This window comes from Xiphophorus maculatus, chromosome 19 (genome assembly GCF_002775205.1).
Source record: "Xiphophorus maculatus strain JP 163 A chromosome 19, X_maculatus-5.0-male, whole genome shotgun sequence".
Taxonomy (NCBI): Eukaryota; Metazoa; Chordata; class Actinopteri; order Cyprinodontiformes; family Poeciliidae; genus Xiphophorus; species Xiphophorus maculatus.
The window spans coordinates 2,149,891-2,221,979 of NC_036461.1; the positions used below are offsets into that span (position 1 = coordinate 2,149,891).

At 37.9% G+C, this 72,089-nt stretch overlaps 3 protein-coding genes across 3 annotated transcripts; 1 reads left to right on the forward strand and 2 right to left on the reverse strand.

Annotated features, from left to right (window-relative positions):
- Window positions 1-8,178: 8,178 nt before the first annotated feature.
- On the reverse strand, window positions 8,179-36,341 carry rnf144a (ring finger protein 144A). The gene is made up of 8 exons (XM_023352279.1): window positions 35,877-36,341; window positions 20,087-20,237; window positions 19,116-19,220; window positions 16,356-16,416; window positions 14,083-14,299; window positions 13,637-13,784; window positions 12,695-12,784; window positions 8,179-9,141 (listed from the first exon to the last, which is right to left on the reverse strand). The coding sequence occupies exons 2-8, from the start codon at window positions 20,219-20,221 to the stop codon at window positions 9,010-9,012; spliced, it is 888 nt and encodes a 295-aa protein (XP_023208047.1). The 5' UTR covers window positions 20,222-20,237; window positions 35,877-36,341; the 3' UTR covers window positions 8,179-9,009.
- Window positions 36,342-37,956: 1,615 nt separating this feature from the next.
- Window positions 37,957-41,026, reverse strand: rsad2 (radical S-adenosyl methionine domain containing 2). Its single transcript, XM_014469611.2, has 6 exons — window positions 40,584-41,026; window positions 40,344-40,505; window positions 39,339-39,568; window positions 39,104-39,253; window positions 38,511-38,543; window positions 37,957-38,319 (listed from the first exon to the last, which is right to left on the reverse strand). Exons 1-6 carry the CDS (start codon window positions 40,894-40,896, stop codon window positions 38,155-38,157), a joined length of 1,053 nt encoding a protein of 350 aa, XP_014325097.1. The 5' UTR covers window positions 40,897-41,026; the 3' UTR covers window positions 37,957-38,154.
- A 1,531-nt stretch (window positions 41,027-42,557) lies between these two features.
- Window positions 42,558-48,544, forward strand: cmpk2 (cytidine/uridine monophosphate kinase 2). Its single transcript, XM_014469610.2, has 5 exons — window positions 42,558-43,337; window positions 44,050-44,164; window positions 44,407-44,608; window positions 46,529-46,762; window positions 47,904-48,544. The coding sequence occupies exons 1-5, from the start codon at window positions 42,756-42,758 to the stop codon at window positions 48,022-48,024; spliced, it is 1,254 nt and encodes a 417-aa protein (XP_014325096.1). The 5' UTR covers window positions 42,558-42,755; the 3' UTR covers window positions 48,025-48,544.
- The last annotated feature ends 23,545 nt before the right edge of the window (window positions 48,545-72,089 follow it).

The window sequence follows — 72,089 nt, forward strand, 5'->3', positions numbered from 1 at the left end:
TAAAGAAGCAGTTTTCAACAAGCTGTCAGATATCTGTCACCTTGGCAGGATCTGTGTGGAAACCCTCACTGTCAAAACCTGTCAGATTTCCCTGAGTCCTTAATGAGGGAAAGAGCCGAGCTGAAACCAGAGGCACTGACGTGACGGTGTGTGTGTGTGTGTGTGTGTGTGTGGGGAGCAGGTTGAGGGAACAGGTGCATTGCTGGGAGCTGTACTGGTGCAGGGAGCGGCAGGGTGCACAACATCATCTCTGACAATTTCAGTCCCACTAATCAAACACACATCAGCTGCCAGCAACTAAACAGACGCAAACCTGATGTCATGCAAAGAGCTCTTTCAAAATAATGCGTAAAAAAATAAACAATGTAGTCTTTGCAAAGCTCATCCTGACGCTCACCTGATGACAGAAATGAGTTTTCCTGAGTTTCTCCGCAGCCCTTGGCGAGTGTTACTCCCACAAGGTCGGCGTGATTTCCCAGCAGGCCTTTCAGACGAGGCTCAGGTGAACGACTGCAGGCAGAGAAACTGGGAGAAAGGAGGGAGAGTCAGGGAAAAGAAACACAACTAGGTAGATAAAACCAGCAAGAAAGTAAATAAAAAAAGCTGAAGAAGGTTCACCTTCCAGCAGGACAACCAGAGATATTATGGGATGGATTGAACCAAAACAAAAACAAGTAAAAATGATCTCAACTCCACAAACAGAAATCACAGAGAAAAACAACTGCAGTTTCCATCACCAGTTAGTCTGCTTGGCACAATTACCAGAAAAGATTATGAAAGTTTCCAGAATAAACACACTTTGAGGGGGGAGGGGAAGGTTTCCAGAAAAGCAAAATAAACTGAATTTGATGAGGACGAGCTTTGCTAATTAACATCCAGTTGGACTGATCTATGAAAAAACAAACTCTTAAAAACAGGAGCTGGAGAAGTTCACACTTCAAAAACAAAATCTTACCAACTATTTTTTATCAAGTTTCTAGTGCAAATGTCTTACGTCATTTGAAATGAGACAAAACTAATTTATAAGTAACTTTCAGCAACATCTTGTTTTAAGTCACTAATTTCTTAATATTGATGAAAATAGTACCAGATCCAGGGGTGGATTATTTGACATCTTTCCCATGTCAATCTTAATGTTTCTGCTCAACTTGCAGCAGTGAGTGAATGTTGTTGTTGTTGACAGGAAGCAGGCGCTCTAACGGCTCTCTGGTTCCCTCTTCTGGCAGGAAGATCAGTGAATAACAACAATGAAATATTACTTCTAAACAGTGAATGATTATTAAAACACAAGTTATCACTTTGCTGTTCCAAGTAGCTGCAAAACGTTACATTTCCCCCCTGAGATGAAGTTCTAAGTCAGTGGAAAAAGCAGATTAATCGGTGTAGTGTTGCAACATGGTTCTCCAACCTAATAGTACATCACTTTACTGCTTGCTAGAGGGAGATTTTATCACATTTACTATGAAAATCAGCTATGATTTTGCATGAATTCTAGTTTTACAGGTTATATAACACTGCCATGTTACCAGCATGTTCATACACTGCAAAAACACAAAATCTTACCAAGTATTTTTGGTCTAGTTTCTAATGCAAATATCTTAAAATAAAACAAAACAACTTAAAGTACCTGTTCAGGAAGATATAGGAGCTGAAGTCATATTAAGCTCATATTTAATAATCCAAGTTTAAACAGTTTTAAGAAAGTATTTACAAGAAAAACAACTGTACTGAATGACTCTTTTTAATCTTATTCTATATTGTTTTATAACTGTACTTTTTCAATGTTTCTGTATGCGTTTAACATATTGAAGTCCTTTGGTAAAATGTTCTTCATAATAGTACAATTTGTTTATTTTTTTTATCTGTGGTCTTTTGAGAAAGACAAAACCCCCCAAAACAAATAAAGACAGAAAGAAAACCAATAAAAAAGAAGAAAAACGGAAAAAACTAAAATAAATATAGAAAGAAAGGCAAAAGTAAAACAAAAGGAAAAAAGAAACAACAAAAAGAAAAACAGGACAAAAAAAATGAAAAATTACAGAAGTTGAAAAGAGAAAAAGAAAAAAGGAAAGTACAATAGAAAAACAGACATTTTTGCTCCTAAGTGAAAAAAAATGCAAATTGAACTTTTTTCCCCATCAATCTTAAACAATTACTGACTTACAACATTCCCGTTTCTTCCTGAAAAGTTACTGCAAGTCAGTTTTGTCTTATTTCAACTGTACTAGATATTTGGATAAGAAACTAGAGAAAACTACTTGGTAATGTTTTGTGTTTTTGCAGTCAGCGGTATAAGTGATGAGTTTATAGCATATTCTGATATAACGCCTGAAAGGCCTGAAGTTTGAGCAGCAGGACGATCTGGCAGCAGGGAGCAGGAAGGCGGGCCCCCAGCCAGCACACATGTGACGCTCTCATTCTCCACACGGAGCAGGTGCAGCGGCCTCCATCCCTTCCTGTTTCTGCAGACTCGGAGCTTTTATCTGCTCCTCCACCAGGTGATTCAGATCAATCCCCGCGCCTCCTGGCACGCTCTCCCTTCAGATAACGCATCGGCTCCGCTGCACATCCACAAACTATGTCGCTATGGCGCCCGCAGATGGCAACTTCCTGTGGTCTCGCCCGGCGATTGGCGGAGAGACTTCCAAGCAGAGAGCAGCTGGCGAGGGGATGATGTATCGCCGAGCGTTTGCACTTTCATTTTCAGGGTTGTCTTGTTAATGCTCCCGATCCAGCATCTGGCAGGAAGTCGACACAAAGGCAGAGAGGAGAGGGAGAGAACAACCTGTTCTCTGGCAGACCTTAACAAAAGGCTGACACATGTCTGATGAGCACAAAGAGCGGCACAAGAACAGACAGAGCTGCCCAGGATGAAGAGAAGACGCCTGATGCAAGCTAAAGATGTGAACACCGCCTGCTAAAGGTCAATAACCAGAAACAGGAAAAATTACAAATGTTCAATCCGTTCTCTTGCTGAACATTTAAAGCTGTAGCACATAACTTCTATAAAAATATGTTTTTTATTGTCTCCATGTTGTGACAGTTTATGAGACAAATAATCTGTGGAAAGATTGATCTCCTCCAACTGCTATTGCCATCTGAAGAAAACACCAAAAACAACCAATCAGAGCCAGGAGGCGGGTCTTACCGCTGTCAATCTATCTCTTGTAAACGCTACTTAAAGTGCTCTTAGATGGCAGCCCAAGGAGGGGAAAAATAAAACCCATCCATCCATTATACAACACACTTATCCCTAGTAGGGTAAGTGTAGGGTGCTGCTGCGAGTAATGCCAAAATTAATGATAAATAATAAAGACTTTGTGGAATTCTGATTAATAATATGGTATGTTAGTTGAGTTACCATCCCCACCCCACTAGAGGCAGTAAAGACGCAACTAAGGAGAAGATTTAGAAGTACACAGAAAGCTACAGAATTTGTTAAGAACTGTGAGCTGAAATAAATAAAAGAGGGAAGGTCAAATGTATGCTTTCCTAAAGGTGAAAGATATCACAGATTTCAAAGGAAAATAAAAACGAGAGATCGCTGATAATATAGCAAACAGCACCCCCTTCATTTCCGGAGTGCAATGGTTCCATTTCCAAATATGGTATTGGTCTGTGGTCTGTTCCCGCCCTTACCGTTTGGTGCAGCGAGGTCGTTCTTGATATTTCAGGGACGCCGGCCGCCGCTGAGACGCCATGGTCCGGTCGCTCCTCGTCTGCTGCTCTGCTAACAACAAAAAATGGCTTCAATAATTTCATCAGGGACAAAACAAACAATTTCGAATAAGTTTTCCAAAAAACTAACTTACCGAATAACAAATGCAGCGATTTCAACATGGCGCTCCAGCGGCCTGGTCGCCCAGTTTAGCTTCACCTCAGCAGGTGAGTTAAGGAGCCGAGTTGGTAGCCCCGAAAAAAGTTTTGAGTCATTCAGGCTGGGCGTCCAGCCGGACTCGGCTTTTCGTCCTATCAGGTCAGAAAAAGCCGTTTTTAAACCGAGGTTCCAGAATGGATGAATGTTATAAAGCTGGTTTCATATCTCAGAGCGAGCTGCGTCCTATTTCAAACGCTTACGTCGAAACTGCGCCACGTTTCTGTCCGGCATGGCGCATGCGCCTCACACTCATAAAAAAAAAAAAAAACATGGCGCCATTCGGCAAGGTTGCCAGATTTGACAGAACCCGTAAAACCTGCGCAACTGCAAAAAACAGTCCAAGTCTCAACCTCTACTAAAACTCATCTTAATAGCACTATATGCTTTATCCATAGTTTATCCCTAATATAGTTTTAGAATAATTTAGAGAAACAGTTAAATTTTGTGTGTTTATTTATATTTTATAATGTAGGACTGAAGAAAATATTTAAGTTTTGAAAATTAAAATTTTTCTAAGAACAAACCAGTTCATCTCTAATACAGCTTTTAGAATAAATTGGAGAAATGGTGCAAATAGATAGATAGATAGAAAGATATAGTCCCTACTACATTAGGGATAAACTGGCTTGTTTCTGGAAAATGTACATTTTCAAAGCTTAATGCTGAACTGTTGCTCCAGTCCTGATGTACGGAGAATGAAGAGTGCAAAATGACAATTAATACCAAATAATTATTTAAATGTGCCAGTTTATTAAAACTCTTGACTCTCCATCTCTTTTGATCCATCCTTAAGTAAGAAAATGTTATTCATGCTTATTTAGAAATGTACAATAAAGCTTTCTGAAACACATTTTTCTTTATTTTTGATTCATTTATGCATATATAAGTAAAAAAAAAAACTTAATTAAAAGTTTAGCTTGGATTTAATTCAATGCAAAACGTGACGTTCTTGTCGTTGTGATGTTTCTGAGCTAACTGAACTTTACTTCCTGGTCAGGATCCAGCGCTGTGAGGAACAGAGACCCTCAGCCTTCAGTGAAACCAGCAGTCGGGTCCATTATTCAGTCCAGTAGCTCTGCATCCCGGGACATTTACAGCCAATTTGTGTCCTCCAATATGGATGTAGATTTTTCAGGTATTTGTATGTCAAGTATTTACCAACACAGAGCATGTTATTAGCAAAATAAATATATATATATATTTTGTATGACTAGAACGTTTTAAGTCTTTTGCATTTATCAAAAGCCATTTTGTTTTCTTGAAGATGAAAATCATTTAAAATGTTATTTTACTTTTTGTACTTGAATACATTTCAAGATTTGTACTTTTTTAAGCTTTTGAGTAAAACAGTTCAACCTGTACTTTTACTAGAATATTTCTTCATACAAATATCTGTACCTCTACTTAAGTAGAGAATGTGAGTACTTTTGACACCTCTGTGTTCATGCTCTTATTTTGAAGTGGCTGGAGACTGCTTACGTAGCAGTTCCGTTGCGTGCCTCTCCTCACGTTCTCTATTTCGCCTTAATAACTTTATTTAAGACAAGAATAGGAACATAATAAAACAGACAGTAGTGAACAAGATATAAACATATGAATACAATGTCTGAGGGCGTTATAAAACATGAAAATTATGTCAAATTTAAGAAGTAGTCTTTCAAGGACATAATGAATTAAAGTTAGCAATTCCAGTTAGCTTCTGCTAAATCTTAGCGCAGAACTTTGTCCACCTCTTAAAATGCTTCGCCTTGGTGTTATTCAAGAGATCTGTAGTTGTACATAGTTAACTGTGACCATAATGATGAAATAATGCAGCATTATTTAATATTTACACATCAGATTTCTTCAACTCTTTATGGTAATATCGCTAACTCTTGTAAGTGCAGGATTTCATAAACAAAGATGGCTGAATGCATGTTGGCCGTTTCTCCTGCTCAAAGATGCTTTTATGGGGTCAGAAAACGTTTTATTTAGGAACCTTTTTCCTTTTTTTACACAATGACAACACACTGATGACATCATAGAATCAACTTACAGTAAAGGGCTTGTCAACAATGCCTTAGCAACACATGCTCCCTGGGCTGATTAGCATCAGAGGATTTTTACCTTTAATGCGCCGGGAGGGCTGCCTGATTTAGGCCTTTTAAGGCTTTCACTTTCTATTTGGCTAAACTTTCAACATAGGCCTAAAATCTTTCCACAATAATGTGGATACAAAGTCCTCTGAGGCGATAAGTTGCTGCTAAACTTAAAGGGGAGTGCCACTCAGTTTCAGGTGATAAGCGAGCAGGGGCGTAGCCACAGGGTGGCTGGGGGGGGACCGGCTACCCTCCTATTCTACATAGACTCCATGTCAGTAGAAGGGGTGAATCATATTAACCAAATTAATCATGATTCATTATTATTGAAGTAAACATCAACTAATTTGGTAAACGTTTAATTGTTAGCTGGAGCATAAAAAACGCCATTTGCTGAAAGAACAACACAGAACAGTGATTGAACCAAAACTATAAAAAAGTTTATAAACATTTAGCATTTAAGATGAAAAAAACTCTTTTGTAAATCCTCAAGTTGCAGTTTTACCTTCACCTGTAAAAATTAAAATGCTTTAAAAATTAAAGCAACTTTTGCTATCCATTTATTAATCCAGAAGATAATCAACATTTCTTTAGCTTAACTACAAATGAAAGAAATTTATGTTATTGCATTTTAGGCAATAACATTATTGTTTTATTTAAAAAAAGTAACATAATTACTTCAAATATTGTGTAAAAGAGGCTTATGTGGTTAAATGAAAAATTTGCCAAATGTGCCAATTTTTTATCTATTGGTCAAAATAATCCATACAATAATCAATTACTAAAATAATTGTCAGCAGATGACAGAAAGGCACCTGCTGCAATTAATATATTTTTTAAAATTTTATTTAGCAAAAATTGATCATTCCTGTTAATTAACAAGAGATTACAGAAAAGTGTCTAATTTTCATTTCTAATCCCTTTGGCAGTTTGATTTATATGATGTTTATTAATAATAATAATGTGAAAAATCAGCTTCAGACAACTACACAAAACATCTCTCCATAAAGGAGCAAAAAGGGAAATGAAACAGTTATTTGCAATTTGTAGTCAGTAATTTTGAATTTAAGTTGATAAGTTGAACAGAGTTAGCTTAATGGCGCTAAAAACAGAGTTTTATACAGTTAAGCTATGCTAAGCTGAAACAGGCTAATCATGTGGTTAGCCACTGTAACAAACAAATCTATGCTAAGCGGATCTATGTGTTTTGTTTGGGTAAATAAATGGTTTGAATATTCAAGGTTTGCCCCAATGTTCATGAAATTGCAATTTTACAGTTTGTGCTCCTGCCTGCCCCCCCAAGAAAAACAAATCTAGACACGCCCCTGCAAGACAGCTGGGGGCAAATTTTATTTTAACCACAAGAAAAAAAAAACCCAATATTTTTATTAGATTTGAGTGGCAATCCTCTTTAATACGTCTGCCTAACAGCTGGAAAAAAGACTGTAATATACAAGACACACGACTCTCAGCACGGTTCTATTAAAAGCGCAAGATTATAAAACATTGACATCATCGAGAGGACGTGCTGTACAGAGAGCTGACATGCGTGGCGCAGCTCTCCTCTGCTACCGGCTGAATCTGTGGAGCTACATTGAGTGAGGCAGTAAGGCAGGGGTGTCCAAAGTGCGGTCCGGGGGCCATTCACAGCCCTTGAAATGATTTTCAGGGGCCCTTTATCACAATTCAGAAATAACCTGAATTTGGTTTGCTGGTTCAGGCGGTGGATACGGATTTAAAAACAATTTTAGGGTGAAATCTTAAAATGTAAATGTATTAAAAGATTTTTGCTTTTAATTTATTTATTAGTAACTGGGGTTATAAATGTCTTTATTACTATTTAATAAGATGAAGCGAGAGCCATAAAATCTTCTTATTGTGAAAAAGACTGGGCCTCTTGCAATAACTCAATTTATTGCATGAAAAATGAAAACACACTCAATAATTTCCATTTGTATTATTTATCATTTTTATATATATATGTTTTCTACTAAAAACTGGATGAATAAGGTAATTAGTCTCAACTGGCCCTTTTTCTGAAGGACAATTTTTAATTTTATTTGTTGTTAGTATTATTTAGCTTATTTATTTTGGATTTTTAAAATATTCCAGTGATCAACATTAATTAGAATTTAAAGTTTATTCATATTAGAGAAAGTGCTAGCTTGTTTTTGTTACTTGAAAATGGTCTCAAAGCAACGATATTATCATTTATCACAATAACTTCTGGGACAATTTATCGTCCAGCAAAATCTAATAATATTTCATAAAGTATTTTAGAATTTTAATAAATTTAATCCTTGATTACAGGTGATAATTTTAACTGAAGTTTCTTTTATTTTAAAATAAAAATGGCTTCCTTAGATAGGTAAACAATTCATCATTAACATCATAATTGTTGTTTATTGTAATAACTTCTGGGAAAATTTGCTACCTTGAAAACGACAAAAAAATGTAGAAAAATATCAACTTGAAAAATTTAGAATAATGTTTTTTTTTATCTTTTAAACCTGCAAAACCATTTTATATTTTTAATATACAGTAATTTAAAAAACTGACTGCTATCATGTTGACTTTACTGCCTATCAGAAAAAAACACATGAGATATTTTTTGCAATAATAATGAAATACAAAAATACTAAGAAGTATTTCCAACGAGCCGTTTCTGGCCCCCTGCCGAACCGTTTGGACACCGCTGCAGTGAGGGAGAGCTTTAGTGTTTACAGAGCAAAAAGGTAGAAATCCTTCTACGGGCGGCGAAGGCGTCCGTTCAGCAGACCAGGAAATGTTCGCATCCACCCAAAAATAATTACAACACTAAAAAAAAGAAAAAGAAAAGAAGAGCAGACGTTCTTTGCATTCCCAAACCGTCCAAAGTTTTCCCAACGTCTCAGCGGAGGAACCTCGTCTTTTCTGTCCTCCTCATGCAGAGCGGCGGCTGCTTCAGGCCCAGCTCGGAAAAATGAAGCTCTCTCAAAGCTGGTGGGAGGAAAACAGAATGGAAAAGTGGTGAAACTTGTCGGGAAGAAGATGCGACGTGTCGCTGCGGGGCGTTTAGGTCGGCAGCGGGTCGTCGTCGCCTTTGCTGCATTTGCACTTGCAGCAGAGGACGATGGGCGTGGCCAGCAGGAGGAAGGGCGAGGCGACCAGCAGCAGCAGGCCGAACCCGGCGAAGATCCCCACAACCTGACCGGAAAACAAACGACATTTCAAAACAGGAGTAGCATTTAAAATATTTTTAGGAAGTGTCTTTTTGTCAAGAATTAGATTCAAAAAGTGATTTTTTTAGATAGAAAAATAAAGTCTGTTAGTAAAATAAAGATGCAATATTACCAGATAAAACTGTTTTAATGAGAGCAAAGCTTCATTATTCAGATCTGTTGTGATTATTCAGATCTAGTTTATGATTCTTTCTTCTAAATAAACGTGTTCAATCGTTTCAAAGTTCTGCTGCTGATAATAATCTGATCTTGATGTGTTAAAAAGTGAAGTTTTTCTGAAGTGTAACTTCACCAAACGCTCAACAATTTTTAACATTTTTGGATAGGCAAAAAATTACTACTTCATTCTCCTAATATAATGACTTTTCTCATATTGCTGCTTCTTATTTAATTAATTCTCGTAATATTCTGACTTCATCATCGTAAATTAATGTTTTCTTTCTTATCCTGGCCCTAAAAATTCCTAACAGGATTTAGATTCGTTAATCTGTTAATTCTGTTTTTCAGAAAATTATCTTAGATCCGTAGTTTGCAACCTTCACAACTTTTATTCTCAGAGAAACCAAATAAAACTTGTTTAGAGCTGCAAATGTTACAAAAAAGACAAATTATAATAATAGGTAAATACCTGCTTTAGGAAATTTGTTGCCATTTTTAAAGATGTAACTTAAAAAAAAATAAAATACAGACATAAAATTTCGCAAAGAAAAATATGTCTTTTTTTTCTGGGACAGAAAATTATGTAAAAAACAACAAAAAACAGATCCAACCTAAGAATAAGAAAAACAAATCTAAAAGCTTGTTGCTGGTATCTTAGTGTCACTGTGTGAAAATTCAATACAAAGATTGTTGGAGTGAACTGACAAACATTTCAGCAGAACTACAAACTGATGCAGGAATTAATGCAAAAGGAGCCCCAACCAAGTGCTGAGTGGATTTAATGACATACTGTAAGTCTGCTAACATTTTTATGCTTAAATAACTTTTTTTGGTCTGATGAAATATTTAAATTCACTGAGAAACTGAGTTCTAGGTTTTCATTACCGTCAATAGCCACCTGAATTATATTACTGTGTGGAAGGAGTCTGTAGAGTTTATGAGATTCACTTTTTGAATTTTATCATGGAAATAAATGAACTTTTCGAAGATATTCTTTTGAGATGTTCAGTTGCTAGCATTGGGCAGCGGGGGGCAGCAGAGGGAAGTTAAAACCAAATCCTTGTTCATTTTCTCGTTTCCCTACAGCTGTAGCGTAACAGAAAATAAATATGGACACAAAAGAAAGAAAGAAAAAGAAAATTAAGAAGGAAAGAAAGGAGTAACAAATAAAATGGAAAAAGGAGGGAAATTAATATTCACAATGTCTCTTAATAATCTTTGGCTAAAATGATAAATTAACAAAAGTTTATAAATATAAATGTAATAAACTAAGGCAGAGTTTAGCATTTTTCCATTTTTTGTTGCATGTCCACCACAGAATAAGACAAAAAAAACATCCAGTAATGTTTTTAAATCTTTTTTTTTTCTTTATTTGAATGGAAACTTTATGTTTTCTAAATATATTTTGTTTATTTCAAAACCAACAATGGAAATAAAATGGCAGTTTTGAAGAAATAATAAATTTTATACTGTAGATCTTCATAAAAAATTACAAGATAATGTAACAGCTGTGGCTCTAAGTGAGTTTTATTCTGTTGAACTGAGGAAAACATTAGATTTTTAGGATTTTAACAATAGCAGAATGCCGATGTAGCTAGAAGAATAAAGGATAAATTTAGAAAGAAATTAAAATTTCTAGATTTTTTCAGACTATATATGGCAATTTTACAGCAAATGTTAATGTGATAAATGATAATATTGTTGTTTTGAGACCATTTTCACTGAAGTAATAATCCACAAACATATTCTCAAAGATCAATAAACTTTAAATTCTAATGAGCATTTAAGTCTGGAACTGGAAGACAATTTAAATATCCAAAATAAATAAATGAAAAAAACACAAAACAGAAACAACATGTAAAAATGAATTATGAAGTCAAAACTGTTCTTAAAAAAGACCAAAACACCAGACTGAAGACGTTTCTCAGGTAGAAAACAGAAAAGAGAAAAACAATAATTCATGCAAATGGAAATTTTGAGCTTCTTTAAATTTCTCAAGCAGTCAATTTTTTTTAGTGCTTTAGTGTAACTTATTTAATTCACCACAAGGGGGAACCAAAGCACAACAAAAGGAACAACTTAGGGAATAACAAGAAAAGACCTGAAACATGTTTTTCCTGCTCGTTTGGAGAGAGGAGGAGATATTTAGGATTGTTAATCATTTTTCAGCGTTTTATTTGTGTTTCTGGTAAACAAACTCTTTCTTCCAGTGAAGCACAGATTGGACCTGTTAGCCAGTCTAGACGCTGTTCTCTGGTTTAGATTATTCAGACTCTGCTGTCCTGCAAACACGTTCATCCTGGAACATTTCTCGTTTCTGGGGGAGATGAGAAGCAGCTGACGGAGGGAGAAAGCTTCAGCAGGATCCAGCCAGATGAAGTGCAATCACATGACTCAGCCTGGCCCGCTCAGAACAGATGCCAATGTGTATGCTAATGCCGGAAAATAGCAAGTACGTCGGACACAGTGACGCACCGCACTCTGAATAGACAACGCCGAACTCCTGGGTGAAACTTCAGAAATAAAACCATCTATGGAAGATCGAAGCACATTCTTTCTCCTGAGTTTACTTTACACTACTCTCTGAAAGTCAATAAAACTTTTAAATTGGAAGAAGTTAGCAGGATCCACAGATGTTTGATAATGAAAGCCAGATTGAGGAGTCAAAGGAAACTGTCTGCGGGATGCTTCGCCATGACGACGACTCAAAACAAAACCAGTGATACTGGAGAAAAAGTCCTGGGTCTAGTCAAAGCCCATCTTGATCTAATTTAGATTCAGTCTGGTGAATTGAACACTGCAAAAATACAAAATCTTACCAAGTATTTTGGTCTAGTTCTAGTGCAAATATCTTAGGAAGCACAAAATAAAACAAAACTAGCTTTTCAGCAAGATATCAGTTTGTTTTAAGTCAATAATTCTTTACTAGTAATAAAAAGTACTAGTTCCAATCCTCAGCAGAAGCGCCACATGAAAATAAATAAACAAATTAACTGCAGATATTTAGCCAACTTCACCAAGTATATAGCAGTTCAGTCATCCAGCCACCAGGGGCGCTGGAGTGAAGCCACCTATCTTATCCTAAACTGTAAAAACTTGATCTGGAGGCACCAGATCTAATTTGGAATCAGGTTGTTTGGATCTTTTTGTTCAGGGTTGTTAATTTTACAACTAACATTTTTACAGCTTACAATTTTACAGTTCTTAAGTACAGTTTTGCAATTTAAATGAGGTTTATTGTTTTGTCTGTTCATTCACCACAAGTTACTAAAACATGTCTAAATCAGATAAAACTCCACAACATCAGAGAAACACATCAGAAAGGAACATCAAGTGTAGGAGCAGGAAAACGTTCTCACCTGTGTTCTGTGCCAGATCACCGACGCCCTGGAGTGGCCCAGTTTGTTCCGACACGGCCCTTTGTCATAGTGGATCAGCAGGAAGTCGTCCTGGTACACACACACACATACACACACACACATACACACACACAGAGTTAAATAGCGATCATTGGCAGCCTTAAAGACGTCTAGATGTCTCCTCATGCAACCAGCTGAAGAATCCAAACTCTAATTTATCTCTTCCAATGAACCGAAATGAAAATGTAAATCTTCCCTGACCAGTTCATTTGTTGTCTCCAATTGTATTTTTTTAAAGGTGACCCATAATTCAAAAACACAAAACCTAACAAATTACTTTTGTCTACTTTCAAATGCAAATATTTTACTTCACTTGAAATAAGACAAAACTAACTTATAAGTAAGTTTTCATCTACATATATGAGGTTGTTTTAAGTAAAAAGAAAATCCTTAATATTAATGAAAAAGTTCTAGTTCTATTTCCATGTTATTTGATTTACATACATTATAGGATGTTATAAGTGAAATAATCTACTAGTAGAACTAGAATTTTTCACCAATATTAGGGATTCTTCAAAACTTAAAAACAAGCAATATGTAGATGAAAAGTTACTTATAAGTTAGTTTTGTCTAAATAAACGGGCAGAATTCTCCTGGGGTTGCTAGGTAACGGGTGGAGTTCTGCTGGGGTTGCTAGGTAACGGGTGGAGTTCTGCTAGCAACCCCAGCAGAATTACGCCCTTGGCAGAGAGTCGGTCAATAATTAGTAGATTTTTGAAGACACCAAAAAGCATAAACTTGGTGTCAAAAACAGCTGGGTATTTTTTAATCTTTTCTTTTTAAGCGCTTTGTATTTTTTGAGATCCAAATGGAAGAACAAAAACATGAAAAATGTGAATTTTTCCTAATAGTTCTCCTTTAAGGCAAAATGAGGCAACTCACATCCAAGGACTCCAGGCAGTACCAGCAGAAGGCGTGTTTGCAGTTCTTGCACATCATCTGGGCGCAGCCCTCGTCTCTCTCGATGTAGACTTTACACTTGGGGCAGCGCTTGATGGGGGCGTCGTCCTCTTCGTTCTTGTAGAAAGAGCTGGGAACCAGCAGGAGCCCAGTTACATTACGTCTAACTCGCTTTTAAAATAAAAGCACATTATTTTAAAATGTGCTTTAAAATAATGTGAATTATTATTTGCAGAATATAATTATAGAATAAAAATAATTATTTTAAAGTCATAATATACAAAAAAAGTTTCATGAGCTTTTTTTGTAAAAGTTCCACATCTACAAATTGAATGTTACTGTAAATTTGAACAGATATTTATTAGCAGGGAGCTTTAGACTGTTAATTGTTGTTTTCCTGATGTTTTGCGGCTCCTGGAAGCTGGTACCTGTTTTCCCCGGGTAGGAAGGAGGCGATGGGCGGGTTGCTCTCCTGGCAGGCCTGCCCCGGGTGCCAGGCGGCCTTGCAGGCGGAGCAGAACTCCAGGGCGCAGACGGCGCACTGGACCAGCTGAGGCAGAGCCGGGGAGTCGGTTTCCTTCAACTGGCAGACGGCCTGGCAGCTGGAGGACGGGCACCACGTCCTGCACGGGTCCAACAGAACCTCTGGAGCCACAGCAGTAAAATACATCACTGTTTAAAAACTAAATTACGTCTCTTTGGATTAAATGGACCGAAGCAGAAATTAATATTGTTTTATTCACTGCAAAAAAGAAAAACTAAAATGTTTCCTAATGAAGGAGAAAGTCAGAAGGTTAGTGCGCCCTGCTCACCAACCAGCTGAGGAAAATGCTTCAACTTTCAGTTTCTTTATTTTCAGTCCATCTTTACAGGATTTCATTGGGCCGTCATCAGGTTTCATTCTCAAAACAACGTTACTCTCGTATATTGTGACTTTTCTCGTATTATTACAACTTTTCTCAAAGTAATACGAGAAAAAACGTAATTATTAAAACAGTAATAAGACTTTTTTCATATTATTGTGACTATTCTTGCATTATTATGAGATTATCCATGCATTATTACTTTTCATTATTACGACTACAAGTTATTTTGTATTGTTTTGACTTTACGTAATATGAATTCATTCTCGCAATGTTACGACTTTATTGTTGTATCGTAACACTTTTTCACGTAATATTACTTAATCGTAGGATTTTTTTTCTTATAGATATTATTTTCTCAGCTTTACCCTAATCCTCCATCGTACGGAAAACCTTCAAACTGCCGAATAATTATTTATAATGTGAACGAAATGTGATGCAGTCATTTGTGATTTTAGATATTTTAAAGCTGAATAAATATTCAGCTGAAAATGCTTTTTAAACTGCATTTAAAGAATGTTTCCGTCACTTCATTACAGTTTATTTTTCATTATAGTTTAAATTAATATTAAATATCCAAATATGTTAGTATAACACGGAAACAGTTATTCTGTTGGTCGATAAATGAACTTTCTTCCACTCCTTCTACAAACTATTTCAAATATTTGCATCTGTCTCCAAAGACAATTTTTCTTTTCCTACTGGGTGAAAGTACACAGATTGTTGTTCTTCCATTTTGTTGCTTCTCTCCCTGTTTTCTCTGCCAAGAACCCCGAGAACCCCAGAAACACGTCCGGCTCGGTCTGAGACGGAAAAATGTTCTGACTGTTCTGATCCAAACCAAATTAAACAAAAATGTTCATCTGTCTGAGGCTTTTTGGTTTACAGACACCCACACACCCATACACACACACACCCACACACACCCACACACACACACCCACACACACACGCACACACACACCCACACACACACACACGCACACACACACACACACACACACCCACACGCACGCACGCACGCACACACACACACACACACACACACACACACACAAAATCCAGCTTTTCAAAGGTAAGTTTTCAAACTTTTCCATCATCGCAGCTTGGAGATAAAAACAATGTAAAAGACATTTAATATTGTCACGAATCTCAATCTAAGTTATTGCGATAAATGATAATAATGAAAAAATAATGCAAGTTCTCTCACAGATAAATAAATTTTAGTTTTAAACAAAAAGAAAACATTTTAAATATTAAAAAATAAACAAACAAAACAACCAAGTCAACAAATAAAATGGGTACTGGAGTCTCCGTAAAACAAACTGTCCTTCAAAAAAGAATTAGTGAGACCAAAGCAACAACTGAAAATGTATTTTAATTTATTACACAAATAATTGATTTAATGCTTATTTTGACAAGCATAGTTATTAACAATATGTTGTAATCTATTCTAAACTAACATATAACAAAATTGTAAGTTTTTAAAAGTGTCAATTTATTTTGAGTTACATTTAACATATTAAATACAAGCTAACCTAATTTTTATTGGCCAAAAATAAGGAAATTTTAGTCTGATTTAACTTCAGACAGTGAGAAAAAATTATCCATCCTTTTATACAGTGTATGAAAACTTCTGGGTTCAGCTCTAAATAATAATTTTGAAATTCAAGCCTTTACTCAAACATCAGATTACACTTTATTACAAAACTGTGCAGTTTGATTATGAAGCACTTTCCAAACACGTGATTGAAATTCAAGCATTTTCAAGGTTTTCAAGCACCTGTCTGAATCCAGGTGTGACAGTCCAGGAATAAATAAAACCTGCAGTGACTCACCGCGCTCGAACTGAAGCTTCTTGTACCTCTGCATCATCTCCGTAGCCACCATGCACTCGATCTGCAGACAGACGAGAGAAGAGGAGGAAATTATCCAGCTGCTCTGAATATTCACACAGAAATACATCCATCATTTCAGGAAAAATATCATCTTATTAAGCTCCAGTTTTGTCATTTTCTTGCTTCTGAAATCAAGAGAAATTTTAGTTACTGACGCTAGATAATAAAAAAAACCTGATGGTATGACTGGAAATTAAATTTTTGCCGTTTTCTTCCCTTTTTGTTCAATTGAGAGCTTCAATAAAAAACAGCAAATTGCAAAATATGATTAAGTGATGTGACAGTGTGCAGCTTAGTGATATTATTCACTGTTTTATCAGTGGCGTCCTGAAGAAGATTGTTTTCACAAATTTCTTAGTTTAAAAAGTTGGAAATTTTAGACTTTTGAACATTTTCTGAGCTTCATAAATGGGAAAACTCAAATTTCCTCATCAATTTCCAAGTTTTCTCTTGAAAATTTCTGAAAGTAGCAAATTTTCAACTTTTCAAACTCAGAAATGTTGGAAATTTCAGATTTTTTAATGCAAATACTTAACTTTTGGAGCTCAAAAATTTCAATGCTTTTTCTAGAAATTTTTTTAGATAAACCTCAAAATTTCTGAGATTTTTGACCAAAATTTTCTCCTCCTTTTTTCTTTTCTATCTATAATATCCCTAATATGATGCTGTATATTTCAGATGAGAATGTTTTTCAAGAACAATACATTTAATTTTTTACTTATTACCTAATTTTTTTTTTTTTTTATCACACCAGTACCACCAAATCAAATTCTAAGTCCATCCCTGGATCTGATTCTTATTTTGTGGGAGGAAATAGAGAGAGGAGCGTCCAGGTGGAGCAAACAGGGTTAGCCTCATTTAGTGGTCGATGCATCGAACATTCAGGCTTTGTAAAGAAGAATCAATTTTACAGCGAAGGACCTGCTGAGAGAAGAGAAAGACTGGCAGGAGTAGCTGGGGTTTCATCAGCAGCAAGTTGATCAGACGCTAATTGATCAGAAACATAATGCTGCGGTGGGCAGAACCACGATGAGTCTCTGAGGTGCAGTAAAGAACCGAGCGGATCCGACCCACACAGAACGGACGGAGCTGAGCAGCAGCTTTAGAAAGATGTAACAGGTTGCACTTATAAACACGATGCAATGTGACGACATGCACCCAGCCGCCTGCTGGAGTGCAAAAAGCAGCTAGCTGATGATGACTAGCCATCAGGTTGTCAACACAGCGCGCTAAATCTTAAATATACGCATGAGATAAAGAAAAAAAAGGATGAAGTGCTTTGCAGCTGATTAGACAACCAGATCAACCAGGTCAGGAAAAAGGTTTAATAAAAAATAAAACAATGGTGAGGGAAATAGGTAAGTTATGCTAGCTTGACTTTGACAACCTTAACATGGAGATGTGCTGCAGAATCTGATCATTTATTAACAATCATTAAATAAACACCAAGCCTGAAAACGTGAAACTGTAACGGACTGAATGATCTGTCCGGGAACTGTTTGCATGTTTTTGAATCCTGATATACTAGTAAAGCTGTTGTAAGTCGGTTGCTATGACAACGGGTTTGCCACAAAGAGTGAGAAAAGAGAAGAATACAGGTGGTTTTCAGTTATTCTTCACTGGTTTTTTTGCATTATTTTCTCTTTACTGCCCAGCACTAAATTATAAGTAATATCTGCGTCTCACAAATATCAGGAAATATATATTTTAAGTCATATAATAAGGGGAATATCAGCTTTTGGCCATAACAGCAACAATAATATCAGATATTAATACAATAGTTTGCATTAACGCAGGGTATCTTTATTTGGTACTAAAATTAGTTTAATGATCTTAAATAATTTAAACGTGACCACAACAAAAAACACTTAGAGAGATGAAATTGTTGAGGCTCATTTTCAAATCCAACCAATAACTAATAATTTATATGAATGAGTGTGTTACCATCGGGTTTCCCCATTAAGTGAGAAGCAAGGGACTTCTCACTTGAAATTAAATAAATTTATCTTAAGCGTTACTCCAAAAGCTAAAAATGTAATTTATACCAGGTGAGTCTTTCTCACCTGGAATGTGGAATGTGGAATGTGGACCGGTACCGGTACCGGACTGATTCTGAGCCTTCAAATGACTTTAAGCTTCTTATAACTTAGAAGTTGATGTAAAAATAATGTTTGTTTTAGCTACAAAATGATTATGCCCAGCAGCAAACAACATGTCCCCAACTACAGCACAGAGCAGCTCATCGATGTAGCAGCTTGTAGCCTGACGGAAAAACATTTTGCTAGACAATGTCAAACATTGAGAAGTTTTAATTATTATCAAAAATTATCAAACAGCGGTTTGTAGCCAAAAATACCTCAGAAATGTACAGAGAATCAACTCATTTAAAGTTTAAACTCAGTTTCACACAAACACAAAGACCCTAGCATAAATGTTTGACTGTTAAACTGGACCCTTCCAGGTTGCTATCAAGCTAATTTTCTAGCAGCTTTACTAATCTTTTACATTACATTACCAAGACACATTAAAACAAACCTTTATCTTGGCTTTTTTCTATTCTTCTTTTCTATTCTGTATTTTCTCCCTCCCTGAAGGATAAGTCCTTTTTTGAGACACTAAGTGGCTGCTTAGTTTGCTTTTCCTTGGGCCGGCCCTGACTAAAATAAAAACATTATTGGTGATGACAGTTTTGATTTTTACCTCATTTTCCTGCAAATGTCCTCTTTTAGGGCAGGCAGAGTCAGGACAGCTAATTGCAGTTTCAAGGCCTTCTTTAATCAGGAGCTCCACATACTGCTTCAGGCACTGAAAATAAAATACAGAACCACATGTCAGGGTTGCGTAAGAAGTATTCACACCTCACAAAACCTTTTCACCTCATGTTTCCAGTGGAAATCCTCCAAAATCCTCTGGCTGTGAAACTAGAGCGTCCACAGCCAGGAAAACTTTGGACTAATTTAACTTCAGCCTGTATTTAATTTCTTTTAGATTAGAAAAATTTGCAAAGTAAATAGTAGGTATCAAGTATCAGATAGCAAAGCTCAGCTCAGACGTGTTTACGGTGTCTCTGCCCTCTGTAATAATCTGCGGTGAGCGAACTCTGGTAACTGCTGCCGCCAGCCAGTTTGAGGAAATGGTGGCTAAATTTAGAGCTTATTCTTGGTTGGGCTGTAAAAGCTGACGGATGTCACTTTCTTTCTGTAACATTGGATTATAAACCAATAGTTTAGTGAAACTATTTTTGTGGTTTTCACTGTGTTAAAATGTCACATTGGTTCACTAAAAACACAGAAATACGTCTGGATAAGCCAGAAGTGATCATAAACCAAGACCTTTTTCACATTTTATCATTAATGTATTTTATTAGGACGTTATGTGATAAACCACAAATGTGCTAATAGCGGAGCTAATTTTTGGTTTAGAGTTTTAGCATTTTGGTAAACTATTAGCACACTCAGTTTCCCTTACGTTATTTTTTCCAGTTAGATTTGAATGCGCTAATAGCACAATTCATTTTTCACTTTTAGTAGCTTCACCTAAATCAATGTTTTGGATAGATTCTAAAGTGCATGTAACCAAGCTAAATTTAGCTTAACAAATTTAATTCTTTAGCTAACTTTGTAAACAATTAGTACACTTCGCTTAAATGTGACAGAATCTGTAAAACTCACCAGTGTGCAGAAGACACATTGGCACTGCGTGATGGTGGTCATCTGCTCCAGTGGAAACTCTCCAAGGCACAGTTTACAGGAAACCAGGGGGTCAACGGCCAACTCCCAGGTGGGCCGGTACCGTGCTGTGGTCATCTTCACCTCCACAAAGCTGAGACGAGACAGAGGAGAGCCGCCGTTAATTCAAACACAGATGTTGACAAGTTGTTTATGCTGCAATACATTCAGGGTCGCTGATGTCCAGCCAGTAAAGTAATTTTTGAGCATTGAGTATTGATCATCCGTTTAAATGTGAACCAAAGCGTGTTGAAAGGGAAGGAAAAATGTAGAAATAAGAGAAAACAGAAGAATAAAACAGAGAGAAGGCAGAAAAAAGCTGGTGTATATGTTGCTGCTGCTGCTAACCTAGAAATAGAGCTCCAATTTCTAACTCTAGATGTTTACAGTTAGCATCAAGACCAAAACTTTTTTCTCAAGAATCGTGTTGCAAAATTAAAAGATGCTTCATTGTCAATTTATACATTTAATTATTATCTTCCAATTTATTTTATTTCTATAGCTGATGGTGTTAGCCTCTGCTAATGTCATTAGCTCTAGCTAATGGCGTAAGCTCCTGCTAATGGTGTAAGATCCTGCTAATGGCATATGCTCAAGCTAATGTAACGGACAATGTAAGCTCTAGCTGGCTTTAAATCCAGTTAATACCATTAGATATAGCTAAAGGCAGTAGCTCTAGCTAATAGTGTTAGCTGTACCTAGTAGCCCCAGTTCCTGGTAGTTTTGCTAGCTTTAGTTATAGTGGCGTAAGCACGTGCTGGTGGCTTTGCACTAGCTAATGGCGTACAACACTGCTAATGTCGGTGCTTTAGCTGATGGTGTTATCTGCAGCAAATGGTGTTAGCTCCTGCTAGTTTTGTTACCTCTAGCTAATCGTATTAGCTCCAGTTTATATAACAAACCATAGATTACAAGCCGATCATGTTAGTTTGGTTCAACAGATATCACAAGTCTAACTGCAGATGAAAGGATGTTTGCGGCATGAAAACATCGACCTGCATGACCTTGACGTTGTGGTATTTTTTATATAACATTTTTGAAGTAACTTATGAGCTTTTACGTATCCCAAATACGTAATTCATATTTTAGGTTAATATGAAAACTACGACACATTCAGGCCAGCATGTTCCAGTGGTCATGGATGGCTTTAAGGACATAAGGGAAAAGGAGAGCATAGAGGCAGCTCATTTATGTTTGTCTCCACTTAATCCATGAGTTAAAGATGTGCTTTGTCAGATTAAGCCGTATGGACTAATAAATGCACTCTGTGGAGTGAGTGAGCGCGCACACAAACCGGCCTTTTATATGTAGAGTGACACAAGTTTTCCTGCATAAACACCCAACGTCAGCCATGTTCCGCTTCATGTCAAATAACACACTTTGTGGCATTAAAGAAGAAAACAGCTCAAAGGCTTTGGAAAATCCTGTGGTCATCTACAACAGTCATCTAAGCCCGCTATGAAAATTCACTTTGCGTTAAGTAACATGGCTGCCCCTCTTTCTGAGAGCCGGAACGGGTTATTTTGGGCCGTCTCGTCTCAGCCTGCAGCTGAGCGCAAACAGCTCCCACTCTGCTGTTTACAGGAAGTGGTCCTGCGCTCAGCGTCAGCACTATCAACCTCTCCCCTTGCTGCCTAGCAACCAGCCAGAGGACGATTTCAGAGATGGAGGAGGCAACGAAGAAAGAGGAAAAACCACCGATCAGTCTGCGTCAGTTTGTTGGTTGGCAGCAGAGGACAAAGAACGAGAAGAGAATGAGGTTCAAGAGTTCACAGCACCGATCTGTGGACTCGTGCTGCGTCCATGTGCGACCCGGTAAGGCGGGAGGAAACGGGCCGGATGTCGTCCAGAACCGATCCTCTACTTCAGTCACCACAAAAGATTCATATTTTAATCTCTATCAATTAAAAATGGAAGAAAAAGAAAAGCTAAGTGTACAAGCCTAAATTCAGTTTGAGATTATTCAGACCTTCATAAATTAAGTTTATATTTCTTATGATGATTTAAGATTATCAGGATAAAACTGAAAACCTTCAATGAGTTGCAATGCGTTGTTCTTCGTGGAGTGTTGTGCAATAAGCACACAGAGAAGCACTCTAACTCTGGCTCTCTGCGTACTGACGTCTAAAAAGATATCATTTTGGCCTCATCTGGATTATTCAGATGCTCTGCAGGAAACTTAATGAATTACAGTACATTTTTCTTCAGCAGTGGAGTATTGTGAAGTTACTGAAATCTGATCAGTTTATAAAGGCAAATCTAGGTTTTGCAGCATAAGAGGCCTTTAATAGGCCGACTATTAGGACTAAATCAACTATGAACTCGCACTGATAGGCAATGCTAACACAGTTCTACTTTTTTCCTGTTGTTTTCAATTCTCTAAAGCAATTTGATAACATGATCAAATCGGACTAATACCCATTTCTGTGTTTTTAAACAAAACCTTCAGGTTTTGGTGGATTACTTGGGTGTGCAGTACAACCGAGTAGAGATGCAGCAACTTTTCTCTGTTGGGCAACTTAACTTTCCACCTGTCACTCTAAGCAGTGAGTCAGTTCCTGGTTGACTCTGCAACATATCTCATTTAATAATGAACTCTTCCTCCTTCACATTTCTTCATCATGTCGTCTGTGGGAGGACTGTGGAGAAAACTCTACACCTCGGCTCTGACTCATTCAGATCCTCATCCGTTCGTTCGTTTTCGGACTTCGTGTTGATCAACATGAAGCAACCAGCAGCAGGGTTGCTCCATTATGAGTTCATAAAAACTTAACGACCAATCAGGGTGCAGAAGTGAACCGAAGAGGGAAGAATGTCGTTTAGAAAGGAAATGACATCAGATTACATCATTTATTTAAAACAGAGATTAGCAACAAAACAATAAGTAAGCAAGTCATTTTATTTACACAGCAACGGGGCTGAACTAGACTTTGTGAATTGGGGCCCAACTTCCTGTTCAGACCAACACTGAAAACGTTTCAATCCAGATGGATTCTGGGAAACGGAGTCAAATTTAGTTAGCTAAGAATAAGAACAGCATAAGTCAGATGCCGTTTGACTTATGTTATAAGGTAACACATGATCAATATCAATAAATAATACATCTGACAGAATATTCACTGAACTCTGATCCAGAACTGCACAGCATTCTGGGAAATGTAGGCAGAGAAAAAGTCTCATCTGGGCCTTTCATTAGTTTTTCATTATAGGTTAGTTTTATTTCCTTATGATTTTTTGTTTGTCTAATTCAGTTAGTTTTAATTAGTTTTTAAGAGTGCATCTACTAGTTTTTATTAATTATTATTAATAAAATATTATTTAGTTTTAATACTTAATCTTTAGGTGCAGAATTCAAAAACATTGATTGGGTAATGAATATTCAAGAGAAGATAACATTTAATTATTGTTGAATAACCAACTGACTCTGGTTTTTTCTCCCAAGTTTTGCTGTCGCCATTTTGGGGACTAGCATAAGGTTACTAGGACGATTACGGAGTGACGTAACTGGCCGACAGCTGACGTGAACTTGCTTGTGTGAAGAAAAAAAATCACTAGTTCGAAAGGCTAATAAATAGAATCATAAACACAAAAACATAAGAATTATACCTATAATTTCAGTATATTTTAGTTTTATAAACGCACAAAATAGTTCCAGTTAATTACCGATTTTATTTATTTCAGTTTACAGAAATGTTCTCTTGATTTCAGTTTTTACTATTTTGTTAGTTTTAATTAACTATAACAATAAAGACTATAATATAATAATATAATAAAGACTTTAGCTGCTCAACCTCTCACAGCTAGCTTAGCAAAGTTGGTGGCAACATCTAACTCGCTCACTTTATGGTTACCTAGCAACTCATTCATTCTTTGGTTGCCTAGCAACAACTTGTAGAGTAATAACTTGCGCAGCCACGGTGCCTTATAACTGCTTAAAAAATGTTAAAAAACAACGGCGTTGAGTGAAAACTGTCGATAAAACAGGAAAGTTCAATGCCACAAGTTTGGAATACATTAGAAAACAGGTAGTTTCCCTCAACAGGGAGCAGCCTGTGGGTCTCTGTGTCGGATGAATGGGCAGGTCGGGTAAAAAGTAATAAAAAATAATCAATAAGGTAAGAGCTGGGAGTCAAATGCAATCCTAAGTGGTTGTCCCCATGTGTCGGTCATCACTCTGAAAGGCTGCTCTTATATTAACAAGCTGCAGCATAATTTATGACCTAACGACTTAATGGCCCAGAGAGAAACCCACAAACATGCATTAAAACATGCGGCGGGTCGGGTTATGGAGGCCTGGAGGGCACCAAGACGGACAAAAAATAATGCTGCTGTAACTCATATTAATTCAAATTCTTCAAAGAGTTATTGCAGATAGTGATGGTTATTATTAGGACAAATCTCTTGTAGCAGTCTGTGTTACAGTGAATTTGAAGAAGCCTCTGACTGAAGACACTGTTCAGAGTGTTTCACAGGAAACTAAAGGATTAAAAATACCACAAGTTCACTGCAGATTTAGTTAAAAGTATTCCTGATTTTCATCTCCTCATCTTTCCTGATAACTTTTAACAAACAAAAGTTTGTAAACAGACTAATTAATGTTTCATATTAATTAAGCTGTGGTGGAACAAACGGTTGACAGAATGTTAATTGTGCATAAAGATTTCATTTCTACATCCTGCAAACCAGAAACTTTCCTAATTTACTGCGTTTTAAAAATAATATTGTTTTTATTTACTGCTGTGGGAAACATTAAAATTATAAGAATATTGAACATTTTCAGCTGAGTTGACGGTTTCCAGTGTGAAATTATATAACATGACATCACAGTATTGTGTAAGACTTTGTTTACGTTCCTCAGTGAATGTGGAAGCAAACTGCAGAGAGAGAGCAAAAGAGATCAGTTCATTTCCCTCCTGCACAAACTCAGCTGCCGCCATGTTGGACAGGGCATGGAGCGCGGGACAATGAGGAAACATTCCTGACAATAATCTATAAGAAGTTAAACAATAAGCTTTCTTTAGTTCTAACCAGAATGAAAATGAGTAATAAATAAGTTGATTAAATTATCTAAACGACACATTCAACGTAAATGAGACCCAGATCGGCCGGTCGCTCGGTGAGGAAGGCCATTATTCTGTAATAAGCAGCTCCTCCCTCATCACTTCCTTCCTGCTTTTCTGTCCCTTTGGAACAAATAAGTGGAAGGCTACGTTTCATCTGCGTCGTTTCCTCCTGCTGACGAGATTTCTAAGACTGTTTCTCACCAGGAGGCCATTTATTATAAGCTCAATTTAAAAATTCAATGTTTTTATGCAGGGGTGTCCAAAGTGTGGCGCAGGGGCCATTTGTGACCCTTTGATGAATTTTGTATGGCCGCTGACTACAATTCAAGAATGGCACAAACATGGCCTTCCAACACTTTTTGTAATTTTTTTATAATAGCAAATGTTTTACTTCTAAAGCTGAAACAAGCTGTACAACACAAAGATTTTTTCTTGATGTTTGCCCCTGAATACTTTCACCTTTTGGATTTTGGCCAAAAGTTTGGAGACCCCTGCATTAGGATGTGTTCGCACCAGTCCTGTTTTCAATAAAGTCCGGTTCGGTCGGGGCGGTGTGAACGCGTAACCAACCAGAAAAAAATAAAACCTCGGTCCGAGTTCAGCTAAACTGAACTCTGGTTTGAATTCATATGTGAACGCCAAGCAGATCAAAGCAGGAAATGGACTACAACGCACAGCATTCTGGGTAAGTGCAACGAAACAAGCTTGCTAGCTTAGAGCTAGAGAGAGAAATGACTAGTGCTTTTTTCTAAGGTCAACAGAAAAAAGCTTAATAAAGTTTGACGTCTGTTTTGAAGTTATGCTTATCGGCAGTTAAAAACTCTAAGCAGTTTAGATGTTTATTATTCATGCTCTTATTTTGAAGTTTCTTTACAGAGCAGCTCTGTTTCCTCCCTTCAAGATCTCAACCTGTAAAGCAAATGATACTTATTTGGTATCCAGAATGTGCTGCATTTCGTTCAACAGTAAACTTTTTAAAGTCTATTCCGGCAAAATCGGCCTCAGTTAGCAAAACTATGAAACTGAAACTCTGAGTTATTTAACTCAGAGTTTCAGTCTCATAACTCTGAAATTCATAACAGTGATTCTCTGTTCCAAAGAATCACTTCCTGTAGCAAACAGGAAGTGATTCAGGTCTAATTAGTCCTATAAATCAATAAATCGCAATAAATCAATTATTTACATGACAAATTAAAATGAGCTCAATAATTTCCATTTGAATGATTTATCGTCGTTTTCTTTCTACAAAATTGGATGATAAAAATCTTCAGTCTGGTGTTTTTGTCGTTTTTTGAAGAACAATTTTGCTTACAGAGACTTCAAAATTCATTCTGATTGTTTTTTTGTTTATGTTCTACATTTAAAATATCTTCCAGTTCCAGGGTTAAATGTCCATAATAAATGAAAGTTTATTGCATTATTTTGCCATTAGCATTATATTTCTTGAAAATGGTCTCAAAACAACAATACTATCGTGTATCGCAATAACTTCTGCGACAATTTATCAGCCAAATTATAACCCTTAGAGGGCGATATACTGTGTCGTGACACGTTTTGTATTACAGAAACTTTATTATAACTACAGCCTGTTAAAAACCTAATAAAATGACACGAAGCGAATGCCGAAATGAGACAAAGCAGATAAATATATTTCCACCAGTTTGACTCAGAAAATTTACTTTACAGGAAGGAAGTGAACAATTAAATGTGAAGAGCCAGCGGTGAAATCAGCTGGGCTGTAGTTATGTTTGCCACAGAGAAAACAACCAAACAGTTTAATTATCGTGTTAATGGCTGTTTGCCCAGTTTGGCCACGCAGGCAGCAGGATTACAGGATTCACCCGACTCAACAGCGGCGGAGCAGCTTTCTGCAAAAAACTGAGAAATGGATTTTCCTCTCCTAAAAACTTACATGGATTTAAGATTTTATGACAAATTTTTGTGGTATAATTGTAACAAAGTGAATAAATGAATGTATGCCTCACATCCGTTTTAAAAATTACTGGTCACCTAAAAAAATTTATTTTTATCACTAAGCTGTACACACTAATTTTACATTAGTTATATTTTGAAATGTGTTGATATTTAATGATATTTTTATTGAACAGTGGAGAAAATAGTAAAACTAAGAATCCTGACAATATGGCCATAATTAATTGGAATTTATTGTGACAAGAATAAATCAAAATTCTTATCATAATTAGACATTTATCATGATAAATGATGTAACAAATTTAAAAAAATAAAAAGTTTCTCAAACTGTAGACCTTGATGTTATGCAAAATAAACTTGACATCCTTCACTTTATTTTGTGATAAAGATTATGATAAAAAAAACTATATATTATTTAGGTAATTAATAGCAATACCGACATTTATTGATGTTCTCGTTGAACAAAAAGTGGAGACTTTACATCAATTATTTTTCAGATTAACCGACTTATAATGAAATAAAGCAGAAGATTTTATTATTTTTATTTTTTACAAAGTTTGAACCAGGTGAAAGTAACACTGCCTTTATGCTTCTGGGTAGGACACATTTTACAGACAAAAAAAAAGGTTTTTCCCTCATAAATGTTTATGTTGTTGTACAGTTTTGGCCTAATTAAAGCTCTGAAGACGTTGTTCTCACATCAAAACATCATATATTAGAGTCTGCATTCTCCAGTTAGCGATTAATCAATCACTAAATTAGCTGACGATTATTCCACTAATCGATTAATCACGATTAATCGTTTCAGGACTATTTGAAAAACATCACTCTGTTTCGAAGGACTCTAAGGAGCTTGAATTTTGAAATTGAATGACTAAGACAACGTGAATTGGTAGAGCTTAAACATTGCTAAACGTGCGTCACATCTCTCGTTTGTGTTAAGTAACTCCACACAGGAAGTCCAGAACGAGCGCACTTCCTTCGGAGAGGCGTCTCTGCTCATGAAGTTCTCCTCGGCTAAGTGAAGACGACGGGAAGTCCACGCTTGGCCTGCTCCTAGTGACGGAGGCAGAGAGCCTGGGCAAAGGGTCGACTCTGCTGCCAGCCTGGTGTCACTCTGCAGCTTCAGCTATCGGCACAAACAAAACCAAAACCTTCTGCAGACTATTGAGCTGGGCGATGCGAACCCAACGTTGATCACTGTATTTCACTGTGCTATTCTGATAACAGTGAATTTATGTCTTATTTTTTGGCATTCGTTTCCATTGACCTTATTATTTACGTCTCACATGAACAAACTTATTTATGCACAATTTTCATCGTGTTTCTTATTTTGTGGAAACAGCAATTGGAACATTTTTATTTCGATAAAAGGTTTGACATATTTGTAATGGAAACGCAGTTTGTGTATCACCACAAAGACAAATACTATATTTAAAATGTTTCCTTAAGACACCAGTCACATAAAGGCGTGAGATTTCTATCACTAAACTGCACATTTATGTTCAAATTTATTGGTATTTATTTATGTTTTCTTTGAACAAACAGTTAAGAAAGTAGTAAAACTATAAATCCTGACAATAAGGACATCATCAATTAGGATTAATCGACAAAGAAAGATAAAAAAAATTCTTATTATAAGAGATTTATCACAATAAATGATGAACAATACAATAAGTATAGAAATCACAATGTCATAGGAAGCTCCGGAGACAAAAATAAGCAGTTTGGTTTCATGAAGGAATAAAAACTAATCAATTTATCTTCATAAAAGCGTGACTGTAATCTGTATCGGTGACACTGTGAATTTCTCCCAGACTCTGACATTTGGTTCCTGTTGTGAGACATAATATGGGATCATTTGCACAGATCACAAGGAAATGAGATCTGCTCAGAAATATCCAGTAAAGGCTGATTTTAATCAGTGGAGTGAGCCGGGTCGTCTTGCTCCAGGAAACAGAAGAAAATGCAACAAGAAGCTCGTTCAAGTACAAAAGGTTTGATACTGAAACTGTATCAAACCTTCTGGAAAAATAAGTCCAGAACTACCAAAACATTAAAAAAAACTATGTGCAGGGTTTAAGAGTTTAAACTAAAACATGACATAAGATTCAGACATGTATGAAATAAAAACAGGTGTACCCCAAGGCACAGGTCTTGGTCCATCTCTGTTTAGATTTTGGTGTAATAAACAATTTGCCATATTCATGCTTGTGTTTATATTGAGAGCCAAAGCCTGATCAGAACTAAAATTCAAACTGGGTCAGGTCAAAATTTCATTTATACAGCATATAGCACAGAAAAAACTAACCGAAAATGAATGTTTAGTTTAGTTTATTTAGTCTAAACAGAAGAGGAGATATTTACCCTCAGGTGCAGAAGTTAATCAGACTATAACAAACGCATGTGGCTCCGCTCCAATCAGTCACAAATCCCAGATTTCCTCTTGACTCATCCTGCGGTTACAACAAGCGACAAAATGGAACGAAAAACAGAAACATTTACAAAACTAAGCCAGCAGAGAGCAAAGCCAGAGGTCTGGAAACATTTCCAGTAAGAGCAAAAAGTAAGGAACTGAAAATAATGTCGTCCAATTATTTAGTCATATTTTCAAATTTTCTGTCAAAGTTTTAAATTTTTTAACACACAAACACAGTTAGCTGCTGGTGGGCTCCCTTATTGCCTCAACAACCGGGCTTATCAACCCCGAGGTCATTAATGAGTTTACTTTAATAAAAAACTGAAATAAGAGAGTGTGCTGCAGAGCGCCGTCATTCTGCTGGACAATAGAGTCTTCATGGTAAGCAGAGGGGAGAGCGCCACTCCAACAGAGAGCCACTCACAGGCTAATCTCTGGCGCAGCGTCCGGCGCTCACACACACGGCCTGAACTGTCCCAGGAATCAGCATCCAGGATTTTCAGACAAAACAAGAGTCTGCAGTCAGTTTCAGCCCAGATTCTCATTCAGAGAGAGCATGGCGATGTGTTCACTACCAGATACCGTCTGGAACGACTGTGATAACGATAAAGATTTTGATAAAAAATGATATCTGTTACTTATTTTTAGGTAATAAATAGTTTTGCAGGACAGTGGCAGCATTTATACCACCATACACACAAATATTGTTATTGAAATAATATATAGTATTTGAAATGTATGTTTCAAATACGTTATAAACAGAAAAGAAAAAAGGAGGAGTAAATTTCCATCAAAAATTTCTGAAATTTTCTAGAAAGAAAATAATGAATTTTTCCTCCGAAGGACGTGTACCTGAAAAGAACTCAGAAATTTTCTAGAAAAGTTTGAAAACTTCAAAAATTTGCTAGAAAAAAGTGAGAAATTTTTTGATTAATCTCAGAAATTTTGAAGCATACATTTTGAATTTATGCATTCAAAACATTAAAGTTATAAAGCTGTAAAAAATAAACTTTTGAAATTAATCTCTAGAGAAATTTTCTAGAGAAAATGCAGAAATGTTGGAGTTTGAAAAGTTTAAAATTTGCTCAAAAAAATCTGAAGTTTTGACTTTATTTGCAGAAAATTTATAGACAAATCTCTAAAATTACTAAGTTCGAAAAGCTGAGAAATTGCTAGAAAAAACTCAAAATTTTATCTAAAGCTCAGACATTTTCTAGAAAAAATGTGGAAATTTCTGGTTTCAACAGTTAAAAATTCTTGACTTTTGAAACTCAGAAATTTTTTAATTTTTCCAAATTTTCTTCTAGAAAGTTTATCAGATTAATCTGAAAATTTCAGATATTTTTGTTTATTTACTCTTTTGTATTTCTCTCTCACCGTCATAGAAATAAGCTTCTTCAGGACACTGCTTAAAAAAAGTAGTATATTAACATTTACTGATGATTAATATAACTATGCTGCATAGAGCATTTAAATCTTATTTTCTGATTTACCAATATTTGTTGATGTTCTCAAAATGGGAGAAAATATCAAACACTTCCAATCATGCTGTTATTTTTTAAAATTTAACATCCATAACTGAAATTTTGCATGACAATGACAAATCAAAATGAAGAAATCAGGACATATTTTAGGAGTCTCAGGGAAACCGTGGGAGGAGGAAGCTTCGACCTGACGTAGGAAAGGGTTCGACTTCCTGTTGGGTTCGCCGCAGACACAAAAAGGAAGTGACCCCATCAAACGAGACGAAAGGAAACCCCTTCAAAGGTCGACGGAGAGCCGAAAACGGCACCAGAACCTTGAATCAGAGCAGGGAGCTGCGGTGTGAGAAGCCATCGCGCCGCCTTTTGGGGCCTATTTGTTCCAAATCGCAGCAGCATTTAGCCGAACACAAACAACAGGAACGTCCAGGTTTGATCCAGTTCACTGGAAAACCAAGAACTCAAACGTCCAAAGATTTGGAATATTGTTTAAAGTTTAGTAAGATACCAGGGGATAATTGTCATAATAAGCAATAAATCAACTAATCGAACGATAAATTAAAACTAGCTCAATAGTTTTCATTTGCAATTATTTTCTCTTTCTATCAAAAGCTGGATGATAAAATTCTTCAGTCTCATGTTTTGCCATCAACTAGCTCCTTTTCTGAAAGACAATTTTGTTTACAGAAACTTCAAAATTGATTTTATTTTATTTCGTTTCTGTTGTTTTATTTATTTTGGATATTTAAAATAAATTCCAATTCCAGTGTCAAATGTTCATTTGAATTCTTGCATTATTATTATGACATTACCATTAAATTACTTGAAAATTGTCTCAAAACAACAATATTATCGTGTATCACAATAACTTCTGGGACAATTTATCGTCCAGATAAATTTGTTATATAATAATTCAGGATGAGAATATTTTACTGTCTCACAATTCACTTTAGTTCTGATTTTTGTAGCTATAATTTTGAATCAAAATGTTAATTCATAATCACGATACATGGTATCATTTATCATGTATTGTGATGTTTTATTTTGTATATTTAAAACATCTTCCAGGTCCAGAGTTAATTGTTCTTTAGAAATTAAAGTTTATTGACCTTTGAGAGGGCAAACCTGCGTTATCTAGCAATTATCAATATATTACTTGAATATCCTCTCAAAATAACAATATTATCATTTATCGCAATAACTACCAGGACTATTTATCATCCAGTAAAATTTGTGATTGTGACAAATTTGTAGTAGTTTCAAAATGCCAAAATACTGAAAAAAAACTACTTTAATTCATGTAAATTTAAAACACTGATTGAAAATATGAATGAATAATCTGAGTTTATGTTTTAAGAAAATTAATTTTCAAAGCTGAAATTATGGGACGGTCTCATAAAAGCTGAACACTGTTAGGGAGGGACTGATTTAAATGATGCTTCAGTTCACATGACTAATGTACATCTTTGGAGGCCATTAACACGATGATTTATTCATGTTTTGGGCCAACATGTGATCCGTCCCAGATGAGAAATCCAGTCCTGGACCAGCAGGTTGCCATGTTTGTATGTAGGGACGCAAAAAACATGTATGATATTAATTATCGGATATCGGCCCAAATTTTCATATCAATGCATATCTAGTTGCAATATTTACCTTTTTTCCTCCTTCTCCTCTGTTCTTCCATTATACTTTAAATTAGGGGTGTCCAAAGTGTGGTCAAGGGGCCCCAAGTGGCCCTTGCAACCAATTTTTTGTGGCCGCTTGTCTGCATTTCAAAAATGACACAGATTTGGCCCTTTGGTTGGTAGTTTGTCATTATATTAGCACAAGAATTTCAATGACAAATTGAATTCTTCTTCAACTGAAACTGTTAAGCACAGAGTACTTTTTTGTTTAATTTTAAATTTAAAGTAAATGATTCTTATTTGAAAAAAGAATTACTAAATAAATGATTAGAGTACATTATTTTTTTCTATCAAAGTTGGGTAACAGTTGTGTTTTTAATTATGATTTATTATTATTATTTTTTTAAATAACTTGAATAATAAACATGAACCAGCAAAAGTCGAAACGAAACTCAAAAATAAAACAAAAAACACATCAAATATTTCCTCACTGGAGTAGGTGGATAAAAGGTAAAAAAAATAAAATAATAATAAATAGAAAAGAACAAACAAATGTAACAGAAAATGGATAAAAAATAAATAAATTAAACACAAAACAAATAAAATGGGGCAGTTAAAGGGATTAATGTATATACTAAATGTTTTTCTTGGGTTTTTAAAAAAAAAACATTAAAAAAGTTAGTAAACTGTCTTTATTAAGACAAAAAACACTTTGTTGCTTCATTAAATTATTGCATGTTTAATTTATTACTGAGCAGATAAAAAATTATTCAGAAAAAAAAATTTTTTTGGTTCTAAGTTGAAAAAACTAAATTTTAAGCAGTTTTGGCTCGATGCTGCATTTCTTGAGTCTGCCTTCTCTGTTTGATCAACTTCCAAATTAGTTGACCATTACTTCAACAATAGATTAATCACGATTAATTCGATTAATCGTTTCAGCCCTGCTGCTAGCCCTGCAGAGCTCTCAGGAAGCCATTAGGTGTCTTCTTCTTGTGTTTGTGTGACTCACTGAACTCTGCAGGCTCCCAGCCACGCAGCATTACTGAAATGCTAAATCTTGGAAAGTGTCAGCCGGTCAGCAGATTCCAAGGAGCGTTGCATAACGGCCGTCTCGTTTTACCTGCGAGAGCCGCTGCCGGCCAAAAGCACGCATGCAACCCATGGTGCTTCACCTGGAACCCGGCGCCAGCCGCATCACCCCCACCTCCCCAACAACAGCAACACACCGGAACCTCATTTAAGCCGTTGCACAAGCAGACAGACAGACCCTGAAGACAGACTACACCCAAACGGTCCGATCCAAACCTTTTGGGTGGAATCCACGGCAGAATAAAGGAATGATTGAGAGAGAGAGGAGGTGTTAGCATCGTTACCTAACCAGGTAACATCAGGCATGCAGAGCTGGGTAGTTACTCAACCACATCTACTGAATTACTTTTTTGAACAAATGTACTTTTAGGAATATTTTTACTTTGCTGTAATTTGAGTAATTTTATTATGGAGTATCTCTAATCTAAAGTAAAATTTCTGTGTTTTCTACCCACTGAATGGAAAACAGAAATGTTTTAACCAGAAACTCAGACACACACCAGCAGTTCCTGTTAAAGTTTAAAACGTTTTTATTGAAACAAACGAATTTAGAAAAGTTTTATTGTTTTTTGTTACTTGTATGAATTATTGTCATTTTCTCCTTAAAATAGCAAAATTTCCACTTAACTTTACATTTTGGTCTGATGATGTAATTTTTAAATAGTAAATGATTGATAATTTGATCAGTAATTGAGTAGATGTTTAACAAAATACTTTTTACTTGAGTAAAAATATGTTGTAGTAGTTTTACTCTTACGATAGTGTAATTGTTGGGCACTCTGCCCTCCTCTGCACCCAACTGGCCGTGAACTGGGAGTAATTAGGTCCCAGTGGGTCAAACAGGTTTCTAATCTGCTTAATGCTGAGATCGCTCTCCAGGCCACACACAAAACAAACCTGCGAAGGTGGCAGCTACGCATTTTATTTCTAGCGGTGAACCAATTGCAGTTTTGAGGGCGATCAGCGATCTTTATAGAGGCGGTATTATGTGTTTTACAGGTAAAGGTGCCATTTTATAGCACAATCAACCAATTATCTTAGCTTCAGTTGTTATAAATATGCTACAAATATGAGTCAAAATAAATTTTACTTTGTAGTTTGAAATTGGGCCTCTGTCTCTTTAAGAAACTCCTGCTCTTTCTGAATCTCTGCCTTCAGGAAGTCATCACAATATGGCTCCTTTATTAACCCCTTAACAACGTTTTTCCAGCGTTGCTCTGAGAAGTAGATCCTATGACAGTAGATCCTACCAGGTGTTTGCTAGTTGCTGTTGGCTAGTCTGAAGGAGCTGAGAGGGGGAGGAGCTGCGCCTCAAAGGCGGGGCTGGGTCCAACCAGGCACAACTGAATGAAAGAATCAAAGCAACAACTGCAGGTCTGTGTTTGATGAGGGAAAAGCACTCTGATGGAAAGAAAAACAAAAATCTATTTTACTTGATACAGCCCCTTACAACCTGCCAACACTGATTATGCCCAATATTTTTGTGTGAAGAGTTGCTAAATGTAGCTAAAGTCAGCAGGAAAGAGCCTTTTCCCCTGTCCTACCAACACAAACACAAACATAGAATCTCCTTCACTTTAATATTATAGATCAAAATGAAAGGTTGCATGAAAATGTTAAATGGAATAAAAATGTTTTTGATTGTGCAAAGGCTGGTTACTATGGCTGCCAAGACAAAAAAAACTTTGGCTGGACAATAAATTGTGGCAAAAGTTGTTGCGATAAACGATCATATCATCATACACCAAAAAAGCTAGTATGGAAATTAATCCACTAATCGTTTCGCCCCTAGTTGGTTTTTGATCACATATTTTGCTAAAGACTGCAGCTCTAAACCGACTCCATGAGAACCAGTTCAGCTGGTAATGACAGCGTATAGATGTCGCCTGCTCCTTGGAATGGAAATGTCAGGGAACTGAACGACCTTTCAGATCCATTCCGTGTCCCATGATGCCCCTAAAACCTCCGGAATGATTCTTTCTGGGGTCGTTATGAAGAGCAGCAGATTTCAGGGAGGGAAAGTGGAGGATTGGAGAAAACGCAGAGGTCTATAAATAAAACCAAATTAGCAGCTCGGAGAGCTCCTGCTGCGCTACGGTGGATGAGAGCGGAAAGCCTTACCTGGTCTCAATAGTTTGACCTCAGGAGGGTTGAAAAGATGATCTCCTGAATTGGATTAACGCCGCCGAGCCGTCAGTCAGTCAGGCGGAGGGGGAGAGCAGCCGCGGAGGGGTGATGCCCATCTTCACGTATCTGAGTCCGGGCCCTGACGAGGAGCAACAACCTCCGAAAACAAGCAGAAGCAGCGGGGAGGGGAGTCCGGGCTGCAGCTGACCCTCTCCTCTCCGGCGGGGAAGGGGGTTGTTTTCACACCGCGGAGGATCCAAACTCTCGATTTCCGGGGAGGAAGAAAGCGACGTCCAGCCGTCAGAAAACAACGGACAATCCTACAGCAAGGAAATCCGGGGGCGGCGTGTTTACCTCCCCTCAATTCCTGCTGCCGTTCTCGGTGGGGAATCAGCTGCTGCTCGCTGAAGAGACGCCATTTGTCTACAAGGAAAGGCTTCCAGTGGGCTGCGCAACACTGCCGCCCACAGGCGAAGTCAGGAGCTGCAGCTCGTTACATTACCGACAGCTCCCTCTGCTGGCCGAACGGCTCCATTACTTTTAGACCACTTTGGCTCAGATAATTTTGGTACCTTTTTTTTTTTTTTTACAGTTTTGTTTTGAAATTTAATTGTTTTTATTCACCATTTCCAAGAGTACAAACAGCAAAGTTGTAAACACATATAAATCACTGAATATTTCTGTCATGTCTGTAAAATCTGATTTTTTGTTTTCATATTGATGTATTTACTGTAGAAAAAAGAACAAAAAAAGGATATTTTGGAAGATAAAATAAGATAATCCTTTATTATTCCGACATTAAAAAAAAATTAAGTTGATTTTCCAACAAAAGAGCAACAGAAATAAAAACAACAGGAAGAAAAAACACAATGCAAGCTAACTGACAATATAAATACAAAAATATATATAAATATGTATACATAATAATAGATAAATTATATTTATATTGGTCATATATAAAATAAAACAGAAAAAAATGATAGAATTAAAATGTTAAAGGATGCAGAGACAGCCGGCGCCAGCTTGTTCTAATCACACGACTGCTCAGCAGAAGGACGTCTTTCTATTCTTCATGCTTATAATAAGATAGTTTAAAGCGTAATGGTGCTGATTAGCTTTATAGTCATACTGTTCATAGTAAATGGTCTAGTTTATCTTATGGAACCGTGAATCACGTTGCAGTTGCAACATATCAGCTCTTATCTTATGTTTTGATAAGAGCTGAAACGTGCGTTGTAACTACGGATGATTTTCAATAAAAAGAGGTGAAGCAGAATATGTTTTCACAATAGGCAGAGATTGTAACTGAAGCACATCTGTCTGTTCTCCTCGCGAGTTAAAAGAAACTAACTCTCTCTTTTAATTATTTCTGTTATTATTATTATCTCTTATTATTTAAACATGGAGAGAATTATATTTGAACTGTATCATATTAACACCTGAATAATTTGAGGTGTAAACAATTTGTCATTTAATTACTTGAGATTTATTAAAAATATCTTCATGTATATATACTGTCACAATTTTCAACATTTAGCATATTTGTAATAGCATGATATTTAGTTAGCAGTTCTAAAAAAAATATTAAACATACATCACATTTGGTGCTGATGTTTGGTGAACCCAAATTATTTTTTTACTTCTACAAAAAAGTGAAAAACTCACATGATTTTATAACATAATAGAGTTTGGAACTAGATATTCAACCTGCTAACTACATATTTAGTTTGGAGCTAAACTTTAGCTTGCAAACTAAATATTTAGTTTGAAACTGTGACATTTATAAATGAATGAATATCATGGTGAAAATATGACTGAAAAATGAACCATCAATATGAGGTATAACACAAAGTTATTTACAGAGGTTAGAAACAGAAATACAGACATTAAACCACAAGAGACAAACAAGGAAATATTAAATGAAGTAATTATTGATAATAAGAAAATGCAGGAACTAATTAAAGGAAGGGAAACTATGAACATGCATTAAATTGAGTTCAGAAGAGGGAAAATTTACACAGAGAAAGATAAAATAAAGAAGTTTATGAAAGTGTTAAAGTTGAAACAAATCCAGTCAGCAAAAATAAAACTTATTTTAATTTAAACTTTACATCAACAATACAAAAAAAATTAAAACACACTCAAAGATTATCTTAATGTAAAGACATTTACAAAAATCCCACCTGAACATTGTAACACTTCTAAAACAACAAGCTGCAAAGTGAAATAAGTGCAAAAACTCAAGACGTTTCCGGTTTGTAAACGCAGAGTTTCACCACTCCAGCTTCATGTCAGCTTTGCTCCAAACGTATTTCCCGCCTCTCTTCAGAAACATTTTCTCATCGAAGCCGCTGAAGCTGATGGCGTCCTTCACGCCGACGTCCAGGATGGATCTGGACGGGTCTTTCCTTCCCTCCCGACAGTCCAGGAAACGCATCTGGAGAAAACAAAAACACAACGGAGGGGAAACTTTGAGTCTGACTTCATGGAGCGAAAGAAAACACATTTAAGACAAAATCAACAAACAAAAGAAGAACAGAAGAACCCGTGGTAAGACTAAACGACACTCTTAATATTTTAATCTGAACACATGCAATGCTAACAGTGTTAGCAACAGAAACTACTCACATATTCATCCAGGATCAGGTACGAGTTCCTCATCTGTTAAAGCAACAAACAGATTTTAATCTCACATTCTGGTGTGAAAAGAATCAAAACTACAACAGAAAGTTACGTATGTTTTAAAAATGATTGTAATGTGAATAAAATGTTTTCTATTTCTAAGCAGTTATGAGACATGGTGGGAAAAAATGTGCAACAAGTTCCTAGGTAACAACTTGTAACAACTTGTTGTTACCTAGCAACGATAAGTTGTTGCTAGGTAACCAAAGAGTGAGTGAGTTAGTTGATTCCACCAACCTAGCATAGCTTAGCCATGAGAGGTTTACAGACTCATTAAGCAAATTTATTTCCAAAATGTTTAACAGCACAATTATATGGGCAATGGAGATGTAGCTAATGTCAGAGTTAAACACCTAAAAAAGAAGAAATAAATAGTTCTTATCATCACTTTTATTGTTATCACAACAGTGATGAACTATGAACTACCTATGAGAGTGAAAAACAACTGTTGCAGTCAGAGTTTGCTTGTTAAGTGAGGTTTGTGAGCTAAAGCTAAAGCGTGTCAGTGATCAGATGCGTAACGAGGTTCAGTCTCTTACCTTCTCGTTGGACTCTGGAACGAGACAGGAAACGGCGCTGTGGCGGTCCAGGTAGTCCTGGAACTGCTGGTCGGTGATCACGAACGTCTCCGCCTCCCTCAGCGCCGCCTCTCCAGCGTTCTCTCCATCGATCAGCAGACACTGGAACACCTGAGCAAAAACCAGGAAAAAACAGCAAACCAATCAGTGTTTCTTCTAGCTGTGACACGTTTTAAAATATATCAACTGTTTTTACCTTCCAGCGGACCGGATTGAGCTGGTTGATCTGTTCGGTCATGTCTTCGTGAACGTTGAAGGTGTTGATAACCGAGTTGATCTTGAACGCCACTTTGTATTCCTGACACCAGCTGCGGATCTTGAAGAGGTTCTCGATGTGACTCTTCTTGCCCTGAGATCTGCCGATCATCTGGTTGGTTTCTTCATCAAAACTGTCACAGGAGATTGCCAGGATGTCCAAAAAGTCTCCTGCACAAAGCAAATGATGAGAGTTCATTTACGGTGGCCCAGAAGGATCAACGAAATGCAAAAAAACAACAAAATCTAAAATGGACGTTATGCTAACACACAACAGACATTACACTAGCAGTTGTGCTAGTATAACTACTTCTAGCATAACTTTGTCGTGTCTGTTCTTTCTTTGCTTATTTTGGACATGTAAAACACAGTCGACCAACATATTTTTACCTTCCACTAAACTTCTCATCAACAGCTGCGTTTTCATTACAAATGTGCGCAAAACTTTGCCTATATTCTGCTAATGTAAAAAAATAATAATTTCATAATTGCGGTGTGTCCATTAAATAAGAAATGCAATTAAAATCACATGTGAATAAGTTTGTTCAAACAATGTCAATAAAAACATGTAGCTCCATCATCCTCCAACCACTTCCTGTCCTTTTCTTCGTATTCTCCGTCAGTGGTAACATCTGTTGTTAATCGTGTGATTAAAATAAAGTTTCAATTGGAATTTTATAAATCCATTTCAATAGGTCCAAAGAAATGACCTAATCAAAACTTATTATAGCAAAAGGAGAGATTTAAAGAAATTGGTCTTTTTAAGCAAACTTATTTTCCTAACACCAATTTGCGCAATTATATGGTCAATGGAAACGTATCACTGAGTTTTCATCACTGAAAATACTTCAATGCTTTTAAATTATACTTATAAAAGTTTCACTTTTTAAACTACTTAAATAATGAAACTTCTCACTCATGTCCTGATATCCTGAGCGGACCTCACCATATTTCTGGAACCATTTTTCTTTAATCATGCTGCCGTTGCTGACGATGCTGACGCTGGGCAGCTGCAGCTCCGTCTTGCAGTACTGAACCATTTTCCCCAGGAAGTCTCCCCTCTCATGCAGAAACGGCTCCCCTCCGGAGAAATTGATCTTTTCCATCCCTTTAAACCACAAATGTTACTTTCATTTAGTTTTGATCAATAAAACAGAATTTTATGCTTTTAATCCTTAAGTTTTACCAGCTTCTTTTAGAAGTCTGAGCCCCTTCTTGGCCTCCTCCAAAGGAAGGACGAAGGAAGTTTTTGCGGTGTGGAAACAAAACCCGCATTTATAGTTGCATTTGCGGGTAAAGTGGTAGTTGACGCTGGTTGGCGTCGTCACATCCAAGTCTTTGCGTTGCCCCGACTGGCTGTTCGCGTCCGAAAGCAGGGAGTTTGTGGCCCCGCAGGCTCCTTTGGACCAGGAGAAAACTTTGGAAAAGATGCCCGAAAAAATGCTGAGGATGGTGCTGATACAGAGCTCCAGCAGGGCGCCGACAGAAACTCCAGGCATCGTGAAATCAGAAGTTGACGTCCGGTTGTCGAAGCTGCAGACTGCGTGATCCGACAGGACGGCTGTTTAAATAGAGGCTTGGCCCTGGAGGCGGTCAGCTGAGCGCCGATAGGTTTCTGTTTACAAACATCGAAAACGAAAGCAGACCATGAGCTGATGACGGAAAAATGTGACTCTGCAGGTTTAGTTTGGGTTTCTGCAAAGAAATGATTAAGATGTTTTACATAAAGTGCCTTCAGACGGTAATTGATAACAATTAGATAAGAAGAAATGTAACTGAAATGTTGGCAAATGTCGCTCTATTAATAATAACCGGTGGCGCCAGTAGGGGGGGCATATGGGCACCCGGACCCAACCTGCTATAGTATGTTTATGAATGGATTTTAGAGAGAAAGTATGAAAATATGTATTAATATTAATGTTTTCTTTTTTAATGCCTGTCCCTGTTACTCACCTCGCCCTCAAATCACATATTAGAGTGAAAAATTAGGCGAGTTATGGTACTTTAAAATTATTGTCAGTTAATTTTGCTTCACTTAAAAACATGTTTCATGAACAGAAAGACTCTCACACTCGTTCTTGTTTGTAAAAACCTTTTTATGTGAGTTTTAAAGAGTTAGTATTATGTAAAATCAACTTTTTAAAATCTTTACATCATAGTATAATGTTATTCCTTCATCCAAAGCAAACCTGGAGTGTTGCTTTGATTCTTTGAGAAAGGCTTAATCACCATGGTAACCACTCAGATGGCTGAAACACCTGGGTGGAGCTAGCTCCGCCTTCAAGACAAAGCTCCTTCTCAGAGCTGAGCAGCTCCTACAGACTAGCCAGCAGGAATTAGCAAACACCTGGTGGAACTGTGCATCTTATGAGCTCATTATGCAATCTATTTCTCAGTGAAACAATGGTAGAAACACCTGCTTAGTTACCTTTGATTAATAGCAAATAGGACATTGATCATCATATTTGATGTGTATTGATGATTTTTGATCAAATCTAATATTTATTGTTTGATTTCATAGTTTATGACTGAATGATGTTTTATGAAGTAAAAAACTTTGAACTGCCTTTTGCTGAACATAAATAAACCTGAACTTGAACTTTGTAACAAACAATAATTCATCATTGTGGTGAAGCGGGGCTTTTAAAACTCTGGGTGGGGTGCCAGTTTGCTATGTATCCGAACTCCTGCACAGAAAACATATTCGCCTGATTTCCTTCTCTAAAGCTAATTTTGTTTTTATTACATCTTGAGTTTGCTTTTCTAGAGGGAACATCATCACTCTTCAGCAGCTTACAGACATGGTTTTGGTTGCTTTGAGTTTTTTATATTTCTTAGAGTTTTCAAAGTTTCCAACATGAAATAAGTAAAATTTTGAATCTGGTTGAAGAAAGTGGTAAAATCTAGGATATATACACCCTACATATATGAACAGACAGGAAAATATTAAATTATTTGCAATGGTTTTTTTTACTGGAATGATCTAATGCATATTTAGTCACGCATATAATTCTTTCATGACTTTGTATTTTTGTATCTTTTATGTAAAGCACTTTGAACTGCCTTATTGCTGAAATGCGCTATACAAATAAACTTGGTTAAATGATTCATTTCAGGCTGATATGCAAACTTTTATGCTGACTTTAACTAATCAGTGTCCACGTGCAGAGCCAAAGGTCTAAAAACATTTTTTTCAAACTTGAGTTTAACTTTTGGATTCAAGGGAAACATTTCTTTGCTGCGCCCTAGAGGCGTCGCCTGTAAGTTTCGTTTTTCCTTCCCCCTCTCGGTAACTTTCGTTTTCCTGACCACAGCCAACTGCAGCTGCACTGAAACCCGCCGATACCAGAACTGGATCATGGCCCGGCACCTGAAGCTTCTCGTCCAGAGGTGGTCGTCCCGTGTTTTCTCCGTGGAAGTGGACGGAGCGCCGCGGTACTTTGGGATCAGAGAGCAGCTCCGTGGGGAACCGGTCCCGCCTGATGTGTTCAGTGAGGTCCAGAAGCAGGACAGGTGTTACTCCCTGCTGGTCTGCAGCGGGGACAGGGTCACAGGAGACAGGTTTCACTGGGAGCTGAGAGACCGGCTGCAGAGGCAGCTGCCTCCGGGCTCCGGGGTCCGGTCCATGTCCTCCTTCATCCCGGACCAGAAGGGCTCGCTGCTCAAAGGATACTTCCTCCAAAGCCGGGCTGGGAATTCATCCCTGATTGAGGACATTTTAACGGATTTGGAGCAGAGAAACCCCGTGTTGGTGTGTTCATACTCCCAAAGTGAAGACGGCCAGCAGTGGACTCAGTGTCTCTGGTACCAGTCAGAGGATAACCCGGTCAGGTTCTGCGTGGTGCCTTCAGAAACACCAAAACATCATCCATCAGTTCTCAACATGATCAACTCTGATGTTTTCTACAGCCTGGATGAGGCCTGCGACGTGCTGAAACAGGTACAGCTCAAAAATATCAAGTTTAGTTGCAACATTTTGCATACTGGCGCACTCATGTGGCGGAGAATGGTACTGCAGGGTCTCCAGATCCTGAAGATTTAAGTTCAGCGTTTAGTCCTTATTTTTTGTCAAGTAAAAAAAAATCTTTTAAAGGGAGTCTACCTGATGGTCTTCTATGAAAACAATGTAGGAAAGGCATGTCATTTATTGTAAAAAGGATTTTGCCCATTTATTCTCAGTTATAAGAACAACATTTGGGTCATTTTCTGTTAAAATGAGCTCAGCCGGCTGGTGAGAGAAAAAGTAGATCTTGGTCTCAAAAGGTTTGGGCACCCCTGGTTCAGAAGAAAGTTTATTTTTTATTGATTTATTCATTTTATTTTGAAGGGTCATAGCAACTTTGCTCAGATCGTGCAAAGGTAAAAATGAGTTTTAGGGTTGTAAAGGTTGCTGACCCATGTCCTAGTCAAAGTCCAGGCCTGAGTCCAATTGAGAATCTGTAGCAAGACTTTAAATTTGACAGCTGTTCTCCATCCAGTCTCACTGGTGTTGAGGTATTTTGTCTTTTCATGTTCAAATACTCACTCAAGTCTCAGATTATTACCAATAAAAAACTTGATTTTTCAAGCATTCAAAGAGAAGCAGATGAAGCAGTCAGTTTGACTCCCTCCTGATCCGCAGTGAACTGATTTCCCCCCCCCATTTTCTGCAGTGTGGTGACATCATCCCAGAGACCCGGTCTGTACTGGGGATGCTTCCCAGCAGCCTGGATGCCAGAAGAAAACCAGACTTCCCAGTTATTGTCATAGAGGGCCTGGACGCCACAGGTTAATGCCATTACCTCATAAATAAACACAGGATCAGCCTGATGGGTGGCTGTTCTCTGCTAAAAACATTACCTGTCAGAGCGCTCTGCCTAATGGAATATCACGTATCATGACCTCAGAAAAGTTACATCACTCTGGAAATGGTTTATTGAATCGTCTGTTGCTCTTAGAGACTCCACCGTGTCAGGTAGGCTCTCTTTAATGAAGAGAGAGTAACAAATGTTTTCACTTTCATTTTTTAGGAAAGACGACGCTGACAGAGTCTCTGCGGGACTCTCTGGGGGCCACGCTTCTGCGGTCGCCTCCCCAGTGCTTGTCCGCCTGGAGAGGGCGCTTCGATCGAGAACCGCCCCTCATCCGGAGGGCTTTCTATGCAGTGGGCAACTACATCACTGCTGAGCAGATAAACCAAGAGGCCAGCAAGTCTCCTGTTATCGTTGACAGGCAAGATGTTGGACTGTCATGTTAGAGCAGTGATGAACTCTTAAAATTGACTCATTTTGTATGTTTTTTGTTCTTCCATTTGTGTTTCTACTGCTTCCAAAAACGCTTTAAAAAGCCACCCAGTTGTTTATTGGCTATAAGTCCATGTTTTTGGAGTTTGTTTCAAAAACAAACCAAATGTAACATCACAAATCAGCAGGCACTGACCTTTCACCTAGTTACCCCAGCTCGTTACCTAGCAACCCCAGCAGAACTCGGCCCGTTACCTAGCAACCCAAGTGGAGTTCCAGAACATTTGCCCAGCTGGTTTCAACGCAGCATGCTTTGGATCAGGGGTGGGCACTCCTGGTCCTCGAGGGCCGGTGTCCTGCAACTTTTAGATGCATCTCTACTTCAACACACCTGAGTCAAATAATGAGGTCGTTAACAGGACTCTGGAGAACTTGACTGCACTTAGGAGGAGATTCAGCTGTTGGATTCAGGTGTGTTGGACCAGGGAGACATCTAAGAGTTGCAGGACACCGGCCCTCGAGGACCAGGAGTGCCCACCCCTGCTTTGGATGATAAATCGTCTCAGAAGTTATTCAGATAAACAATAATGTTGTTTTTCTACATTACTTGAAAATGATATAATGGTAATGGCATAATAATGCAACAACATATTCTCAAAAAGCCAATAAACATTTAACATTGGAACTGGAAGACATTTTCAATATCCAAACTAAACAAAACAGAAACAACAAATAAAACGAATCATAAAGTCTCTTTAAATAATTTGTCCTTCAAAAAATGTTCTAGTTGCGACCAAAGCAGCAGACTGAAGACTGAAGCACCCAGTTTTTGGTAGAAAGAGAGAAAAGAGAAAAACGCCAAATTATGCAAATGGAAATTATTGAACTCATTTTAATTAATCATTCGATTAACTGATTTATTGCTTATTTCAACAGGCCTCCGCATGCACTGTACAATGGCTGCTGGAAAAAACAAGTGTTTCAAGTCCCTCCAGGATGTTGTGAGGTTTTTTGTGATTGTCGCGGCACCTTTTTCACAAAGTTGTGATTTTTTTCTTTTGCCGTAACGTGGCTTTGCAGGAAGCTGTACCGTCCTGAAATAACACATTGAAGAAAAAAAAACGCAGGTCAAACTTAAAACATTTTTTAGTTAAGCTGTTACATGTGATTGAATTAAGTTTGTCGAGCTTTATTTACGGTCGTTTAACTTAATAAACGTAAAATATTTACTTGGATAAAATTTTATTTGGTTACTTGTAACAATTAAACAAAATGTAATTTATATCAGTTATTGTCATTGCGCTAGTCAAAACCCTGACATTTTCATCAATCAATGAAATTTGCCGGACGAACAGGAAAACCCGTTTAACGTGAACATGTAAGAGGATGTTGGTCAGATTTGTGGAAAAGTTGCGCTAACTGATGAAAAGTCCACGCAAAAATTGTGAATAATAAGTGAACTTGCATTAATAGTTGCGATCGCAATTATTAATATAAGTTCTTTTCTATTAATGGAAAAGACAAGTGTTTTGTTGTTGACTTACCATCCAGAAACCACTCGATACATTCTTATTGGCTGTGCAGAAGGCTTCACTTATGCTTTTCAAAGATCTACGGTTGTATAATTGTGCGTCTGTTTGCAGCCATTTTCCTGTGTGGATGTAAAGGTAGATCTGGGGGCGTGGCCAGCAGCAGATTATTTGGATTTAAAGTGACAAGACGCCCTAAACCAGCTGAAAATAAGCAGAAATGACCGGAGTAATATTTCATTATCTAATAATGATTTTGTGCATAAAATATAATGAACGTTTTGTGCAGGCCATGTTCAAGGAAGCACCTTTAATATTTCAGCCTTATTGTCAGGAAGTCTTCACTCACCTTCAGTCAGCCATGTTTGATCTGTCCTCAGGTTCTGGCACAGCACAGCAGCGTACGCCATCGCCACCGCGGTAACCGGCCCAGTGAGTAACCTTCCACACGAGGGCGCTGAGGTGTACCGTTGGCCCGGTGACCTCCTGCAGCCCAGCCTGGTGATCTTACTCACCCTGGACCCGGAGGAGAGGAAGAGGAGGCTGAGGAGCAGAGGTCTGATGAAGACCGACGAGGAGGAGGAGCTGGATCACAACAAACTTTTCAGAACCAGGTTAGACAAGAATGTTTGATACAAATATGTTTGAGAATCGGATCAAAGGTCCAACTCCAGTTCGTTTACCTAGAAAGTCCGGTGTCTTCTTCAGAGGTTTTTGTGTCATTTCCATCAGTGGTTCTTGGTGCAGCGCCCCCACAGGCCAGGAAGGGAACAGGTTGGTTTGACTCAGCAGAGAGACAGAGAACCACAGCAGCTGGAGGTGGAGCAGATGATGCAACTGATAGTCTACCAGACCATCAGATGTGGAAATACCCTTAGAGTCATTTTATTGTCACAGATTATTAGAATCTTTGAATCTAATAATTCAAAGATTATTAGATTTGTTTAGCATAAATGCTGCCTCACACATTCTTAATTAGTTCTTAATAGCAGTTTACTTCACTTATAGAAAGACATTTTGCACATGATATAAATGAAACAATCTGCCAGTGGAACTACTACTTTTTAAAATTAATATTAAAGAATTATTGACTTAAAAGTAGCTCATTATCTTGCTGAAAAGTTACTTTTCAGTTAGTTTTATCTTATTTTAAATGTACAAAGAGAATAGAGGAAAAAATACTTGGTACAATTTTGTATTTTTGCAGTGATATTAAGTCCATTAATAGTTTTTGATGCCAGATTGTCACATGTGAACAAACGTTTTGCATTTTAGGTAGATGTCTGTGTTTGAAGTCACAGATGGCTGCAAACTGTGCAGCTCTTTCCCAGTCAGGCCACCTCAGTCTTCGTCTTATCCATCAAACACTTAACAATCAGTTACCGTCCCGCGGGGGAAGAGGCTGATGAGAAAAAGCAGGTGATTAGTTGCCGAGCTGCTGTGCTCCATTAAGCCGGTCCAAACTCGCAGCCGCTGCCGGCCCAGTTAGTCGCTCCTCAGACAGGTCGATAGCTGCTTTCATTCATCTTCTGCGCTGACGTAATGGCGTGTCCACATGGGACGGCCAGATGTTGGGCCAGCAGAATTAGAAAACAGACGGAGTTAGGAAGACGCTTTTTATTGGACTGAAGAGAAAAGCTGCACTCTCAGCCACCTGGGCTGTTTCTTTTCCTTGAAATAAAAAGCAGCAAAACCATCCTGTTTATATCCTCACACTGCTCACTTGTTGGTCGATGTGTTTGTGTTTTGCTGCAGAGTAGAGGAAGCTTATCGACGGATCGTCGGCTCAGCCTGCATCGCCCTGGATGCGAGCCCCTCTGCAGACCTGGTGCTCCAACAAGCGCTGCTTTTAATTAGGGCCAAATGCCACTTGTAAACAGTTCTCCCTGCCTCCCCCTGCAGCTGGCGGCTGCAGTACCGGCTGCCGCCACTGGGTGGCAGTGAGGTGTCGCCAATGAGGCGGCGGGAGGGCAGGTTGCCAGATTGGAGTGTGGAAAAGAGATTCTGCTCACAATGAGTAAAGGTTGAGTGGCCAGGAGCCAGAACGGCATGCTGCAGAAAAAAATACATATTAATGGAGAACACAAACATTCTCTCACAGGAGGATCGTCTAAAAAAAATAAAGTCTTTTCACTTCTAACAAGTTGTTGTGCAGCGATGAGAATCACACCTAAGCTGTAAATGATACATGTAGCTATCTAACTTAATAGGTTAAATTGTCTTAATTTTTCAAAAAGAAACTCTAAATTTGAGCACATCTTATTAAAGTAAAAAATACTCACAGTTTGTGTTGCTAACTTTGGCTAATTTAGGCACCTAAAATAACTTTATGTAAAGCAGAGGTCTGCTGTAAATTTAAATACGCAACAAGTGTAAATAAAATGATGTTGTATATTGTAAATGTGCACAGTCAGTGAAATATCTAAAGTTAAAATATAATTTGTTTATAAAGGAAATACAACAAAAGGGTCTGAGCTGCAATGGAGAAATGACATGTATTTAGAAAAAATATTATTTAATTTAATTTGTTTTGTTCGAGGAATTTCAAATAAAGTGGATTAAATTTTAAAAGCTCAAACATATCTGTAAAATTCAACTTTATGATTTTCTTCAGAGCAACAGTTTGAACAACCTGTGAATATGAATGAACTTTTTGTTTTGTTGCTAGAAAAACATGAGTACTATAAGTGGCAAGCAGTTCAACCTCATTTAATATCCAGTTTTACATGATACTAAATACTTTCACTGCAAAATTCACAGAGTCACTGAAATATTTCCAGCTTTGCTCCCAGTTGGAAAAATAAACAGGAATGTTTTCTGAAGCCGTAACTTTAAATTTAAAAATCTGATTTTTAATGGCTGCCACATGTTTTAAAGGTAGCAATAGCTGCTGCACTAAAACTGCACCTTAGAGAGCTTCTTTCTCTTTAAATCTTTATTTGTTATATATGTTCATATATTGTAGCACTAAATATGATGGTAATAGTAAGAAAAAAACTGATGCAAGTGAACTTATAATATTACAAGAATAGAGTCGTATGTACGGTGGCCCTGAGGTGCAAAGCACAACAACATTAATGAAGCACAATTACAAATTCAAAAACACAACAACATTAACGAAAACACAACGGAAAAGGTATGTCCCAGTGGGAGACCTAAGAAATCGCTGATTGGACTACAGCTCGTTTTTTCGTTAATGTTGTTGTGTTTTTGAATTTGTAATTGTGCTTCGTTAATGTTGTTGTGCTTTGCACCTCAGGGCCACCGTACGTATGAGAATAAAGTTGCAGTATTAAAAACGAGAACGAATACGAGAATAACATCATATTATGAGAAAAACGTTGATATATGGTTTGACTTCTCGTATTATTTCGACTTTGTTATTGAAATATAAGCCTTTATTCTTGTAATTTTATGACTTTATTTTTGTAACTATGACTTAGTTTTGAAAATATGTTTTAAAAATATTTTTATTTTCTTAGCATGGCCCTAATACTCCATTAGGAGTATTAAACTTAATGTTTAAGTTTGAACATTAAATTCAAACTTTAATGTTTAATTTGTAAAATACAGACATGTATTGCTACGTTCTACTTGCTAGTCTTGCTAGCTAGAAACAAACTATCAGCAGACTGGTGACAGACTGGTGACCTGTCCAGGTGACCCCGCCTCTCGCCCGAAACGTTCGCTGGAGAGGCAGCAGCTCCTCCTGACCCCACCAGGGACAACAATGATAGAAAATGGATGGATGGAAACTATTAGCAAAACTAGCTAGTTAGCATATCCCAGTGGTTTTCTGAAATATGGTTAAAATTGGTTTTAATGTAATTCCCATACTTACATTTTGACTTCAGAGGAAAAATGTTTCCAACATCAGTTTAGTTTAAACTTTAATTTCTTTCCCCTGAGACCTAATGGCAGCCCAAGCAGCACCCAATACCCTGATCTGTGGTATGTAGTACAGGATAATTCATACCTTTTATACTTGATGTCTCCATGAACAGAGGCACCAAATACTAAATACACACACTAGTATGCGTATTTGCTAAGAGTATACGCTGTAAGTCATTTCTATGAGCAGGAAGCGTATATTTGGCCTTTGTGATGGGAAGATTAATTGGGGGTTTTAGTAATTATGAGCTTGGCAAAGCTGTGGGCTGCAGAAGACAGAGTGACCCATCTCTTTTACTGTGATGCATCAGCGCCGCGCCAACAAATGCAGACCCCATTCATATGGCAATTAATGGAGCGCTGTATATCACTGTCACTGCTACAGTCTCGCACATGAGCGCAGCTTCTCGTACATCGAACCTCCACGTAAAGTAAGTTCATAAGGATCGCTCTGCTTACAGTTTACTGTATTCATAATGCTTCAGCTGCCTGGTGACTCAGCAGATGCATCACAAACACAAAGAGTGAGCGAAGCCAGAGGTCAGACATTACCGCAAAGTTGTGTTTGCCTTGCAAGTTTCACGCTGATTTTCTTGGCAACAATGAGTGGTGACAGCGCACCATTCCTGCGCTTCAAAACAAGAAAGGTAACACTGATGGCCCATAATCACACACATAAACAATTATTTACATTTCTCATAATCGTTTTGTTTATTAGTAGTCTTTAAGGTCAACATAAACACAGAGGTCGCATGTTTTAATGTGGTTTAAGGGAAAAGGTCAATAACTTACTAATCTGTTTCCAGTCTGTAATTCTGAACTGACCAATATTTGTAGCTTACAATTCAACAGGAAAACAAACTAATCTGCTGTTCATAAACTAATACTTCATCGAAGTTACTTTAGATTTAATGTCAGCAACTTGATTTGGTACTCAACCGCAACCTTCCAAAAGTTATCAAAACCTTTCAGACTGAGAGGGAATCTCCCTCCTCAGATCTTCAGTCACATTTAGAAATTATTACTGAAGTTTAATTTCAGTTTCCCAGCAGACATCTAAAGGCTTTGGGTCAAAACAGTCAATTTTTTGACAAAAAAACCAACATTTACAGCTGAAGAGCAGTTATCCCATCACATATAATTAAATATTTAGTTAGCATGTAAAAATATATAGCAACAAACTAAATATTTAGCTTGCTAACTATATATTTAGATAGCTAAAGACTTAGTTAGCATATTAATATATTTAGTTTCAAATTAAACATTTCAGCAAGCTCAGTATTTAGCTCCATACTAAATACTTAGTTAACAAGCTTCAAACTAAATATGTAGCTTGAAGCTAAATACTTAGCTGCAAACTAAACATTTAGCTTGCCTACAAAGTATTTAGTTAGTAAGCAACTATATAGCCCCAAACTAAGTATTTAGCTTACTACTTAAATGTTGTTAGTGAACAAAAATAGTTGGCTTCAAACTCAATATTTGTTAGCAAGCTACATGTTTAGCTACAAACTAAGTATTTAGCTTACTAGCTAAACACTTCATTAGCAAACTAAAGTATTTAACTTAAAATTTAGTTTGAACCTTAATAGATCTTCAGTCAGATTTAGAAACAAAAACTGCAAATAAAAACTTTTGAGTTTTTATTAAATACTAACTAAATATTTAGTTAACAAACTACAATATTTGGCTTCAAACTAAATATTTAGTTAGCTAGCTAAATACAAATTATGGCTGTTACTTTTTACCTGTTACCCTGTGAGCCCTATATGCTAACTAAATTACCAATCACTCAGATTCACATACCAATTAGAAGTGTGAACTCCAGAAGATAATGAAGGTTTTCTTTTTCTGCAAATTGTTTTTCGGTTGTATTTTTCCAGGATAAGTTACATAAAAAGTGTAAACATTTTGGAATTGATCTAAAATGGTGACTTTTTGATACGCTGCAGTATCTTTGCATTTGAACAGCATTTAGAGAGCCGAGGTACTGGCTGTAGAAAATTTAGTAAATAATTAGTCCGTGACTCGATTCGTCTTGGAAATGGTGGTTTCTCGATTTATTCTGACGAGAGCAACAAACTCCAAAACAAAAGCATAGCAAAAGTTATGGAATAGATTAAAATATCACAATGGTGATGATACCAACAACTAACTTAATAAATCTAGAAATAAAATGGATGTATTTAGATTTTAAAAAGTAATGACACCAAGGGGAGGTCTAACCATTTAGCAACAATACCACAGAAGAAGAAATAAAGAGGAGGAGCTCCTGGTATTAAAGTCACATGACGGAGTTTTCAAAGGTGTTACATTCAGGCAAGGAACAAGCCAAATAACCAAAAGAAAAATACATTTAGTGTAATTATAACAAAAGAGGAATACATCCTAGTTACAGCTGCATAGGCAGTAAATCCAGCATACAGTAGTGAATCAGGCGAAAGAAAGCTGGCCCTGCATGACGCCACTTTGCACTACACTCCTCTACTTCAATATTTCATCTGCACAACAGAGACGGAGCCGCGGTGAGGAGGCAAGCCCTCCATGAAATAATTAAAGATCCAGCGGGGATGCAGCCGCTGTCCCATCCTAACTAATAGATCAAATGAAAGCTGTCCCTCAGATCATTAATAATGACTGTGGTATGGAGACTCAAGGCGTGGGGGGCGGGAGAGCAGAGGACGGGTTCAGGTTTGGAAGAACACAGTCTTTTTAATGGTGGGGGGTTCGTATTGTAGTCCGATTCCCTTGGTAAAAGCCTCACTTGGCTGCCACATGGAGCAGAGAGGAGTCATGCATATGATTTGGCACAGAGAGTCTGAAACCCTTCAGCTACGTCTGTATACAACCCTCGTCAAATAAACGGTGACAGGGCAGGTTAGTGGGGGCTAATAACACTGCCTTCAATCAGAGCTGGCTTTGGAGAGCCAGAGACGAGCTAAGGAAGGAGAAGGAGAGGACGGGAAGAGGAGGGAAGTAGTGGAAGGGAGAGTGGGGGTGGTGAAAGTGTGGAAATGTTGTCATCTGGAAACCCGGGTCCCTCTAGATTCCTCTGGCTGTCACGTTTCCTCAGACTGTCCTCCATCTGCCGCCTCCCTTAACCGCCGTCACAAGTTGGTCTGTTCACATTCACAAATATCAGCATCAGCCGCAGAAAGGGACGGATATAAATAAAACTGGATTAAAAGCACAGCTGGGGAAATATACACTGGACCCGTCAATGCTTTCTTTCCTCTGTAAATATGTTTCTAACGGGGTCCCTGACAAGAAATTCACACCAGATGTCTAAGACAACCCAAGTTGTCACACAAAGAAAGCAACACAAGTCAGCCACATTATAAGGTAGGTGTAATAGCATAAGCAGCTTTTATTGAAATTCAACCAGAATTTCATAAAAAAGTGGTTTTTGTTGGTAAATTATGTTTGGACAGTTTCTATGGACGCGTTGCAGCTTGGTGTCACATTCGCAGGATCCCACCCCCATTTCCCAAAAACCTGCTAGCTGACAATGACTAGCATTAGTTTAGCTGTTAATATAGCTCGCTAAATCTTAAATGTACACCTCATAGAAATATATATGTATAAAAAGGGAAGCAGTGCTTCGCTACTAATTAACGATATTATGATAACTAGGAAACAAGGTCAGGAAAAAGTTTTAATTAAAAATAATAGTGAGGGAGAGGGAAGTAGTTCAGCTATGCTAGCTTGACTATGACAATTGTAGCGTGTAGATGTGACGTGGAACTCTGTGTTTCAACCTAAACACCAACTGTGACAGCTCATCAGTAGAGCAGCTGTTTAAATTAGCTAATCCACCGCTGCTGTGTTAGCTTAGCTAATAGCAACGATTACTTATTAATGATCACAAAATAAACATCAAGCCTAAAAATATTAAACTGTAATAGACTTAATGTTCTGTTCTTGGTGTGGGAAATTTTCAGTTGCTATGGCAACGAGTCTGCGTGTAGCGTAGCCGCTACAAAGAGAGAAAAAAGTGGTATTGATTTATTTTTTATAGTTTTTCTGTTATTTTTCCCTTTGCTGTGGCGCACTGCACTGAATTAATATTATCCACCCCTCCAGGTTTCAGTCAGTTCACGGTTCTACGTCGGCAGCGCCGCTACGAATGGCATGTAAAAGAATCGTGTTTTTGCTCTCAGGCGTTTTGCACATGCATGAAATTTCCAGATGTAAACAATAACATGCAGTTAGCAGGTGTTTGGACTCCCAACTAACAGCAGGGGGTCCAAATGTTTGGGATCATTTTCCAATTTTTTATTCTTCATATTCTTCCTCATAAGGTTTTTCCTTATCCAGTACCACATAAAAGCAGTAAACACTTAGTTTACACTTGTAATGTCCTTGCATTGTAAGTGTAATCAAATTCAAATGAAATTTATTCTCCCAGTATTTTAGTGGTTTAGTGGTTTTTTGATTTATTTTCTTTCTTCACCAGTGGAGTCTTGTGCAGTGAATTTCAAAAATATCAACAAATATTATATTGCATGAAAATCTTTTAATAAAAAACATTCCTATATGATTTCATTTCATCTGATCTTAAGTTAAAAATAATTTTCAGTTCTTCTTTAAGTTATTGTTTTAGTGGGAAAAAGTTTCTCTTCTGTCAGAAATCCTACAAAGTTGTGAAATTATTTTATTCTTACTTTTAAGTTACGATGCCATCAGTGCTCATTGAAAAGGTTTTGAAAAATGTTTATAACTAATGTTTTGCAACAATACGCTAGCAAAATGGTCTAATCTTTGCTTCTTCCTGGTGGAAGGTTGAAGTTTCTTGGCACAGATAGAGAGCAGGATTGTTTCTGTAAAATTTCTGGCAAATACAGCTGCAGGTATTTTACCGTAAATTAGGGACTTCTTTTTTTTTTTTTTTACAGTGTAATAAACTGGCTTCTGCTTATCTTTTATCAATTTTTTTGCTTAAAATCAATGTGTAAAAACTGAACATACTGTGATCTCTGAGGCAAAAATTACACATCACAGGTTGTCCATCCAGTCAGTCCATGAAGAGGAGAGAGCAGAGTTAAGGGCTCTCGTCTTGCTTCACTCTTCAGCACATAAAAGCAGCACACACACACACGCACCCAGACCCACACACACACACACACACACACACACACACACAGCAGCATCCCTGTGAACACAGCAGGTGGTGGCAGACACCCCGGCTCCGCTCTCTGTGAATGATGGGTGGTGGGATGGAAAAACATGAAGGCTGCAGGAGTCGAACAGATCGTTGGTGAAACGCTGCTCAAAAGTGAACAGCAAAAGCTCCAAATGAGGAAGAAAAAGCAGAAGAAAGGCAACGACGGGGGGAGAGAAAAGTTTAGAAAATATCCCATTAAAACGCAGATGTATAATTCAGGAGCTTTTTAAACTTCCTGCTCAGCCTCTGTCACGGTGTCGGGGTGCAGAGACAGGATTCCTGTCGATAGGTGAAGGAATTACGCTCAGCATGCTGTGTGTTCGCAGTGCCATTATGCATTCAGGTTTGGCGTTTTTTGCGATGTTTTCAGGGGTTGGATCCTGTATTGTCTGCCATGATTGCGTTGAAACCTCACCGGGTTTGCCTGGCGGCTGTTAGGGAGGCTTCACCGAGAACGGTTAAATATTTAAACACTGCTGAGAGATCTCATTAAAAACGGAGAAAAAGGGGCCCTTCAGTACCCCAAAAAACCCAGAAATAACTTAGTGGAGTGTGACAAAACATTTATTGTGTATTTACTGAGCAGAAGTGGTGATAAATCATCATATACTGTCAGAGGAGACAGCTGGCGGTGGTGTTGACGTGTGATTGAGATTCAGTTCTGTTTGACAGCAGCAGACAAGCAGAAGTGTACCGAAAACAAAAGAGGCTGACAGCTAGACCAGACTAATGCAGCCGTATCTCCTCCACGAAAACAAGACAACAGAGGAAACTTTGGATCTCTGGAGTCTCCGCGCCTTCCCTCCGATTCACAACAATTAATTCCTGCGCTGTTGTTCGGGGCTTCCCTATTTTTAGGCTGGCTGCCCTCTCTAATAAATTGATTTCCGGTGGCAAACTTGGAATCTTCCTTCTGTTTTTGTTGTTTTTCTCTCCTCCCTCTTCAAAATGCACAAATGCGGTCCTTCTCCTCCCCAGAGGAATAAATCAAAGGCAACACAAGCAAGCCCTACATAGCTGTGCGTCGCTTTCTGTCTAAACTTGAAAATGGTTTATTTTGGTTTCACTTCCATTAATGCTCAGGCATGTCTGGCACTTCATCAGGCATCAGCAGACAGTTGAGAGGCTGCGTGCCTGGCAGCTAAGTGGATGAGTGACTCTGAAAATACCGAAACCGACCGACTCTTCTTCTGTCTCAGGTCTCTGGTTCCGACTCCTCAGGGACTCGGAGGTCGGCTCCTGAAGCAACGGCAGGGCCCAAACCAGTGACCAGTTATGTTTACTTGAGCAACTTTATTGAAAAATAAAATGCACTTTTAGGAGTCTTTTTACTACACTGTAAGTTGTGTAATTTTATTATGAAGTATTTCTACTAATTTCTGGATTTTCTACCTACTGAGTTCACCAGACACAGACACACATCTGCTGTTTTTGTTAAAGTTTCTGAAGTTTTTTATTAAAAGAAACTGATTTGGAAAAATGTTATTGCTATTTTTTGTTACTTATGCAAATTTTTGTCATTTCCATCCTTAAAATACCAAAATTTCCACTTAACTTTATGTTTTGGTCCGTCTGATGATATAACTTTTAAATATTAAATCGTTGGTGTACAAAATTAGAAAAAATACTTGTAGGCTCAAAATTCACTAAATTAAAAAAGTAAAATTGAGTTCAATGTGATTTTAAAATTTTTATATTTACCTGCTTCAAAATAACAGTTTTATAAAGTCTATAAATCCTTTAAAATCCAAAACATAAGAAAGACAATTTCCACATTTTGGGGGTCATCAGTTGTTTTCTACTGTTTTTGACTTGTGGTCATGGGGCCAATCAAAATCATTTAAAGGGCCAGAAATGGCCCCCGGGCCTCAGTTTGGACACCCTTCTATTAAACAATTGATCATCTGATAAATGACTCAGTTCTTGTTGATCTGCTCACCTCTGGTCAAAATTCAACTTTGTTAGAGTCAGAGTCTCTGTGGAGAACCACAAGGCTCCGTCCTGGGACTCCTTCTGTTTCACATCTATATAACTAGACATAAGTTTAGTAGATGACACACAGCGCTACATTATGATGTCACCAGGTGACCTTTGAGCCCATCAAACAACAAATCAATGCATAGGGGTGCCAATAATTTCCAACTGAACAGAAACAAACTGAAGTTATTATCTTTAGACCTAAAGAAGTTATAGATCTAGAGTTATAGATCTAGAGTCAACACACAGCTTCAGTTTTTACAGCTGGAGACTAGAGAGCAGGGTGACCTCTGACCTGAACCTTCAGAGACACATAAAGACGGTTACAAAGTCGGCCTCCTATCACCTGGGGAACATTTTCAGGATTAGATTAGATTAGATTAGATTAGATTAGATTCTATCTGTCTGTCTGTCGCCACAAACTGAACGGTTCAAGGAAAGGATAGAAAATGAAGCGTTCGCTGCCAGTCTAGAAAGAGAAGAGGAGAAGGAAGCAGAGACAGAAATCAGGAGCAGATCCCAGCAGAAGCCGGAGCCTCATCCACACTAAGCCACCTGAATCCCCCTTACAGCCTTTAGTTTGTTCACTGCGCCTCTCCGAGGGTTCGCCCGCTTCTCACTGCACCTTGGAAAATATCGAGTTTTTAGCCGTTCATCTCCATAATCAACCCGCTATATGTACTTAGCAGACCTGCAGAAGGGACGTGGGAAAAGGATTCGGAGGAGAGTCAGTCACTTTGTAAACAGCATCTCTGAAGAAATAAAGAAAAGTACATGAAATCACATGATTACTTTCAAGTATTTTCAAAGACGTCCATCTGGGGTGAAAGAAAATATAAAATATGATGTGGAAAATTTCCTTAAAGGGAAAGTAGACTTCATATTTCAAAGAGCAAGCCTTCTGTTTCCAACCATAAAACTCTATAAGCAGTTAAAGTATCATCAATAAATACATCAAAATCTACCTTTTCAAGCAGGAAAGTTCAAACTGCTTTAGAAATACAACTGCAGCTTTTTGGTTGGTACCAAAGATTAAGGAAACTTCTCCTTTAAGTGGATGTGGGGTAACCCTAGGCTCAGTCCTAGGACCTCTCTTTTTTAATTATGCTTCCATTAGTTCAGGTTATCACAGGAAATAAGATTAGCTACCATAACTACACAGATGATACCCAACTCTGCATTACGATGCCACCAGGTGACCTTTGAACCCATCCAACAACAAATCAATGCTTAGGGGTGCCAAAACTTTCTCCAGCTGAACAGAAACAAACTGAAGTTATTATCTTTAGACCTAAAGAGGAACAATCTAGTCAGCTTCAGTTTTTACAGCTGGAAACCAGAGATCAGGCTGACCTCTGACCTGAACCTTCAGAGCCAAATAAAGACGATTACAAAGTTGGCCTTCTATCAGTTGAAGAACATTTCCAGGATTAAAGGACGAATGTCTAAGCAAGATCCAGAGAAACTCATCCACTAGTTGCATTGATTACTGCAACAGTGTCTTCACAGGTCTGCCTAAAAAATCAACAGATCCAGAAGGCTGCTGCTGGAGTTCTGACAAAAACCAGGCAGATAGAGCGTTACCCAGTTCTACATCACCCAGTTCTACATCACCCAGTTCTACGCTGAGAGAAGAGACTTTAAACTGCTGCTGCTGTTTGATCAAAAATCCTCAACGTTGATGAAAACAAGTTCTAGTTTCATTGTCAGATTATTTAACTTAAAACTTGACACTTTTCCCATGTTATAAGTGAAATAATCTGCCTGTGAAGCTTGTATGTTTCTATCAATACTAAGGATTTTTTTTAACTTAAAGCTGAAAAGTCACTTCTAAGTTAGTTTTGTCTTATTTCTCTTGTACTAAGATATTTGCACTAGAAATTAGACCAAAATTACTTCATTCAGTGAGAATCCAGAAATTTCACTCAAGTAAAAGTAGTGGTTCTTCATAATAAAACTACTTAAGTGGCGTAGTAAAAATACTCCTAACAGTGCATTTTAAAAAATATTTTACTGAAGTAAAATGTACTAATGATGACCAAACTCTGCCTGATGCTGATAAAAGCAGCGTTTTGGCGCTTAGCACAGAGCCAGGTGATGATGTGTCTGGCTGGAGGGGGAGCAGTTATCCATCTGAGGCGGCGCTGCCAGCTGTCGGAGCGCCGCTGCAGCTCGCCGCTGGTGGCGGCTGTAATCAATATGGAGTTCACAGAGAGCTGCACTACCAGAGGCCAGCCTCCGCTCTACAGCCCGTCTCCGTCTCTCCAGGGGGAAACAGTAGGCAGGCGGGCGCGGAGAGCACGTCTGATGTCTCCTCCGGGTCCAGATGGAGCGGCTCACTGCAGATCCAACATGGAGATGATTAATCCTGCTGACTGGAAGCAAGTTAGGAACTGGTTTATCTGGGAAGAGCAGGGTAGTAACTAGTAGTGTGGTGCGTCTGTAGTAACACACCAAAACCAACATGGCCGCCCGTTAACAAGGAGGGAGGCAGAGTGTGTGAACTTTAACCTGAGGAAGGAAACGAGTTAAACCTCCTGGAGGGCGCAGAAATAAGCCCCGCCTATTTTTAAATCAGCACTCCCACACCTGCAGCTGATTGGTAGAGAGAAAACAGGAAGGAATATTTTAAATCAATATTAAGGAATTATTTACTTAGAACAAGAGTTTATATGCTGCTGAAGAGTTACTTGTATCAGATAAATGTCCCAATACATAGAGGAATTTGTATTTGGAGATAGACACCAGCAACCCTCCCGACCCCATTAGGGACAAAGGGGGAACAGAAAATGGATGGATAAAGAGTTGAACATTTTTCTCTTCAGCAGGAAGTTTGAGTGTTTTTGTTTAGATTTCCCTGAGCTGAATACATCTGGTGTCATCCTAGAAGCAACAGTCAGATCCTCTTTAAACACTTTGGGTTGAGAATTTCACGTATTTCTTGAAAAACGTGTCAGATTCAGACTCTGCGTCTCCATCACTTTTACTCCTGTCAATCCTCTCTCTCTCTCCCTGACCTCAATTTTCTGCCCCCTTCTAAGCGCCTGATCTTCTCTTTCCTCCGACCTCAAGCGCGTCAGGCTGCTCTCAGAGTGATGGATCGGTGAAACACGATGGCCCATTTAAAGTTAACTCCTCCACTTTACGCCGCGCCTGATGCAATGAAATGCTACGCCTTGATGTTAGCAGCCACAGGGTGCAGAGAGGAGTCGGTTTATTCAGAGCAACATGTTGCTGCAGCTGTAGCTGAATTTTAAGCTTGTTGTCTGTTTTGTTGTTGAAACGCAGAATGGCAGTGGTCGCACCTGTTGTCACGGTAACTGGAGGGTTTGTTCTGGTTCCAGTGTTTATACCAGTCCACCTTTAAAGCCAGACCATAAAGGTGATGTTTCACAAGGCTGTACAGAGGTGGCAGGCTACAGTTTCACTACCACTTTACGGTTTAAAGCTGTCAAGGTTTTTTTACATCTGAAAAAATCCAGAAAATGCGAGAGGATGGCTCCTAATCTTACAGAAAACTGTGGTTTTATGTTACAAACCGACAGAAAGTTATGGTTTCTAATGTTTTCAGGAGGAAAATGTGAAAAGTTTTACTATTATCCTCTAAATAAATCAGAATCCAACTAGTAATAGTCCCATTATTAGTATTCAGACTCCACTGGGAAAACTTCAAAGGTTTGTTTGAGAACATTAGAAAATATCTAGAATCAAGAAAATAAAGGAACGCTGCAATGTTGGGCACCGCTAGCTAAAACGTTAGCTACACCAACATGATATTTAGCCAAAGCTAATGCTAAAGTGCTACACCAACATGATATTTAGCCAAAGCTAATGCTAAAGTGCTGCACCAACATGATATTTAGCCAAAGCTAATGCTAAAGCGCTACACCAACATGATAGTTAGCCAAAGCTAATGCTAAAGCGCTACACCAACATGATAGTTAGCCAAAGCTAATGCTAAAGCGCTACACCAACATGATATTTAGCCAAAGCTAATGCTAAAGCGTTACGCCAACATGATAGTTAGCCAAAGCTTATGCTAAAGCGCTACACCAACATGATATTTAGTGGACACTGATGCTAAAGTGCTATACAAACATTGTATTTAGCACAAGTTAGAGCTAAACCGCTAAATTCACCCACGTTTGATTAGCCTCATAATTTGTTTGTTTTCTACTTTATTTTGTACCATTTATTACATAAATAAAGAGCAAATGAAACCCAGCTGCTGCATAAACAGTCTTGACCCAAAGTCAAACTTTTAAAAATGATCTACCTTTTCCAAATCATAGTCATGAGACAATTTATGTTGGTTTATCCATTAAAACCTTTATAGAATATATTTGAAGAATATAGTTTTAATGTGACACAATGTGAAGATTTTCAATGCGAGACTTTGTGTACAAAGATCTACTAAATATTTCAGGTTAAGCAGCAAGACAACCTTTGGTTTGCACACAGATTATCTGGAAATTGCTTTGGTTCTTGGTGTAATTGCGGAGATTTGCTGCTCTTCTTCTTTGGTTCGTAACGATGAGAGCCAGGCAGACAGCTCTGATGCTTCGGGCGCTGCCAGATCTCATGTAGCAACCACAAGTCATACACAGGCATGTTATATTACACTGCAGTCTCCAGCATGTCTGCGCATCTGGGCCGAGAGAGTAATCAGATAAGATAATGTAGTCAGCAGAGAAAGAGGCAGTGAGACAGAAAGAAGGAGCAATAACTGCAACGCCGAGCCTTCCAGGGAGGATCCATCACTCCGAGCCTCGCCTCATCACACGCTCACTCCCACACGCTGAAAACACAAAGCCGTCGCAGGCAGGGAGGATGTTCACCGAGCGTTCAGGTCGCATCACGGCTGCTCCTAATTGGAGGAGGAGGATGAGGAGGCGGGACTTGGTGGAGGTTCAACCTGAGGATGGGAGTCTCTCTGCGTCCCAGCTGCTCGTGTTTCACTGCATTCAGCATGATGAACAGGCCACACACACACAAGACACACAAATACATTCATAATCAATCACTCATTTATAACACTTAGCCCGAAAACTAGGATGAGACATTAGGGTTATTGCAGAAAAGAAGGAGTAAATTTCCACCAAAAATTCTGAGATTAAATTCAAGAAAACAAGGAAATTCTGTGAGTTGCTAAAGTTGTAAATTTGCATTAAAAACTGCAAAATTGTTTGGATCTACTGATTCTGGTGAGGCTGAGATCAGCAGAGCTGTTTAAAGTGTTACAGCCATTGTAGATAGACAAAAATAGTCCATTTGAGAGAAAAACATGAACATTTTCTGAGCTCGAAAAGTCGACAAAATGTAGAAAAAAATAACATTTTGAGATTAACTTCACATGTTTTAAAGAAAAAAGGTGGAAATCTTTTGAGCTTGAAAGGATGGAAATTTTTGACTTTCAGAAACTTTCTGAAAAATTTAAACTCAGAAAATTTTCAAGTTCTTTCTGGAAAATAATGTGTGAAATTAGTCTCAAATTAATCAAAACATTTATTTTTCACAAATTCACAACTTTTCGAGCTCAGAAAATTTCCAAATATTTGAAACTTATTTTGGGGCAATTTCACGACTTTGTGCTCAGAGAATTACTTTATTTTTTCTTGAAAATGTTTAAAATGAACCCTCCAATTTTTCAGATTTTTTTCTTCCTTGCAATTTCCCAACTTTCTGAGCTCAGAAATCTCAAGATTTCTGAGTTTTCTTCTCGCAGATGGACTCCTTTCTCGCTACATACAATGGCCCTAATGCGCCACTTCTTCTATTTGGGTCCCATAAGGAGCAGTCGGTCCTCACAATGAAATATTTGTTGGAAAAATATATGTGGCTGGAGTTGGTAGGTAACGGCACTGTGCCCATGGAATGTGACTCAACACTCTGGAGGTTTTTCTAGCGACTCGTTTTCCAGACACCAAAAAACATGAACTGATTGGGCTGGTTTTTTTTAAGTGCTTGGGCTTCTTCTAGAAGCAGCAGAGACCCAAATGGAAGTATAAAAACGTCCAGAAAGTCAAATTTGTGAAATATCTGCCATTAAATGTCCAGTTATAGATTTTATTTTTATGTGATTTTATGGAAAAAACTAAGGTGTCATATTTGTTTACAATCCAAAGCAACATTTTGAGGTTTTCGAATAATCAAACTCTTCAAACATGCATTTTAGGAACTATTTTCAAAGCCAGATAAAAAGTAAAAAGCATTATAAATAGACAAATGAGATAAAGTGTGTTTGAAAGTGAAGCCTGGCAGCAACATTAACTGGGATCCTGAATTTTGAACCTTATTTACAGTAAGTTCTCCTCGATACGGGAAAGTTTCCATCTCCTCTGAGCTCCTTCTAGCAGCTAGTACTTTGGTTCAGTGCAAAGTGGCGAGCCCTGTCTGATCGTTGGACTGAGCAGATCCCACTGTGAGGGAGATGGGGGCTCCACTGTGTGATTAAGCAAGCCTGGGTTCCACCAGAGGGCCACCGGAGCAGATGTTCTCATTAAAAATGCAGGCTCTGTGAGCGAAGGAGATTGCCTTGTTCCAAGAAAAACCTGGCCGGAGGTTTAAAGCTCTCATTCCTCTCACTTGTTAGGCCAGCCAAGTTTTCAGTGCCTGTACACCCTTTAAGCAATGTGGCAAACACAAAAAGATGAATTATTCCAACATCATCCTGCAATCCCCTTAATTCACAGCTAAAAGGAAAACGGATCGGCTCAGTTCTGCACTAAAAAATTAATTTGAACTGTGAGCTTGTGGTTTTACAGAATCTCTGGTTTCCTCAGTGGCTGCTGAACATTTCAGCTGCAACGATTAATCAAAAAAATTATGATTAATCAAATTAATCGTGATAAATCGATTATTGAGGTAATAGTCAACCAATTTGGTAATTGATTAATCCTTAACTGGAGTACACAAACTCTATCAACAGATTAATAGGTATTAGGTATTTGTTTAGCTGCAGATGCAACCTTTGCTCCAAATGATCCAAGGTTCATTAAAGGAAGGCCATGATGACTTATTGTGGCCTGAAAAGAAAAAAAGGAGTACATTTCTGAAATTTTAGGGTTAATCTAAAAAAAATGTAGTAGAAAGAAACAAGGAAATTATCTGCGCATAAAACATTGAAAATTTGCAAGAAAAAAATCTCTGAAATTTTGACATTAATTTCAGAAATTTTAGAGAAAATCAAGGAAATTTCCTCAGCACACAAAGTCAAATTTATGAAAAAAAAACTCATAAATGTTGAGATTCATCTCAGAAATGTTTTAGTCAATCTTCAACATTTTTGAGCTTGAAAAGTTTAAACTTTGTGAGAAAAAATTCAGAATTTGTAAAATTAATCTCAGAAATCTTCTAGAAAAAAATGTGAAATTTTGTGAGATTAAGAAATTTAAAATTTGTGAGAAAAGTAATCTGTAATTTTTGGGGTTAATGTCAGAAATGTTCAAGAAAAAAAACATTGAAATTTCAGAGTTTCAAAAGTTGAATTTTTTTTGCATTGCATTGAATTGTTTTCTAGAAAATATGTGAAATTAATCTGAAAATGTTTTGGCTGACATTTACTTTTTTTCTGTCTACAATGTCACTAATACGCCGCTTGAGAATGATATTACTGCATTTTAGGGAATATTTTTTGTTTTCCTATTAAAAAAAGTTAATTATTTGCTTATTTCCACATGCATTAATGCATTTCAGATGTTATGTAAAAAAAGCTCAAGTGGTTAAATAAAAAATCTGTCACAGTGACGCGATGGCTCGTCAAATAATCGATATAATAATCGATTACTGAAATACTTGTTAGATGCAGCCCTAATTTAAAGAGCAGCAAACAGTTGATCATGTTCAGCTTTGCAGGAAAAGGCCAGATGACTGAGAAAACTCTGGGTTTTTGTGGCTTGGGCACAAGCTGCTGATGACAGCTTGGGATCTTCCTCTGTTTTCCAGCTGGCACCGAGTCGGAGCCTACAATTAACATGAAACTGCGGCGCAATAAAAGGCGATTCAGCGCCGCAAAGGGTCGAGCTGCACCTACAGCACACAGCTGCTTCACAGAATCAGGGATATCCATCAAAAGCTTGTGCAAACCCGCAGCGAGACAGCGGCCGTCTGAAATCTTTGTCGGATAATCCCGAAGCATTAAATATTGTCAACACAGACACAGATCGGCCTGTAATGCTAAAGTTGTTGGAAAGTTAAAGGGGGATTTGTGCGATCTGGTGGGGCGCTCTGGCTTTCATCAGACAGCAGACGTTTGGCTGGATGGGGCGAGGCGAGCCCCTCGGTGCGGCGGTGGACCCCCCCACGGCGGCAGGCTGGGAGGAAAGGTTGCTGATGGATTATAGTCCTCGCCTTTGAGGCTGACCCCATTACCGGCCGCCACCTCTCCCTCCTTCCTCTGTCCTTAAAGCCCCTCCTCCCCCTGTTCTGCTGCTTTACAACCCAAACACACACACACCCAAGCATCCAGAGGTTCACTTCAACACATGTGAACAAACTGTACCTTTGAGATGAACCAAACTGACCAAAAACACAATTTACACTGAATTTTTGGCTAAGTTGCTTTAACAAAACATCTGCCTTCTTCAGGATTTCTTCTCTTTTTCACTTTTTTGTCTTGAATCATACACCAAAATCTTACAGAGGAAATAAACCCCTAATCAACTTTTATTTTTGCAGACAAGCAGCATAAATTAGTCCTTAAGCATCCCAAAGTATATTTTACAGTGTAATTATATATATATATATATATATATTTTTTTGCCCCTCCAGGGGTCTTTTGTGGGCTCTACTGTCCCTTATATGAAAGTAGGCTGACAGGAAAGGGGGAAGGTGAAAGGTCAAGACATGTGGCAAATATCGTCGGGTCCGGGAGTCGAACCCGTGACGGCTGCGTCGAGGACTCAAGGCCTCCAAACGTGGGTCGCGCTAACCCCCACGCCACCACGGCACGCCCTGATTACTATATATTTAATATATAATACAGACTTGAATGATTTGGATGACAAAAATATTTGGAAAAATACTCAAAATGTTTGCTTTTAAATAATCTTTGTGAATGTATTAAATATACTGTATGCTGTAGAAATACAGGAAATTTCAGCTTCTGATTAACAGAAATGCGAGTAAATTTAACATAAAAAACTGATGGATTACAGCAAAGATCCAGTAATTTGATGGAAATATTCATGAAATTAACCAAAAAACAAACAAACAAAAAAACCCCCAGAAAATATCCTGGCAGAAAAAATGTATGTTTCATGCAAATTGTGACATTTTTATGTACATTTGTTTAATTCTGTAATATTGGGCCTAAATCCATCTCAGTGCTGCCCTCTTTTGGTTGAATAGAGGAATAGCTTCAGACTGAGACAAAATGTCAAATCTGCTGCAGTTTCATAGAGTATCGACTCAGGTGTGCTAAATATGTTGTACGCCACACTTTTCAGATTTCTATTCACCAGACAACGAAAACAAATGTGCCATTTTGCTTCCACTGGGTTTTATTTTTGAACTTTATGGTAATAAAATGCAAATGCAAGCCACACTTTTCAGATTGTACTTTTGCTAAGTCTTTTAAACCTTGGAAACTTTACGATTCTTCACCACTTCTGCAAGGCTCTGCGGGAACACAGATGTTGAAATGACGACATGTTGAAGAAAGCGTAACGATTCTTTCCTGTGATTTACCAGCAGGACGCGAAACACCGCCTCACATTGTTCATAATTCACATTTCTCCTCTTTAATATGATGTTTTTAGATGATTGCAGAGGGGAAATCGCTCATTACGCCCGGCTCTCTCTGTGTTTGTCACTGTTGAGTGTAGCCCTGCAATGCATATAGTCCATAAAACAAGCAGCAGTTGTGTACAACAGCTTGTGCTGTTAAAGGAAACATTGTTTGTAACATTGAAAGGCAAGCAGAATTTCAGCATAAAAACAGCAATAACCTGTATGCTGCAGAGATTTATGCATCCCTGGATGGAGCGCTTCTTCTGTGGAGGGGACTGCCAGGCAGTAAATTAGGAAATGCCTGTTGGCAACGGCACACTTGCACACACACCCACACACACACACACACACACACACACACACACACACACACACACACACACACACACACACACACACACACACACACACACATTCCTTATTACTATTTCAGCAATAGCCCTGCGTCGCAGCATCACCAATATTTGCTGCAATATTTGCATGATACATGCACCAACTCAATAAAATAATCCCATAAAGTCAATTTTTCTTCTAAAATCTTCTTTTAGAAGAATTTTTCACTAACAGGAGGATCAGACTGAATATGACAGAAAAACTCTGGTTCCTCACTGATCCTCTGCAGACACTGGAGTGAAACCATTTTGACACCTGATACGGCGACTCCTGGCCCAGTCTGAAGAGTTAATGGGCTCTGAGAGCGACATGCATGTTGGCCGCATTCCATTTATGTTTACAGGGGTGTTAACAGGTGTGTTGCAATAAGCAATAAATCAATTAATTGCTTGTTAAATTAAAACAAACTCAATAATTTCCATTTGAATGTTTTATCGTTTTTTTCTTTCTACCAAAAACTGGATGATAATTAAATTTACAAAGACTTCATAATTAATGTTATTTATTTTTGAGTTCCAGTGTTAAATGTTGATTAGAATTTAAAGTTCAATCATCTCTGACATTATTTTGTTTACTATTATCATTATATTACTTGAAAATGGCCACAAAACAACAACAGTATCGTTTATCGCAATAAATTCTGGGACAATTGAAGTTTGTTTTGGTGGCAGGCCGATGTGTCAGGAAGTCTAAATACCCGAGTCGCCTTTTATAAAACTCTTATTTTAAAAGTTCAAACACCAAATACGATTAATTGATGAGCCGCCATTTTGACTTGTACCAAAATGGCTGACTCGTTCCATGACATGAAGGGCTAAATTTTTCAAATGCTGAATTAAAAAATAAAACAAACATAAAATGTTAACATTGTGTGTGTAAAATACTGACAGAATAAGCAAGAAATTGTGTTTTTCTCACATTATTAAACACAACCGGTCCTCAAAAATCAACCTTCCTTCTTGGCTTCATGTTTTTCTCCCATCATGCTGCAGTTTTTCTGAGTTATCCCATCTGCCTCTCGGTCATCATCACATCTTCACTTTCATAGCAATTTGGTAATTTTTGAATGAGAATTTGACTCCGCTTTTAAGGTGAAACTGTTTATATTTCTAAACAGTAAAGTTCATTTTGCATCCCAAACCGTACTCTGTTTGGACCATTTCTTTTTCCTGTTCTGATATATGGCAGCCATCTTTGTTTCTGTATCAACTGGCTCAGTTTAAGGATGACCAGCGGCACCCTCTGCTGGATGGAGGCCAAACTACAACAGAAAAGAAGGGCTAAGCCTATTGGAACAAATTTTTACCTAATAAACCATTAATTAACGGTTAATTATTTGTATCCGTACTTTGACTTTCCAAGGCCAGTTTGGTTTGGTTTAAAACTTGCAAAAGACAGTGAGCTGAGACTCTCACACTCGTCTGCACACATTTAGAGTTTACGAGAGCGCGGACGGAGCCGTGAGCTCCTGTGCTCAGTAAATGTGGTCCAGTTGTTCTGGCTGATCTCAGGAGGCCTGCGGCGGTTTGGGGGTCACTGCTGAGGTTAGGGTGGCGGCTCTCCAGGGGCCCCGTATCAAACCTCAGCCTGCTGGAGAGGAAGTTTGGCTTCCCAGAGAGGTGAGAGGACCGTGGAGGCTGTTCCGCTTTTAATGCCACGTTTTTAACCCACCACAGGAGAAAATCAGTCCAAGTTTGGGCAAAGTGTCTTCTTCTCAGTGTTTATATCTTTCTAAATGTTCCTCCTGCAGCCTAACGTGCCTTCAGTGGACAGTAGGAGTAGAAAACCATGATAAAGATTAATTCAGTTATCAACATTTTGAATAGCAGTGTATGGAAATAAAAATAAAAGCAAAGGTTTAATGAAAAATACTGACTAACCAAATTACTTCTAACTGCTAACTCAGAATAAAATTGAAGGGAGAGGGTGATACACGATGAGAAGCCATTTACGCTGCAAAAACACCAAATCTTACCAAGTAGTTTTGGTCTCGTTCTACTGCAAATATCTGAAAGCAGTTGAAATAAGACAAAGCTAAATTACAAATAACTTTTCAGCAAGAAAATAAAAAACTAACTAATTCTCTAATATTCATTTAAAATGCTAGTTAAACTGATTTCACTTAAAGCAAGACATTTTTCCAATAAGTAAATTCATCAATATTTAGGAATTATTTAAACTTATACAGTCCTTGTTTTTACCAGCTTTACACTGAAAAGTATCTTATATAATGCGCAGTTCCACCAGGTTTTTGCTAATTTCTGCTGGCTAGTCTGAAGGAGCTGAGTGGGGGAGGAGCTATGTCTAGAAGGCGGAGCTGGGTCCAACCAGGCATTTTGAGGCCGGATGGTTTCCATGGAGACTAAAGGATTTCTCAAACATGCATGAAACAATCAAGGCAACACTCCATGTTGTTTTTGATGACATGAAAAGTTGATTTTACACGACACTGGCCCTTTAAGAAACTGTCATCCTGAAGAAACCAATTTTAAGAGCAATATTTGTGTTTGTTAACTAATTTATCACCATTTTTATCACAATAGTAAGATAAATTATTGTGATAAAGTTCCACACCGCTTCGTTTTGAGCTTCACTTTTAGAGAGCCAGCTAACAGAAAAGACACTCTGTGCTCTTTGCTCATGCAAGCATCATTAATACATGGAAACTCACCACCACGCCACTCGCTCGCTCACAGTAAGAACTACATATGGCAGACTGCAAGCAGGCGAGTTGGGCAGCTGGCTGGAATTAAATTGGATCCCTGGGTTCCCTGCTGTTCGCTGGGACTTAAAGCCATATTAAAGGCATCTCCTATAGTCCTGCCGTAGTTGGAGAACATGGACAGGGGCCAAGGAAAGCAGCCTGGTGCCAGCTACTCCCCTGGAGGACTGCATCTGCTCCGGCTCCATAACCTGGCCCCTTTATGTTCGCAGTGACACGTCGTCTCATGCGCCCATATGCCAGTCGGACCGGCCGCCGTGCTCTTTAGAGAAGAACTGAACTCTTCCACAGGGGAGGTGAACTTCACCGAGTCTACGGCTGAATCTGTGCAGCAAAGTTTTGTTTGACTTCGATAAAACAGGTAAAGCGCAGATATGACATGCACTGTGCACAAACTTCAGTGGATTTAAAGAGGTGTTGTAGAATAGAATAAAAGAATAAACAGTTTTTTTAAATGATGGAAAATATTCTGAGAAATCTCTCAATCACTGCAAAAACACAAAATCTTTTTATATGAAATTATATAAAACTACAGTAACTCATGAGTAACTTTTCAGCACCATAAGAGTTTGTTTTAAGTAACTAATTTCTTATTATTGATAAAAAAAAGTATTTGTAACAAGATACTTTCCTATGTTTTAAGTTAAATAATCTTAAATAATCTAAATAATCTTAAAACAAGCTCCTATATCTTACTGAAAAGTTACTTGTGAGAAAATTTTGTCATATTTCAAATGTATTCAAATATTTGCATGAGAAACTAGACAAAAATACTTGGTAAGATTTTTTCTGATATACCCAAATAAAATCCTTCCATCTTTTAAGATTTCAAATCTAATCTGTTTTTAAAAACTATTATAAAAAATGTAACCTATAAAATAACTTATTGAAATGTTTTTTGCTACTTTGCAGAAAAATTTCTGACAAGAAAAAGGCAGAAGCAACAATTCAGGAGCTGTGGCTGGAAAAACTGGCCAACTAATTAAGAGGAAATGAGGCAGAAAGTATGCTGAATAAATGTAATAAATTTATGCTGAATAAATGTAATAAAAAGCTTTGCTCTCGTAGACTCGGTTAGATTAGCACTAAAGTTACAACATTTGTTATATTTCCAGCTGCTGCAGTTCTCTTTCACAACCAAACCCTTTGAGCAACCTGTTCCCCTCCTGGCCTGGGGGGGGGGCGCTGCACCGAGAACCACTGAAAGAAACACAAAAACCTCTGAAGACACTAAGCACAACTTCCTTCTTCACCAAATGGAAACAGAAATGGAGTGGCGTCAGATTTTAGCAGTTCTGTCTTTTGCTAAAAAGTACGAGCCATTTCTCCTGATAGCGCTAGGCTAACGTGTTTGTTTGGGTCTTATTTACCCAGAATTCCCTGTGCTGTAGTCCACTTCCTGTTTTTGGAGCGGTTTCCGGTCCGCGTTGTGCAGTCAAACCAAACCAGAGTTCATTTCAGTTGAACCAAACTAGAAGTTTGTAGGTGGACCAGAGTTCAGTTAGCGTTCTCACCTCCCCAGCCGAACCGGACTTTCTGGGAAAACGGACTGGAGTTGGATTACAGTGGACCAGACAAATATAAATAAGAAGTATTGATAAAACAGAGATTTTTTTCTTCTGCTTGCAAAACACTTTCCTTTCACCTCACAATCAGGCAACACTTTGTGTTGTTCTGTCAGACAAAACCCAAAGTTCAAAGTTCAATCTGTTTTAATTCAGGACAATCAGTGGAGCATCAAACTAATCCGTGTGAAGGTTTGAGTCGACCATTGAGCGTTCTGTAAGTTACTGGTGAAGCTGGCGGGGCGTTTCGGTGGAGGGAGTGTGTTTTCTTCCTGCAGGCCGTCACACACCGGCCACTCGGTGTGTAGGCAGATGCAGCTTTATGAGCTCAGCTCCTTTTTATCACCACCTCACCCCACGCACCCTGACACAGAGCTAGCAGTGCGGTCATGCCTGGAGAACGTGAGAAGCAGGGAGAAAGTGGAGGGTTTTTTCAGATGAGGTTTCACAAAAGGTTTCTCTGATAAAACACAAAATAATCCGAGGTTTTCCAAGCTACT

Bases quoted from the DNA above. Each gene is read 5' to 3' on its own strand.
- cmpk2 (XM_014469610.2), top strand. From the start codon at position 42,756: ATGGCCCGGCACCTGAAGCTTCTCGTCCAGAGGTGGTCGTCCCGTGTT. The intron at 43,338-44,049 runs GTACAGCTCAAA...CATTTTCTGCAG, and splicing joins CCTGCGACGTGCTGAAACAG to TGTGGTGACATCATCCCAGA. The intron at 46,763-47,903 runs GTTAGACAAGAA...GTTTTGCTGCAG, and splicing joins AACAAACTTTTCAGAACCAG to AGTAGAGGAAGCTTATCGAC.
- rsad2 (XM_014469611.2), bottom strand. From the start codon at position 40,896: ATGCCTGGAGTTTCTGTCGGCGCCCTGCTGGAGCTCTGTATCAGCACC. The intron at 39,569-40,343 runs GTGAGGTCCGCT...TGCTTTGTGCAG, and splicing joins AAAATGGTTCCAGAAATATG to GAGACTTTTTGGACATCCTG. The intron at 38,544-39,103 runs GTAAGAGACTGA...TTGCTTTAACAG, and splicing joins TTCCAGAGTCCAACGAGAAG to ATGAGGAACTCGTACCTGAT.
- rnf144a (XM_023352279.1), bottom strand. From the start codon at position 20,221: ATGACCACAGCACGGTACCGGCCCACCTGGGAGTTGGCCGTTGACCCC. The intron at 19,221-20,086 runs GTGAGTTTTACA...TTTTATTTTCAG, and splicing joins AATGTGTCTTCTGCACACTG to TGCCTGAAGCAGTATGTGGA. The intron at 9,142-12,694 runs GTGAGAACGTTT...TTTTCCGGTCAG, and splicing joins TGATCTGGCACAGAACACAG to GTTGTGGGGATCTTCGCCGG.